Genomic DNA, 59085 nt, shown 5'->3' with positions numbered 1-59085 from the left:
TTCACTTTGTTCTACTACTTGTGTTTGCATAATGTTGAATTCCAATATTGCATGGTCACTTGCCCTCAGGGTTCCTGTGGCTTCAACACTTTCTATCATTTCCTCTCTATTAGTGAGAATTAAGTCCAATATGGCTAATCCCCTTGTTCCCTTATCTACTTTTTGGGAAACAAAGTTGTCTGCTAGGTTTGTTAGGAACCTGTTGGATCTTCCACTTGGTGCAGAGTTTGTTTCCCAGTTGATGTCAGGGTAGTTAAAATCCTCCACTACTATTGTGGTGTGCTTCCTACATACCTTAGTTAGCTGATAGCAAAAAGTTCATCTACTTCCTCTGCTTGGTTGGGTGGCCTGTAGTATAGACCTATGGCAATGTTGTTCCCCCCGCTTTAATATTGACCCAAATGCATTCAAGATAGTTCTCATCATTGTTGTGCTCTATTTCTGTATAGATGCAGTTATTTCTTATATATAGTGCAACTCCACCTCGTCTTTTATTTGGTCTATTTCTTTTAAATAATTTAAATCCTTCTAGCTGTATGTTCCATTTGTCAGTTTCATCCCACCAAGTTTCTGTAATGGCAACAGTATCGTATCTGCCCTCTTTTATTTGAATTTCTAATTATTATTAACTAAATCTTCTCATTTTATGGTTAACCCAAGCAATCATTGCAAGTGGCTCACTATTTCATTAATAGCCTATAATGTGTACCATTTTTATGATCTGTTATAATCTGGGGATGGATTAACTCAGTAATGCAGATAAGCCTCTGGTCCATATCAGAGTATGTGTCTACTCTCTCTTGTCTAACTTTTTCTGTCTCGTATGTTTATTAATTGAATTTCCATAGCCTATTTTTTAAAAAAAGGAAAGTCTAGGTCTCACTCTATCAGTCAATATTTCTGTCTCTCTACCTTTACTTGATGGCACCCACAAAACATTTTCAAACGTCCCACAAGCCAGGGGTGGGTTGCAGGCGGTATGCCATGGTACGGTGTACCGGAGCCTGGCCAGAGCACCGGGTACCGTTCCGGTACAGTGCTCCAGAGGGCCCACCCATCCACCCGAGCGCCTTACCTGTCCTTTAAACCCTTCGGCACTTCTGCGCACGCGCATGGCACATACAGCACCTGCGTGACACTCCACCGAGCAGCTGGAGCATCACAGAGGCATGGCTGGAAGATATGATGTATGCGCACGCTGCATGCGTGTACGCATGCACTGCACGCGTTCATGTGGAGGACGCCGGACCTCGTTGCAACCGTACCGGTTGCAACGGGATCCGGAACCCACCATTGCCACAAGCCCACCTACTCCTACTCATATTTAGATGTGTGTGACCATGTGTCCAATATCCACTGTCCCAGTTCAAGGTCTTTCAGAAATCCAGTCTGTCTCTGATTCACTGACAGGGCAAATGGGGAAAATGAAACATGTTACTTTGACATCCTACCTTCTGACCTTTTCAGTGGTTCACTTGGCACTGACCAGACAAAGGGCTTGCTTTTGTTGTGGTACTGGCAGGTATAATTTTGTGTCTCTTCCAACTTCATCCAGCGGGGAGAAAAAATCACCCCCCTTTCCCCTAGCTCTGCAGCTTTGCACTCTATCTGTTCCCCTGATTTCAGAAGAGCAAAAATCAGATCTGGTTCCGTTGCATTGCACTGTATGGAGACATTTGCTTCTGGAACATCGTGTTCTCCATTTATAATCTGGATTGAAGGCTTGGTCAGGCTGGGATCTAGAAAGGGGAAAAGATTCAGTGGAACCTCAGAGACTCTTGTAGACCAGAATCTCCTGTTTCACTCAACCACAAATAACACACACACCCCTCCTCCTTTCAATCTTTTGGCAATAAAAGGATCGTCTTCTCCATTCTGACATACATATTTTTTTTCAAATATTAAATAAGAAAGCCTTTTATTTCTTCCCCATTCTGATATTCTATCCAGGTGTCCAGATATGCCTTATATTACATTCTGTGTCTTTAAAGTGATAGGCTAAACAATTCAGCTTACAGAGAAGAATGGCAACTGTAAAAGCAGAAAATACGTCAAAATGAAACTATAGGTGCCCAGTGCACCCTCTTCTATCCATCAGTCAAAGTAGGGTTGAGGTTAAAGCAGGGTTGGGCAATTAATTTTCCCAGAGGGCTACTTGAGAAACTGGGACTATTGTAGAAGGCTGAGCAAACAGGGCTCTGAAGATGTATAGGCACCCACGTATGAACATCTAAACTTCCTTTTTACAACCCTGTAATCCAGGGGTGGGTTGCTCCTGGCTGGGCTGAATCGGTAGTGGCTTTTTGGCCTGGGTCACAGAACCAGCAGTGAGTCAGGCTAGCCATGCCCCTGAACTGGTTCCCTGGTCCCTGCTGCCGTTGCTGGCATGTTATTTTGTAGTGCGCGCGCATACGCAGTTCACTGTAAATTGTTCTGCGCATGTGAGAAGAGTGAGTTACATTGAACTGCGCATGCAGCCTGCGTCTGATGCACATGAAGCGAACCAGTAGTAAAACCGGGACCAACCCACCTCTTTAATCTCTTAATTACAATCAGGAACATATATACAATTTTAAAAAAAGCAGTTGCCTTCAAAATAAAAGCAATGCAGTTATATGGTGTGCATAGCATATACTGATTTACATTTGATTTTTAATTTCCAGTTGACCTCATGAGGGCCAGACAGGGACAGCCAAAGGGCTAGATGTGGGTTAGGATTACACATAGCTATCTCTGCTATTCCAACTGAAATTTTGTACTTCTAGTAATCTAATTAAGACTGTGATCCACGAATGCATGTTTGACCCAATTAAGGTGGCTTGAGCTGACACCACGTGCTAAGAATGCAAATATTAAAACTAATCAAGCTTCATTTACGGAGAAAATATAATCATCAACTTTAACTGGAGAAAAAACTTTTTGTGTAAACTCAACCATCCAATCGCAGCATTTCCAAGGAGGACTGGGAAAAGTATTCCCTTAAAACCTTGAAAAGCAAACGATTATTCCCAAATTTCATTGCAGGAGAGACCTATGAAATGAATACCTTGACCAAGGTCATCTGGGAAAGAAATGGCAAACTGAAGATGGAGTCAACCCCATCCAGAACCAAAGATGTTAAAGAATGTGGTAAGTTATTAAAATTGTTCAGGTCTTGAAATCTTACACGGGAAAAGACCCTTTTGAGAAAAGACTGGACTGCCATTTGTCAGAAATGTTGTAGGGTCTCCTGCTTGGGTGGGAGGTTGGACTAGATGACCTACAAGGTCCCTTCCAATTCTGTTAATCTGTTTATCTGAAGGGTGAAGTCATTTCTTTATGTATTTCTCTTCTTTTTGTTACAATGTTTTTTTTCTTTTCTATTTTTTCTTTCCTTTTCTAAACTTTCTATTATTTATTTTTTACTTTATTTTTTACTTTGTATTAGTTTTGTGAGTGTGTGTGTGTGTGTGTGTGATTAAAAACTAACGTATATAAAAACAGGGAGCAGCCACTCACCCTGATATTGGTACTTTGTTGGTTGTGAAACATTTGCAAGGAGGGGGGTGCCCTGGCTCAGAGTTTTAATGACGCTGGAACTCCTGGCCAGAAATGGTTTGCCCTTCAGCAGTTTGAGCCCGGCTCCATGAGATGGAGTGAGCTCCTCTCGCTCCATCCCTGACTCCTGTCCACCCAGCAGTTCAAAAGCATGCAATATTGTAAGTAGAAAAATGGATACCACTTTGGTGGTGGTAGTGGTGGTGGTGGTGAAACTTAGCTGCCTTTGTATATGTGTAGAACAGAAACCGCTACTGGATCTAGCTGGATGCGAGGCATCGCAACACAAGGTGAGACCAAGGGAGGAGTCCAGAACAGCCAGCAACTTGAGTACTGCTAGTTAACTGGTGTAAAACTAGTTTGCCCCCCGCAGTGCACCAAGGATAGGTACACAAGCATCAAACAGAATGAGCTAGCAATTTAGGCTGTCAGGACTGCCTTGTGCCTAGCATGTGTAGATTTCTCTGACATTGTGTGCCACATGCTAAATAAATAAATCTGCAAAGAATCCAAGCTCAGGATTCTATTTATGTCAATTTCTCCATTTGGTGGCCTGACGGCAGCCTGCAAAACTGGCAGCAGTCGGACAGTGAGGAGGTTGGGGAGGAACAGGGGCCAGTGCTGAAGGCTGGGGAAAGCTCAGACGAGGGCTCGACCTCAGAGGCAAAGAGGGAGCTAGCAGCGAGGCAGAGGAACAGCTGGAGCCTGTTCCCAGTGTGCGCATGCGCAGAGCTGCCAGAAGACAAGAACAATTAAGAAAGCAGGCTCAACTTAAGAGTAGAGCTACACCTTGGAGATGATTGGCCCCTCCCATAGGAAACAAAAGAGGAGCGAACAGGGAGGGGGCTTTTGCAGGAAACAATACGTTTCAATCAGTCATGTCAAGAGAGAAAAGTTCTGTTTGTAACTATAAGAGACAAGTTTTGTCTTGCCCTCATTTGGAACTAGTTCAGTGGTGGGATACAACCGGTGCACCCCAGTATGGGCGTACCAGTGTCTGCTGGCAGCATCAGGCACTGTTCCAGTATGGTGCTCCGGAGGGTCCACGTCTGCCCGCTCTCCTAACCACTATTTGAGGGGCATTTGCGCATGTAAAAATGGGGCGTACCGGTGCCTGCGCGACGCTCCGCCGAGCAGCTGGAGCGTCATGGCCGGTGGGTACTCATGCGTGCGTTGTGCATGTGCACATGGTGGACGCCTGGCTCGGTTGCAGCGTACCAGTTGCAAGGGGAGCCAGAACCCACCACTGAACTAGTTATTTGGCAACTTGCCAAACAAGATAAGGTTCGTGTTTGATAAACAACCCTCTGAAAGACTGGAGCCTTGTGGGCTGTGAATGAAAGGAATTCACAGTTGTGTAAATAAAAGGGGTTTTGCCGGGACCAAGACTCTGCTTCTTGCTTGTTAAGGAAGCCTGGATCAGAACAGTCCACCTGCATGGCTTAACAGGCTGGGTTTCACACTTCTACTAGAGCAGGGGTGTCCAAACTTGGGAACTTTAAGACTTGTGGACTTCAACTCCCAGAATTCCCCAGCCAGCCATGCTGGCTGGGGAATTCTGGGAGTTGAAGTCCACAAGTCTTAAAGTTCCCAAGTTTGGACACCCCTGCTCTAGTAGAAGTGATGAACCCATGCACATATTATACTGACCCTTTCCTTTTGACTCTAAACATGCTGCTTTTCACACCTACAGTATATGCATAAGGCATATGAAGTTGGCTGTAATTTTTTCACTTTCTCATTCTGATTTTTAAAAAATACTTTCCTCATTAAAGCATCTCATTCTCTAGTTTCCTCAAATGGTCCCCAATTTTACTCATGGTTCTTATTCAGGATATGGGGTTTGGAAGATAGCGGGGATTGGGGGAAGAACTAATTCCTTACCTCTTACTTGAAGCTGCAGAGGGTCACTTAACTTCGAATACATAAAGGGTTTATTTTCAAGCTGATAGCAACAACTGTAGTTTCCTATGTGTTTCATCCTGACTCCCGAGATGGAAAACTCAGCCAAGGAACTGTTTGGTTTTGCCGTTTGGGAAGTTACGAAGTCTGTTGACTTATAGAGGGAGTACTTCAGGCCCCCTTTTGGCCCCTGGCAATAGATCCGGGCATTTGTTTCAAGCATTTGCTGTCCCTTTGGTTCCATATAGATGGCAGGCCCTGTGAACCCGGGGTCTGAAGGCAAGAAAATATTAGATAAAGAGCAAAGGCATTAGAAGCACCAAATGACAAGACTTAAAAGTGGCAAGAACCTACAATTTCCTCCTCTTTTAGATTTATGCAAAATCACTAGTAAGACTGATATACCAGGGATGGGGCGAGGAATCTACTGGATAGGAAAATAAACACAGAGAAATAAGGATCACTAAATAAACAGCTTCCCTGAACTTGAATAAGGCTACACATTCATTGTTAACTTGAAAATAATTTTGGGTTTCCACTGAGCGTCCAATAACAAACTTATCAACTCCATCTAAACGTAATTTCTTAATCCTTTTAGATCATAGAATAATAGAATTGGAAGGTACCTCAGAGGCAGGGGTGAAATGCTACCGGTTCGCACCAGTTCGACTGAACCGGTAGCGTTTTTTTTACTACCGGTTCGGGCAAACCGATAGTTCTGACAATCAGTTGTGTGACAATCTTCTATGCCGCATGATTTATATTCACTAGAAAGTGGAAATCCTGCTTTCTAGCGAATCTAAATTGCGCGGCTCTTCCCCCCCCCCCGCTGTTCTACTTACCTTTGCAGACTCAGAAAAGGCTTCTTAATCCTCCTTTTTCAGCGCTGCGCACTGTGAAGTGAACCGGTAGCAGACTTCAGAGCATTTCACCCCTGCTCCGAGGTCTTCTAGTCTAAACTCCTGCTCGAGCAGGATACCGTATACCATTTTGGATAAATGATTATCCAGTTTCTTTTTGGAAGCCTCCAATGATGGAGCACATCTTCAGAAGGCAAGCTGTTCCATTGGTTGATTCTCACTGTTAGGAAATTTTTCTTCTCCTCAGCCCACTCATTCTTTCTAAGGTTTGTTTAGTCATATGTTCATTGTCTTTATATGACCAAACCACAGATGTCTTTCATAATGATCTCTCATTTGTGCAATCCACATTTTTTTCAGCACTCACCCACTCACTCACTCACTCGTTCATTCATTCAAATTGTATGTCCACCCATTGCACCTAAGTGATTCTGGGCAGCTCACAACAATTAAAAACAGCAATCTAACAAGTTAAAAACCAATATTTGATTATGTGCCATCAAATCATTTTCAGTTCCTAGTGGCCACATATTTCGTGCCACATACCTTGGTCTCTCATCCATGATATTCTAGATTCGTATTCCTTAATGCATCATGCAAACTTAATATATAATATTAATATTTATATATAATAAAAGCATTTTTTCCCGTGCTTTATGCAATCGGTGTAGTATGCATTCTTATAATAGATCTTAGGAAATAATGACTTAGCAGATTTTGTATATATAACAATAGCACTTAGAGTTATATACTGCTTCACAATGCTTTTACATTCTTCTCTAAGCAGTTTACAGAGTCAGCCTCTTGCCCCCAATAATCTGGGTCCTAATTTTACCCACCTCGGGGGGATGGAAGGCTGAGTCCATCTTGAGCCTGGTGAGATTTGATCTGTCAAATTGCAGGCAGCCGGCAGGCAGCAGACGTAGGCTGCAGTATTGCACTCTAACCACTGCACCATTGCAGCTCACAAATATGTATGTCAGAGGTGAGTTGCTACCGGTTTGCACCGATTCAGGCGAATCAGTAGTGAAAATTACGACTCGGTTGCCGAACCAGTAAGGACGGCAGGCTCTCCATGCCCCTGAACCGATTCCCCAGTTGCTGCAGCATCTTTTTTGGCATTTTTAATCTTATTTACAGGCAACTGGACATACGCGGAGCAAATCGCGGAGGCACCGAATTGGCAGTAACCAGCAACAACCCACCCCGATGTATGCATGCATGCATGTAAGTATGTATCTGGAACAAGTTTGTGTAGTAGTTAAAGGATCAGGCTAGAAACTGAGAGACTGCACATTCCAGTCCCTCCTTACTAGGCATGGAACTTATAAGGGATTTTGGGCCAGGAGACTGTGAGCTCTAGTCCCTCCTTAAGCAAACCAAGAGAGGATCTTGACCCAATCACTCAGTCTCAGCCTCAAGAAGGTAATGGCAAATCCCTTGTAAAAATCTTGTCAAGAAAACTGCAGGAACTAGTCCAATCAATCATCAGGAGTCACAAATTAACCCAAGGGCCTTCATTCTACAGCATGAACTACCATACAACACAGGGAAGATCACAATATGATTATTACATTTGTATATTCTCTGATGTTCAAGAGAATAATTGCAACTTAACTGAATCACAGATGCATGAAGAGATGAAGGAAAAAGAAAATTCAAGTGCTAATATTATTTGTGTTCTAAGTACAGAAAATACAAAAACTCTGAGCTCTCTTTTGTGAAGTAACTATGAAGAATAGGAATCCATATCTTACCCGTTATATTGATATATATTTCACTACTGAACTTCGAGTATATATTGTAACTGTACTGCGGGGTGTAGAATTGATAGTCACAAAAGTAGATCCCTCCATCTGGTTCTTGGGCACTGCGAGTGAGGAAGTCAGCCATTTTGGTATTTGAAGTGCGGAATGCTGGTGTTTGTGAAGATCCCTTTTTATAGAGGTTAAATTGTACAGTGGGGTACAATTCCTGTTTGCACTGGATGGCGACTTCTCTTCCTAGGACAATCAGGCCTTTGGGAATCACTGAAATGGAGGGGCTGGGATAAGATTGTTCTGAGAAAGGGAGAAAAAAGATGAAATTTTAATACTGCAATATTTGCAACAACCTGAGTCTTTAAAGTGGCAAGATATTTGCATTTCAGGAGGAAACAAACTTCTACGGTTAGGTCCAAACCCACCTGGGAAGGGAGGCAAAGACTCAAGATAGGAACTCAGCTGATCTAAACTTGTCCCCTTTTTACCTGTGTGGCTCCTGAGATGAATGTAGAAATATTGTCGCAGCTACCAAGTTGCCTTAATGATCCCATCCTGGAGACGTTGATCAGGCAAGTGTTAAATTAGCACCTTCTCAATTTTTTAAAACCCTTTTTCCTCTCAGTGACAGAATGGATGGTGACCAAGGAATGAAACTTGATCAGTGACCACTTGCCCGGTGATTCCCTACTTTTTCAGCAGAAGAAAAGGCAAAAAGAGGATCATGTCTATTTCTCTATATCAGGGGTGTCAACTCTATTTCATTGAGGGCTGCAGGGATGGGCGTGGCCAGCTTGTCAGGAGTGCCTATGGGGCCCAAGCACTCTGCCAGCGAAAATGAGTCCCTGAGCTCCTTTTTCATCTGCAATGGCCTCCTGCAACCCTCTGCCAGTGAAAACGGAGCTCAGGAGAGTCGCAAGCAGCCCTCGTTAGCTCCATTTTTGGCTGTGATGGCCTCCTGCAACCCTATGTCAATGAAAACGGAGCTTGGGAGAGCTGCACACGGTCTTCCCAAGCTCTGTTTTAGCTGGCAGAGGCACCACAGACTGGTCTTTTACTGTTTCCAGGGTGGCCCCAGGGGTCAGATCTAAGCACTCATGGGCTGGATCCAGCCCACAGGCCTTGAGTTTAACACCCTGCTCTATATAGTTCTTGGTGACGTGAGACTTATCTCATCTTAGATAATGCTGCCCCTTGTAACTAACTATGGCAAAATCATTCCTCAACAATGGCCAATACCTATTTGTCTCCATGATATTGACTTCAGCTCATCCCCAGTTGATGAGAGCTACAAGTCACCTATTGCAATACTAAAGTGATGGTTTCCCCCCGATTCTGATCCCAGCTATGGACAGGCGGTGAAGAAGTAAAGTCAGTTTGGCTTTGCTTATTTTTATGTTATTTTTTAACAAATTTATGTAGCCCCCCAACTTACACATGGGTGACTTAGATGGCTTGCAAAAATTAATCTTTGCCTTCAAATGATAGGGAACAAGAGCAGTAGGGTAGATTAGACAGCAGCAACAGGATAGCAAATTCATGCCAGTACAATTTCCTGCTGGCTTCAAGACAGGTGGATATAACACATACCCTTAAACTTGCAGGAATGAACAAATCCATGCAAATTTATGTTTTTCTTCCTTCACTTTGTAGGGATGAGGGCAGGGGAAGGACAGATATAGCAGCAGCCACATTTAAGAACGCTTCTTATTTAATATGTGGATACACAGAAAGCAGAGGCGTTTGCACTGATAATGTTACCTAGTTTGCACTGGTGGGTTTCAATTTTTTTTAGAACCTCTTCTGTAGGTGAGACCTGCTTTGTGGGAGTGGCTTGCCGGCCATGTGACCAGGTGGGAGTGGCTTGGCAGTCATGTGACTGGGTGGGCATGGCCAATTTGTAAAATGTGGTGAAACTCACTTAACAGTGCTCTTGCTTAGCAACCAAAATGTTAGCTCAGAAACTCTGGCATTTGAAGCATGCAAGTCTTAAAACTGTCAAATTGCAAGACCCTTGTATCCCTAACCCTTTAGAAAAAAAAACCCAGGGGTGTTCAAACTTGACAGCTTTAAGACTTGTGGACTTCAACTCCCAGAATTCCTCCTCTCGCTCTTCATCTTGATGATGGGCGGATGGGCGGGGGGAGGGAGCTGGAACCAGTTTTAAATGGGACTGTAGATTTATGGAACCTCTTCTATAGAAGAGGAACCCACCCCTGCTAGTTTGGTAATGAAGTGTCTGCAAGAAAATAACCAAACTCAGAGAGCACCAAGGACCTCACAGTTTAACCTTAAGCTACAAATATTCTCATCTATTGATAATTCTGTGTTGCTTTAATAGCACGAAAACATGCCTTTCGTACATTGCCCTGCCTTGATCCTGAAATTTAGAAGGCATTATTTCTACTCTCCCATGGAGATATTGGGGTGGTTGGAAAAATGAGGAACAAACACTTGACCTGCTGAGCTTGGCTGAACAAGAAGCTCCAGTCTGGGATGATCTATCGAGAGCTTGGCAGGAAACAGCCTTGGGGAGAAAATGGCAATTTCCATTCCTCCTGCATTTTGGGGGAATGCAGACTTTGGTTTCCATTTATAGGTGTAGGAAATACAGGTGGTCCTTGACTTCTGAAACACAATTGAACCCAAATTTCTGTTGCTAAGTGAGACATTTGATAGGTGAGTTTTGCTCCGTTTTAAGACCTTTCTTTCCACAGTCGTTAAGTAAACCACTGCAGTTGTTAAGTTAGTACTGTGGTTGTTAATTGAACCTGGTTGACTTTGCTTGTCAGAAGATCACAAAAGGGGATCCCATGATCCCTGGAACACTGTGATTGTCATAAATATGAGTAAGTTGCCAAGCCTCTGAATTTTGACCATGAGGATAAAGCAGTGGTCATAAGTGTGAAAAGCGGTCATAAGTCACTTTTTTCAATTCTGTTGTAACGTCAGATGGTCACTAAACAAACTGTTGTAAATTGAGGTCTACTTGTAGCTAGGTTAGTCTCATGGATGAAAGCAGCACGGAAAAGGACTTACTTCGCACAAAGATAAAAACTGGATCGCTATGGAAAGACCAACTTTGATATATATAATATATACATCCGTATTTTCCCTGATGTGATTCCTGGGCATTGGAAATATGATATTCAACCTCGGTATAAGCTTCACGTAAGAATACATTATAATTTTGTTTCTTTATATAGAAAGTGGATTTCTCTTTTGTGTTCCCATCCTTCTTACAACTGATGCTTATATTCTCTCCCACAGCAACCACGTTACTGGGATTCACCGAGATGGAAGGTTTGGGATATTGTCCTGGATAAGAGGAGAAGATGAAAGAGTTGTAATATGGATAACCTGAAAGCAGTTGTTTGTGTAAGAGATTGGTAGGTTGTACTTTCAGCCAACAAACAATATTTAATGTGGTATATGAGGGCTATATATGAAATTGTGCTAAACCTGAAACAGCAGCAACATTTTCCTTGCTCAGTGACTCACACTCACATGAATGGAGAGGGTGTGTGTGTGTGTGTGTGTGTGTGTGTGTGTGAGAGAGAGAGAGAGAGAGAGAATGGCTGCACTAATGCAAGATACTGTAGTTGTCTGAAAAGAAAAATAATTTGGGCCCTTCTGGTTCCAGGAGCTGATCCCAATGGATTGAGGGATTCCCCCCACCCCATCCTTTGGAAGGGATACCATCTTCCACCTTGGTTTGGTGAACAAGGGCAGAGTTATTACACGAGAAGACATAAACTTCCAAGAGAGACACACGTGAGACTTTTAAAAAAATTGATGAGAGAGGAAATATTCAAGAAGGCAAGAGATGAACCATTACAATGCAAGGGAAATAATAGGTGCTTTTGAAGCAGGTTCCTAGGAGAGTGAGAGACCTACAGAAACAATATCAATTATTGACTGTGAGGCTGATTAAATGTAATGTGAACTACAGATGGCTGATACCTGAGAGAATACAAGTCAATTGGAATGACAAAAGATACAGACTGGATTCAATAGACAAAGCAATGGAATTTTATGATCACCATTTTAGCACAAATGAGGGACAGGAAGTGGGAGGAAAAATAGAATATAAAAGTCAAGAAGAATTAACAACAGAAGAAAAACTTTAGAAGAGGAGCATAAAAGCCTTGAATCAGAGCTACAAAAAGAACTGCAAAAAGTAAATGTAAATGTAAAAAATCAAATGGAAATAATTAAATATAAATTAAGTATAATGGAGAAACAAGAATCAGCACAATGAATTGAAAGAGCAAAACAAAATTTCTTTGAAAACGCGAATGAGCCAGGAAGATGGCTAGCATATAAGTTGAAAAAGGAGAAAGAGAAGAACCTGGTAACTAAACTACAAGATGAGAAGAGAACATTACAGTATCAAAATGAAAGTAAAAAGAAAATAATCCAGGAGTTCTATAGGAAGCTCTATGACCAAGTAAAAATTTCAGAGGAAAAAGATAATGCAATATTGAAAAAAGCCCAATTGCCAAAAGTTCCTGAAATGGTGAAGATTAAATGAAAGAATAATGTTGGTGGAACTAGTAGAGGTGATTAAAAGAGAAAAGAATAACAAAACACCAGGACCAGATGGATTACCAGTAGAAGTTTATAAAAATCTAAAAGATACATTAAGCTTACCAATGTTAAAGGTGTATAATGAAGTATTGTTAGAAACTAAGATACCACATAGATGGATGGAAGCAAACATTACCTTAATTCTGAAAGAGGACTCAGATAAAGAATTACAGGCCAATATCCTTATTAAATGCAGATTATAAATTATTTGTTTCAATAATAGTTGAAAGGCTCAAGAGATTTTTGAACAAGTTTATACACTCAGATAAAAATGGCTTTCTAACAAAAAGGCAAATTAAAAATGTGAGAATTATCTTAGACACTTTGGAGTATTATAAACACATTCCGAAAAACAATTGGTGTTGATGGTTCTAGACGCCGAGAGAGCATTTGATAATGTAAACTACTAATTCATGATGCAACAATTAAAATGTATGGACTTTGGAGAAAAATTTATAAATATGATCAAGACAATATACTGTATTTTTCAGAGTATAAGACGCACCCTTTCCCCCCAAAAAAGAGGGAGAAAATCTGGGTGCATCTTATACACTGAATACAGCATTTTGGCCTCCTGAAACCCTGCCCCCTTCACAAAAATGGACGTGCAGAGGGTTTGGGAGGCCTGCAAGGTGCAAAAACTTTTTAAAAAATTTACCTCTTCAAAATCTTGGTGCGTCATATACACTAGTGCGTCTTATACTCCGAAAAATATGGTATACCGCTCAAAGAGCAAAAGTGATTGTGAATGGGGATATGACAGAGAAGTTTTATATAAAAAAAGACAATAGACAAGGAAGTCCATTGTCACCACTATTACCTAAATTGACATTGGAAGTGTTAATTGGAAACATTAGGCAGGATCCAGAAATAAAAGGGATGGAAATAAAAAAAAAAGAAAAATATAAGTTACAAATATTTGCAGATGACCTGGTATTCATCTTAGAAGAAACATTAGAAATCGGCCCCAAACTAATAAGAAAAATAGAAGAATATGGAGAAGTTGCAGGACTGAAAATAAATGAATAAAAAACCAAAATAATAGTAAAAAATTTTACAGAAAAATGAACTGACAAAGAAAATAGATCTTCTGATAGTAAAGATGGTGAAATATTTAGGAATTTACTTAACAGCATGATGCACAACAATTAAGATAACTACATAAAGTTAATGCAACAAATTAAATTGGATCTGAAGAAATGGAAGACCTTACAACTATCAATGGTAGGAAGAATAGCTACTATAAAAATGAATATATTGCCAAAGCTACTCCTTTTATTTCAAACAATTCTGATAAAATTAGAGAAAAAATACTTTGAGGAACTTAATAAAATAATTTTGAAATATATCTGGCAAGGGAAAAGAGCAAGAATAAGATTGAAAATGCTACAGGAGTCTTAAAGCAATGGTGGGTTACCGGACAGGGAGTTACTGGACAGGGAGCTGTATTACCAGGCATCGGTACTTACGTGAGTGGAAGAATGGATAAACCTAAGGCATGGAAGATTACTGTTGCTGGAGGGACATGATTTACAATTACGTTGGCTTGCCTTTTTGTGGTATGGGAAAAAAAAACACAGTACATGGATATTTTCAAAGACACTATGTGAGGAATGCCCTATTCTTAGTATGGGAAAAAGTTAAAATAAAAAATTACAGGAAAATACCAGTCTGGCTCTCCATGATGGAAGTATTGATATATCCAAATATTGTCAATTTGGGGGAAAAAAATGTAACTTTTAAATGAGGAAGGAGAACTTAAAACCAGGCAGGAATTGCAAAACCAAGGGGTGGATTCAGCATAGTGGCCACACCTGCAAATACAATCTAGATATGAAAAAGATGCCAAGACGTGGAATAACCAAGACAAAAAGAACCAACAGCACTCGATCGGATACCATTAGGGACAGATGAAAAACTAATAAAGAAACGATATAGTTACTTATTAAGCATTAAAATGGAAGATGAACAAGTGAAAGAAACAATGATAGTATGGGCAAATGTTTTGGGCTATACTATAGAACTAGACAAATGGCAAAAACTTTGAGATAGGAACTATAAAATGACAATGGCCACCTCATATAAGGAAACCTATACAAGATGTTCTATAGGTGGCATTTACCACCAGCAAGGCTAGCAAAGATGTCTAAAAATATGTCTGCCAAATATTTGAAATGTAATCAGGCTCCAGGTACTTATTATCATATGTGGTGGACATGTGTGAAGGCAAAAAAATTCTGGAGGAAAATACATACGTGGTTAGAAAAGATAATTAAGCAATATATAGATCTAAAGCCAGAAATATTCTTGTTAAGCATACTACCAGAAAGCTACAATAAAGGGGGTACATATTTAATACTTCATGTGTTGACAGCAGCGAGAATTGTATTTACACAATATTGGAAAAAAGATGAAAATATAATTCAGAAAACATTAGACTGTGCAGAAATGGATAGACTGACATTAAAAATAAAAGATAAAGCAGATATAGAATATTGCTCAACATGAGATACGTTTTACCAGTGGTAAGATATAAGAGGAGGAAATTAGAAGAAGAAAGATTATTATTGTATCTAATTAAAAAATGAGTTAGTATGACTATGAATATAAATAAATTAATATAATGATTTTTGTTATTATAATTATGATTTTTACCGTTACTATTATTGTGAGAACATTTGTTATTTCTCCATATATAGCTAAAATATAAAATATTAAAAAAAAAAGAAAAATGGGTTTGCTTTGGGGAGACCATGATATGTAATTCTCATTTTACATCCATCCAATAGTTCTGTGTCTAATGAGACTCACCTTCAGCCGTCCATCTATGCTGAGTCAGCCACCATCCTGGAAAAAAAATGATTCCATTAGTGTCAAAATACCTGACCAGTAGAAATTGACACTGGATCTTTGACCTTGGCCCCATGTCGCCATCCCTACTGCTCCCGTCTTCTGTTTACTAACAATACCAACCCAGGAACAGATTGAAAATGAGCCTCATGCTGGGATTTTTGTAGGCAGCAGAACTTCTGGCTTCCCAGGTCTTTTGACTTGTCCTGTCCTGCCACTCAGAGGAACAGATTGGTGCTGAAATACCGCAGGAATTATGGAAAAGATCTTGTCCTGCACACCCCCGAAAGCAGCTTAATTCAGTCAAAAGTGTCCTTGTTCTGCCTGATGAGTCTCTAAACTTCCAGTTGTGAAAGAAAAGAAAGAAAGAAAATAGAGGAAGTGACAGCAATCTATGGGTGTGTTGAAATGAAGGAACTGAAGTATTGTTTGCAGGAGACCCAGAGTTTTAAGGCTCTGAGATGTTCTCTTTGAAGTGGGGGGACAAGGAAACACCCCCCCTCAAGGTCCAGAAGGGCATTATCAAGTTTTTCTCACATTGCCTAGCAGATGGAAAAAATAGACCTAGAATCATAGAGTTGGAAGGGACCTTGAAGGTCTTCTAGTCCAACACCCGAAATAGGACCATCCCGTACATCCCGTACAAGTGGATATCAAATCTTTTCTTAAAAACCTCCAGTGATGGAGTACACACAACTCCAGGAGACAAGCTGTTCCATTGATTGATTGTCATTTTCGGGAAATTTGTCTTTAGTTCCAGGTTAGATTTCTCTTTGATCAGCTTCCACTCATTGCTTTTTTGCTCTCCCCTCAGGTGCTTTGGAGAATAAGTTGATCCAATCTTCTCTATGAAAATCCCTCAGGTGCTAGAAAACACGTATCATGTCGCCTCTGCCTTCTCTAGCCTTCTCTTCGATAGACTAAACACACCTAGTTCCCTTAGGCATTCATCATATAACTTAGCCCCCAGACCCCTTATCATCTTTGTTGCTTTTCTCTGTACTCTTTTTAGGGCCTCGGCATCTATTTGTATCTTGGTGGCCAGAGCTAGACCCAGTATTCCAATTGTGGCTTCACTAGTGCAGTAAAAATACCATGAGCAAGAGCACTTAGACTTATTTACCGCTTCACAGTGCTTTACAGCCCTCTCTAAGTGGTTTACAGAGTTAGCATATTGCCCCCCAACAATCTGGGTTCTCATTTTACCAGTCTAGGAAGGATGGAAGGCTGAGTCAACCTTGAGCCAGTCAGGATTGAACTCTTGACAGTGGGCAGAGTCAGCCTGTAATACTGCATTCTAACCACTGTGCCACCACGGCTCATAGAGGAAGTGACATGGAGTCACTTTTGCAGTGCGTGATCTTGATAGTATCCCTCTGTTAATGCAGCCCAGGATGGCATTGGCTTTTTTGGCAGCTGCAGCATACTGCTGGCTTATATTTAAGAGGTTGTCTACTAGGCTAGGGCCCCAAGATCCCTCTTACAGCTGTTGAGCCAGGTACCACTTATTCTATACCTCTGAGTTTGGTTGGTGCGATGGAAGTAGGATTGGGGGAATTTTGTATTGTAAAATCAACTTCCAATCCACTTCTCTCTCTCAGTTTGCATGTATCCAAGGGACTGTCTTCTCCCAGTTGTTTCCACTTGTCCCATTTGGTCAGACGGGTTGGACATGTTGCAGGTCCTATCAGCCAAGAAATGTTAACTGGTGGGGACCAGGAGACGTGCCTTCTCTGCCATATTCCCTGCCCTCTAGAATATTTTCCCTTCTGCTATTTGGATGACCCTGTTTGCCTTCCATAAGACTATGAAGACTTGGTTGCTTTGCCCAGGATTGGGGCCCAGAGTGTGTTAAGAGCCCTGTTTATGGATTGAATTAACATCCATATTAATGACACTACTTGGTGCCATTTTTAAAAAATAATAATAATTAATTTAATCCAATTTTTATATTGCCTATCACACTTGCACACACCTGGAGAATTTGCAAATAAAACAGTAAAATGATATAAGAGCTATAGTTAAAAATAAGTGTGCTACACAAAAATGCATTTTGTATCGTTCTGTTTTTATGTTTTATGATGTCCCTTGTTGAGATAGGTGGCTGTAGAAATCAAATGAATCCATGAAGGAATAAATACTAAAATGAAGTGATCTGCACATAGGAAAGAAGCAGTAAGAAGGTACAGGAACAATATTTTTGGGAGAGCAGCTATCGTGACAGCTAGGTCCACATTACACAGAATTAATATAATGTGGATCTGACATAGTCTATGACCACAATATTCTGTTGTGAAGGAGGACAGCAGCAACTTTAAAGGTTGGGACAGAATGATGTACCAGTGGTGGGGATGCTGGTGGTTGAACAACCAGTTCCCTGAATGTGTGCTTTGCATGCATGGATGCTTTGCGTGAACATGCAGTGCTGAAAATGGAACATTTGGAAGCTCAGCTGCTTACCTTCCCAGTCAGCAAGAGTAAGTAAAACAGCTGGGAGGGGGGGGGGGATCAGATATGCTGCACGATTGAGATGAGCTAGAAAGCAGGAAATAAAGGAAAGGATAGAGCAGGGGCAGATGGGCTGCCTAACTAATTGTTGGAGCTACCGGTTCACCCAAACTGATCCAAACTTGTAGAATCCCACCCCTGGATGTACCCTAGACTGGAAATGCGAAAAGTAGTATCTCTCCAAAGGATACCTTGGCACAAACTATTTTCACTCTTTTTATTACTTTGTAAACTACCACTGTATTCCAGCAGGTGACGCCATCCAACTGATTTCAAATCATTTTGAAAAGTTTAAATTGGATCAGATTTAAGTAGGACTTGAAAGGAAAATAGTTCTACTTTGTGCAGAATATGGTCTCTCCTGTTCCTGACAGAAATATCTATCTTTTCCTGCCTCTTGGAAATATCTACCTCCAGTTTATTTGCATGCAAATCCCTGCCCCCATTAAGAGTACTTTCTTATTGGGGGGGGGGGGGGGTTTCCACATTACTCCACACGCATTCCTGAGTTGGTTGAAAAAGTATTTAACTCTTATAGCCCCTCTGTTGATACCTCAGCCGGTACCTTTAGTGCACCTCAACAGTGAGAGTAATGAGTATGCTGTCTTTCCAGATCTAATGGGGCATAGTTTCAGGGCTGCCATTGGCAGATCCTCTGCCTTTCTTTGTCCAATGAATGCAAGTTGCTTTCCATAAGGATGGCATGACAGTGAAGGGTTGGAGAATGGATTATGGCTCGCTTCAGCATGTCTTCTGTCAGCTATCACAAACAGAAAGACACACATTACAAGTGCGACACTTTCATTGTTGTATTGTCCATGTCCTGATAGTAGCCAGAAACCAGGTGAGTAATTAACCTTGAGACTTGAAGTCAAAAAGTTTGTGACTTGACTTGTGACATGAATTGTAGGGACCTGCTACAGGAGAAGAGACAGAGGTGGTGCCAAAGGAGCTGTGACAGACCAGATTTAGAATAGAATAACAGAGTTGGAAGGGACCTTGGAGATCTTCTAGTCCAACTCCTTGCTTAGGCAGGAAACCCTACACCACTTCAGACAAATGGTTATCTAATCTCTTCTTTAAAACTTCCAGGGTTGGAGCATTCACAACTTAGGGAGGCAAGTTGTTCCACTGATTAATTGTTCTGCCAAGAAATTTCTCCTTGGTTCTAAGTTGCTTCTCTCCTTGATTAGTTTCCACCCATTGCTTCTTGCCCTCGGGTGCTTTGGAGAATAGCTTTGCTCCCTCTTCTTTGAAAGAGATATAGAATTCCATGAGCTGGAATGTCAAGCCGGGGGTTTGAAACCAGGGCCAGGGATATGTGTGAGAGGAACCCTGCTCTGGACACTATAGGAGTTGTGTCCAAGAATGGGGAAAGGCTTAGAAGGAGCTCTTAGAGAATCCCCAGGTACCAAAAAACCCCCACAATTGTTTAGCTGCTTCCGTTTTCTCTCAGTGCTGACCAATTTAGCTCAGCCTTTTGCAGCTGCTGGCCAATGTGGTTTTTGGCTGGGCGCCTTGCCAGCATCTGGCACCCTATGATCTGAAACAGATATCCCTCCCCCTCTTGGGGGGAGGGTTTCACTATATCCTAGAACAGTTTAGGGGTTTGATTGCCTGCTGTCAGCGGTATCTGCCTCTTCAATCTCTGCCTCAGAACGCAGATGGAACCACAATTGTCAACTCTTCAAGTAGGTCAGATCAAGAAACAGGCACCACCAAAACTGTAGTAATATGGTTTATATAACAGAATCTTGAATCCCTGACAGAGTTTCTCTTTCCTCCCTTTTCCTCCCAGGAAAGTCAAGACAGGACAATCTTGAGTTTCTTCCTCACCCCTTCCTCTCATTCGCAACCAAGCTACTATTTTTGTAATAGCTGTGGATATTTTTTTCAAGGCTTTGGTATTTTAATAGTATTTTACCAGTTTTTATTGGTTGAAGAACAGTCTTGTCCACACTGTTATAGTATCCAGTATCCAGCATATAGTATTATAGTATCCAGCATACTATAATAAGGTAAGGGTAAAGGTTCCCCTCGCACATATGTGCTAGTCATTCCTGACTCTAGGGGATGGTGCTCATCTCCGTTTCAAAGCCAAAGAGCCAGCGTTGCCCAAAACGTCTCCGTGGTCATGTGGCCAGCATAACTAAATGCTGAAGGCGCACAGAACGCTGTTACCTTCCCACCAAAGGTGGTTCCTATTTTTCTACTTGCTTTCAAACTGCTAGGTTGGCAGAAGCTGGGACAAGGAACGGGAGCTCACTCCGATATGCGGCAATAGGGATTTGAGCCATCAAACTGCTGACCTTTCTGATCAACAAGCTCAGCATCTTAGCCACTGAGCCACCGCAACCCTCTAACATACTATAATATGTTAATATTATAGTATGTTAGATATTATAGAGCCCCCGCGTCCTTCTAACATACTATAATAAATGACAGCAATTTGCTAAATGGATGATATCATATGATAGGGTATTAATGTTATCTTCAGTTCTCTTGGTGTTCTACAGAGCAGGGATGGGTTCCGGCAAGCACTACTGCCGGTTTGCTCATGCACGCACATGCGCAATGCAATTAAAATTATTCTGCGCACAGAACTTAAAAACAAGATGGCAGCGCCTACAGCGGTGTCCGGAGAACCAGTTCAGGGGCATGGCAGGCCTGGGTCGCTGCCTGGTCCGAATCAAATCGGTAGGAACTCATCACTGCAGGAGAGGTAGAACATTTTGCTGTTGTTTATAATATGCAGCAACAAAGAGAAGGGAAACCCACACCTGTCCATGCGTGTTACGGTAAATGTTCTCCCTTCCCTTCCCTGGAACAATGAAAGAGCAATCAAAGCAGTTACATGTATTTCCTGTATCAAAGAAAAGTACACGAAGAAGCAAGGCAGGGATTGCCATCTGCTCTTAATGCCTGCCTGTCTCTTCACCACTTCTGATGGTGCTCTTTACTAACAAAATGGTAACAAAATGTAGTGCAAGGGCTGAAATCCTATTCTAGACATGAAACACTTAAAAAAAACACTCCAAATACAGTAAAAGATATTGAATATAATAAAACAGTACATAGTAAAAATTATACAATAACTATAAAAGTAACTGTGTACTGTACTGAAGAGAGAATATCTCTGTGTATGTGCAGAGAGATGCAAATCTATAAAAACCAGTGAAGAAGTAGTTCTTGAAAGAGTTTTGATAGGGAAAACAAAATCATGATTAAAGATTAACTTATTCTTCTTCCATGGATGCCTTGCTTACTGGAAAGGTTGTGCTTGAGATAATATGCCGGTAATAATTGGATGATGAATGGAAGATGATGGAGAGATCGCTACGGTTGAAGTTGTACTTTTAGGAAAACTATTGTTATTGCTCAGATACCAACCAATCAACTGAGATTTGAGCAATAACAGTTGATATCCAGTGATGTGCAGTCAGGTGAGGCAAGTGAGGCACAGCCTCACCACTCATCATGAAAAGAAAAAAAATATAAAAGGAAAAAGGCGAGAGCTGAGGTCAGGCTGAGCTAGTTACTGCCTCACCGTGGATGACTCTGCTTAACTGTTAAAAAAAGCCTCTTAAAAAGCACCCTCTACTATGAGGCAGGAGAACTGCATGCGTACTACAGCATGGCTCTTTGCCTGGCTTCCTGCCTCCTCCTGTGGTCTCCTCAGTGCTCGCTTGTGCTCTCCCTCCCCAAGTGTAGTTTGATTGCAGGCAGAGCCACGTTGCGGGGCAGATGTGTGTGCTACAGCATGGCTCTTTGCCTGGCTTCCTGCCTCCTCCTGTGGTCTCCTCACTGGTGCTCTCCCTCCCCAAGTGTAGTGACTTCCTCTCCAGGCCCCCATTCATTTCTCTCTCTCTCACACACAGCTGGATAAAACTATATAAAAATCTAGCCCAGCTTCACTGATTACAAGTTTGAAAAGGCAACGTGGCTCCACCTGCAATCAAACTACACTTGGGGAGGGAGAGCACAAGCGAGCACTGAGGAGACCACAGAAGGAGGCAGGAAGCCAGGCAAAGAGCCATGCTGTAGTACACACACTTTCCCCCAGCCTCTTTCTTTTGGAAGGCTCAGATCGGCTCCCCTCCGGCTTCTCTGCCTCTCCTCTCACCCCAGCCTGCCAGCAGGAGGTGGTGGGTGGGCTTTATTGTGTTCCAGGCATTTCCCACCCAGACAGCAGGCTGCATTTGCAATGGTGGAGGTGTTTGGGGAAGACAGCAGGGGAATGGGGGGGATGGCAGAGGAGCTGCTTTCAAGCCACTGGAAAAGATATCCAATCCAACTTTTGTGTGTTGGGGGGGTTTGTTTGAGAGTGAGTGAGAGAGGGAAGTGGGTAGGAGAGATAGTCCAATCCAACTTCTGGGTGTGTGTGTCCGTGTGTTTGAGAGAGGGGGAGGAAGGGAGAGAGGGAGGAAGGAGGAGAAGGGAGAAGAAAAAGAAAAAGAAAGAAGGAGCAAAGGAGAAAAACAAATGCTGTCGCTTTAAATCGGAACTGAGCATGCCTGGCTGTGGAATTCTGGGAGTTGAAGTCCACAAGTCTAAAAACATTTGAAACCCAGCACTGTGTCAGTGCCTCACCAGTCATAAACCTCACCGCACGTCACTGTTGATATCATTATAAGAGGCAAGGATCTTTCAATGCTTTTTCAAAACAGAGACCAAATTAGACCTTTCCCAAAGCGAGTTTGGGTTTCAAAGGGAGTTGAACATTTCCATTCTCCAAAATACAAGAGAGACTAAAGTAGCTATTCTCACTCTAAAGCTGATTCCTACAATATTCACAAACCAAAACAATTGCGCAGCCAAACTCAGCAGGCACTGTGTGAGTGTGTACACTTTAACAATTAATATACCCCTTGTGATAAGACCAAGAACTGTATAGGTTAGCAGACCACGTGGTTCTCCTTTTTTGCCTCTTCTTCTGCAAAGAAAGGAATCTGGGCAAGATTTAAGTGGCCTTCAGTTCTTAACTATCATCAATTCTGTCTCATTGACAGCAAATGGATTTAAAAATTTTTTTGATTCTAATGAGCTCCAACTACCTGATTGATGAGTTTTGAAACAATTGCAGTCGTGTGTGTGTGTGTGTGTGTGTGTGTGTGTGTGTGTAGGTTTAAGACAAGAGGGAGGTTGTAATAATATAATTGAAGCCCTTTTCTACATTCTACTCATGTTCAATGAAAGTAAAAAGGGGCTGGCTTAGATCATCTGAAGATTGCAACAGCTGTCTTGATACCTTTTTTTTTAAAACAAAATTTTATTGGTTTTTAAAACAAAATATTCAAGGAAAGGGGTAATGGATGAAGTACAAATTTTGACAGTTACATTATGCAGGAAATGGCCCTCCCCCCATTCTCATAACTTTCATTTACTAATACATTAGTTTGTTATTACTAAGTACTATTTTGTCAGCAATAAACGTTTATCTTAAGATAATTTCAATCATTTTATATCACACAGATTTTCAAGTACATTTTTGTGATCTGAGTTTTCTCAATGTTGCTACCTTGATCCTCCCATCAGAAGTCAAATATACAAAGAAGAAAGTGGCTTAGTTTCTTATTGCCAGTGCTCAAGAATCAGATGGAGGGATCTATTTTTGTAACTTGCTCAATGTTTCTACTATTCCTTAATGGTACTACATCTATATGGGGGGAAGTAAGCAGTGGGATATCACAAGGTTCCGTCTTGGGCCCAGTACTCTTCAATATCTTCATAAATGACTTTGATTAGGGAACAGAAGGGAGACTCATCAAATTTTCAGATGACACTAAGCTGGCAGGAATAGTCAATATCCCAGAAGACAAGCTCAGGATCCAAAAAGATCTTTTTTTTTTTAATTGGAAAAGTTTTATTCAAACATATTTTCCCCCTTTAAGCCCCCCACCATACAGTATAAATCCCATACAGATACTATACCCCTCCCCTCCCCCCAGCCCCCCCTAAAGAAAGGAAATTCAAATATTATACCAATTATTTTACCCCCTCCCCTCCCCCTGTCTAAAAGTAGATTACTCATACACATATTGTACCCCCTCTCTTCCCAACAATCACAATATAAATTTCTCTTGGAATAATAATAACCCATCAATCCCTTCTTCTAAACTAATTTAACATATATAAATCATAATATAAATTTCTCTTAAAATAATATTTCATTAATCCCATCTTCTAGTATATTTATACCAGTGGTGGGTTCCTACCGGTTCGCACCGGATCGCGCGAACCGGTTGAAGACCGAACCCGGAAGTAACCGGACCCGGAAGTAACCGGGAACCGGCACCGGTCCTGTCACTTTATCCCCCTTGCCATCCCAACGGAGCTCGCTCGCTCCCCCGCCCGTCCGCACTAAGCTAGCTAGCCCAGCTAGCCGCTCATTGATTGGCTGGAGTTCAGCCAATCAGTGAGCGGGCTGGAGGCGACCCGTTTAAAAGCGGGTCGTCCTCCATTTCAAAACTCCCTTCTCTTCGCTGGGAGCTTGCTGCTTCCCTCAGGTAAGCAACTAAGCACGAGGGGGGGCGGCGGGAGGCTTGCTTCGCCGAGGAAACGCCTCTGGGCCTTTCCGAGACGAAGCGCCATGCTCGCGTGGGCGATGCGGCCGGCGGGAGACTTGCTTCGCCGAGGAAAGGCCTCTGGGCCTTTCCGAGACGAAGCGCCGTGCTCTCGTGGGCGGCACAGCCGCCCGGAGCTTTGCATCGTCTCGGAAAGGCCTTTGGGCCTTTCCGATACGAAGCACCGGGCTGGCGTGGGTGGCAAGCCTCCGCGAGGCTAAGCCAAAAGCCCCCCCCACCCCTCTCCAGCCCTAAGCAGTCTTAAACATTCTTACCTGTCCTCCTGCCTCTCTGCCTGTCTGCTGCCTGTTGCATCGGAGAGCTGCTGATTCTGCCTGCTGGTAAGTAACCTGGCTTTTTTTCTTTTATTTTTTAAATGTATTTTAAAATAATATTTTATTTATTGTGCATAGAATTTTTAAAAATAATTTTACTTAAAAGTATTGAGTGTAGAAAATTTTAAAATGGTTTACTTCAATTTATTGTGTGTGGATTCTTTTTTTAAAATTGTCTTAGACTACTTAAAAAAAGATTCTATCCAAAATAAATTAAAATAAACCATTTTAAAATATTCTATACTCAATACTTTAAAATGTATTGTGCATATAATTGTTTTAAATTGTTTAATTGTAGTATGGAATATTTTTAATGGTTTCATTTTAAATTATTGTGTGTGAAATAGTTTGAAATGGTTACAGTATAAATTATTGCTGGTGGAATAATGGTTACAGTTGGTACAATACCTTAAAATAGTTATAGTATAAATTATTGCTGGTGGAATACTTAACAATGGTTTTTAAGGATTTTTTTTTATTTATAGAATATCTTTTTTAAATTATTGTTTGGGAATTTTTATGTTTTAATTGTTTATAAAATATATTTACTACAAGAAATGTTATTCCTTTTTGCAAATGTTTTATTTGTGATGCAATATGTTGCTTTTAAGTGTACAGGTTGGTGTATGGTATGTGTCTCAAGGTGGCTTCTTTTCTATGGGCAGGCCAGGTTGGTGCAAGGCAGCTTTGCCAGATTTTGTGTGTTTCTGTGTGATACCTGGTTGTTTATGTAATTGTGATGTGGTTGCTGGTTCTGTGAGCTTCCTGGCACTGTCCTTTATAATTTCCCACAATGCCTTGATGGTTTTGATTCCAGTGGCTTTGTCTTTCCTGTCCTTAGGGTTAGGGGGGAAAAAACACTGGTTTCATTTGCAGTCTTTGGGGGGGGGACAAAAAGGAGAAAGAGGGAGGAGGTGGGAGAAAGTGGGATCCTTGCTGCTTTCTGAGCTTGGTGGTTTTTTTTCAGACATTTCACTACCAAACTAGGTAACATCATCAGTGCTAGATGGGGTTGTGGGGAAAGGAGGAGGAGGAGAAGTCGAAGGACAAAAAGGAAAAAGATAAGGAGGGAGAGGACTGTGGGGTCCTTTGGTGTTCTCTGAACTTGGTGGTTTTTAATTATTTTTAGGGAATTTTTATTTATTTATTGTTTATAGAAAGTTTATTACAAGAAATGTTATTCCTTCTTGCAAATGTTTTATTTGTGATGCAATATGTTGCTTTTAAGTGTACAGGTTGGTGTATGGTATGTGTCTCAAGGTGGCTTCTTTTCTATGGGCAGGCCAGGTTGGTGCAAGGCAGCTTTGCCAGATTTTGTGTGTTTCTGTGTGATACCTGGTTGTTTATGTAATTGTGATGTGGTTGCTGGTTCTGTGAGCTTCCTGGCACTGTCCTTTATAATTTCCCACAATGCCTTGATGGTTTTGATTCCAGTGGCTTTGTCTTTCCTGTTCTTAGGGTTAGGGAAAAAAACTGGTTTCATCTGCAGTCTTTTGGGGGGAAATTGTTTGTGTGTGTGTGTGTGTGTGTGTTTTCCTGGCACTGTCATAGTTTGTGTTTGTGGGTATGTAATGTCCCGCAGTTATCTACACATTAATAATGATCAAGTGCTAATAATATTTCCTTATACATTTTAGTGACCTTTCCTTTCATAATTGGTGTTTTCTTTCATACTTTTAGATTTCTAATTGCTGTTTTTGTTAGTTAGCAATTGATAAAACAAATTCCACGTGAAAAAGTATTCAAAGCCTTCTTGGTTTTAATTGTCAATTTATTCATTCTTGCACATTCTAATATTTATTCATTTTCATATCTTTGTTTTTTCCACTGTTGTGCAAACACAATTCCAACAGCTGTTAACATGTGTAAAATTAAATATGTATTTATTCCCTTTGAAATACAAGTAGTAAGTAGTAAGCTACTTACCTTCTGTAAGTAGCTCTTTTATTGTTTTGTGTACTTATTTTAATCTTATTTAAGTAGTAAGTGCACAAAATAATAAATTTCCTTTTTTATATCTTCTTTTTGTAGATCATTCATTGGGGCAAAAAATTCAGTGACATTGTCTTGGCCACTCCCATCCGGTCACATGACTGCCAAGCCACTCCCACCCGGTCACATGGCCGGCAAGCCACTCCCACCCAGTCACATGGCCAGCAAGCCACTCCCACCAGGTCACATGGCTGGCAAGCCACTCCCACAAAGGAGGCCACACCCACAGAGTAGGTTCCAAAAAATTTTGAAACCCACCACTGATTTATACATATATATTACCCCACCCTCCACCCTAACCCACCCCCACCTCCCACTCAACCCCCCCCTGACTTCCACTATACACCACTCTAATGATTCCAAGCATCCCATGTATTATTTACTCTAATCAACTATCAGTCTAAACAATCTTAGCTAAAGGCTACATAATACCTCCTAGTCTGATACTTATTCTGTATATAATCAATCCATTTTGCCCATTCTTGTGTATAATTCTCCTGCTTCTGATCTTTTAAAAAAGCTGAAATTTTTGCCATTTCGGCGAACCCCGCCACTTTCTGAGTCCATTGACCAATTGTCGGTAAAAAATCTTTCTTCCAATGTTGCGCAATCAGCAGCCTAGCTGCTGTGACCATATACAGAACCAATTTTGTTTCCCCTTTAGTAAGATCCTTAGCTATGCCCAGTAGAAACATTTGCGGAGTAAATTGTATTCTTTTTTTCAGTACATTTTGCATGACCCACCATATTTTTATCCAAAAAGCCTTAACCTTATTGCAGGTCCACCATACATGAAAAAAGGTAGCATCTAGGCACCCGCATCTCCAACATTTTGGTTGAATATTTGGGTACATGCATGATAATTTTTTAGGATCTAAATACCACCTGTAAAACATTTTATAAAAATTCTCCCTTAAATTCTGTGACTGTGTAAATTTAACATTCTGAACCCATATTCTTTCCCATGTTTCCAACATAACAACTTCACCAAAATTCTGAGCCCATTTAATCATACAATCCTTAATCAATTCACTTTCTGAATCTCTTTCTAACAGTACATTATATATTCTTTTAACTTGTTTTGGGCCAGTCTCTTTTATCTGCTTAATCAGATCCACTTCTTTGTCCATAAAACCGACCCTTCGATCTTCTTCCCATCTCTTCTGTAGCTGTATATAATGTAACCAATTTAAAACAATTCCTTCTTCCAACAGTTGTTCCAAAGTTTTTAACTTCCATTCATCCCCATCAGCGATAAGCACATCTTTGTATAAACAACCCCCGAGTGACTTAATATTCATAATCCCCATGGTGTCTGCAAGATCCAACCAAAGCGGTATTTTATAATCCCAATTGGGCCGGTGCTTCTTCCATACTCTCATCAGGGCACTTCGGAGAACGTGATTGTTGAACACTTTATCCACCCTATCTTCATAAAAAAGATATGCATGCCATCCCAGAACAAGATCATGGCCTTCTATATTCAGCAAATCCATTTTTGTTTTCCCAAACCAATCTGCTACATGCGTTAGTACCGCAGCTTCATAGTACAATCGAAGGTTTGGGAGTCTGAGGCCGCCTCTTTCACGAGTATCTTGCATAATCTTCATCTTTACTCTCGGTTTTTTCTCCTTCCAAACAAATTTATTTAATGTTGCTTGCCAATTTAACAAAGTTTTATCTGTTTTAAGCACCGGTATCATCTGGAATAAAAAGATAAATCTAGGTAGAATGTTCATTTTAATTGCTGAGATCCTTCCAAGCAAAGACAATTGTAGCTTTTTCCATACTTCAAGGTCTTTCTGGATCTTTTGCCACAACACTTCATAATTATTTGAGAAAAGTTTTGTGTTCGATTCTGCAACTTGTATTCCTAAATACTTGACCTTGGAGACTATTTCAAAGCCTGCTAAGCTTTCAAATCTCTTTCTTTGAGACTCTGTCATGTTTTTAACCATCATTTTCGTTTTGTTTTGATTTAGTCTAAACCCAGACACCATGCCAAATTCTACTATAATATTTTTCATCTGGATTATTGATTTCAAAGGGTGTGAAAGGGTAACAACCAGATCGTCGGCAAATGCTCTAGTTCTATATTCCTTTTGCCTAATAGTTATGCCATCTAAGGATTCTGAGTCCCGAATTGCGTTCAACAAGACTTCCAAAGTTAAGATAAATAACAATGGAGATAATGGGCAACCTTGTCTTGTACCTTTTTGTATCTCGATCCAAAAAGATCTTGACAGACTTGAACAATGGGCCCTATCCAACAACATGAAATTTAAGGTGGAGAAAAGCAAGGTTTTAAACCTGGACAGGAAAAACCAAGGGTACAAGTATAGATTAGGCAAATCCTGGCTCAAAAACAGTAACTGTGGGAGGGACCTTGGAGTCCTAGTGAATGATCACTTAAATATGAGTCAACAGTGTGTGGCAACAGCCAAAAAAAGAGGTAATATAATCTTTGATTGTATAAACAAAACCACAGAATCAAAATCATGTGAAGTATTAGTACCGCTTTATAAAGCTTTAGTAAGACCTCACCTGGAATAGTGTATTGAGTTTTTGTCACTATATTTCAAAAAAGATGTTGAGGCTTTGGGGGGGGGAGTGCAAAGAAGAGCAACTAAGATGATTAAAGAACTGAAGACTAAAACATATGAAGAACAGTTGCAGGATTTGGGTTTGGCTAGTCTAAGAAAAGAAGGACTAGGGATGGCAGTATTTGAGAGGTTGCCACTAAGGGCTGTCAATTTATTTTCCAAAGCACCACAGGCTAGGACAAGAAAAAAGAAATGGATGGAAACTAATCACATAGAGAAGCAACCAGGAATTAAGGATAAAAAATCCTAACAGTGAGTACAAGTAACCAGAGGAACAGCTTGTCTTCAGAAATTGTGGGTGCTTCATCACTAGCGGTTTTTAAGAAGACTGGACAATCATTTGTCTGAAATGGTATAGGGCAGCGTTGGCAAACCTTTTTTGGCCCTGCTGCCATAAGGAGGGGAATGCAGGGGGGTCGTGCGTGGGTGTGCTCACCCATAATACAATGCATGACCCCCAGTGTGCATGCATGCATGAGGTGCCCCCCCATTTTTGCATGCTTTTTTTGCTCTCCCCAGGCTCCAGAGGCTTTATAGGAGCCTGGGGAGGGTGAAAACAGCCTTCCCCGCCCCCCCGGAGGCCCTCCGGGGGCTTCAGGGACCTTCAGGAGGTTTGGCCTGAAGCCTCCGGAGGACTAAAAACGACCCTACGAGCAAACCATTCTAGTTTGCTCGTAGGGCCCTTTATAGTCCTCCGAAGGCTTCAGGCAAGCCGCCTGAAGGTCTCTGAAGTCTCCGGAGGGCTTAAATCGACCCTACGAGCAAACTGGAAGTCCGTTCCCGAACTTCCGCTTTTTGGCAAAACCATGACCTTAGTGAATCTGGCTCCTCCATTGATTCTGCTTGTCAGAAGGTGGCAAAAGGGGATCACATCACTCAATCAGAATAGAGCTGGAAGAGACCTTGGAGGTCTTCTAGCCCAGCCCCCTGCTCAAGCAGGAGACCCTATAGCTGGGATGGCGAACCTGTGGCACGTGTGTCACAGGTGGCATGCAGAGCCATTTGTCAGGGCACTCAACAATCATGTTACTAACTTAACTGCAGTGATTCACTTAATAACAGTGGCAAGAAACGTCATAAATGGGGCAAAACTCACATTTATTACTTAGCAACAGAATTTCTAGGCTGAAACTGTGGTTGTAAATTGAGGAGTACCTGTATTAAAAAAGACTACATGGGGTCCTTGACATATGATCATGACGGAGCCTGCCCATTATAGTCATAAGTGATAAAGGTTTCAAAATGGGCTGACTCCATTTTACAACTTTTTTTGCGATGACTGCTAAGAACTTCGTCATCAATGGTTCACTAAGGGCATGGTTTTGCCAAAACCTGGAAATGCTGGATTTTGGCAAAACTGACATAAAACACAATCACGTGGCTGGGGGATACAGAGCCATAAAAGCGGCCATATTGCCAAGCAGCCAAAATTCAGCCACATGACTGTGGCTTTACATTTGGCATCTATAATTACACATCAGTGGGGAAATAAAAGTAAGCCATTCTTGCTTGTATTCATCTCAGGAGTCGTCCTCCCGCCCCAAGATCTTATGACATATATGGCTGAAAACCTGTATTTTTGACCACTGATGTATATAAGCAAGGTTCAGAGGTCTGCCTAGGATTGGTTGACTGTTGGGTTTCCCGTGGCTGGTGATTCAAAATAGCATAGGAGACTTCATCCAGATGTTCTTCAGCATCAGAGCACTAGAAAGAAGAAAGGCTTAGAAGGCATACTTTCCTTACGTGTTGCAATACAAGCACATGAGGGGATGTAATGGTGGATGGGAATGAGCTTGCAAGGGGAAGAGATGCTGCCTAGGGAACGAGCAGATAAAAGGAGGGGGAGCCTGCAGATGAACAATGGGCCGAGAAAGAAGCTTAGAAAGGATCCATGCTAACTTCTCAGGTGGTTAAAAGAGACAGTGGGTGCTTTGTACTGAGATTTGCATGGCTGATTGCAGCCTCCCAAGTACTAAACGCCCTCTGAAAGCACAAATCTCCTGCCATCTCATTTTACCACCTGAGGAGTTATGGCAGATAGCAATAGCAATAGCACTTAGACTTAAATACAGCTTCACAGTACTTTACAGCCCTCTCTAAGTGGTTTACAGAGTCAGCATATTTTCCCCAACAATTTGGGTCCTCATTTTCCCCGCCTCAGAAGGATGGAAATCTGAGTCAAACTTGACTTCTCCAAATCCTTTCTAAGATCCTTTCTTTTCCTGTTGTTCAACTTCAGGCTGCTCACACTTTTACCTGATCATCCCCTGGACAGGAGTGGGAGTCTCTCAAAATAAAATAATTCAACTCCGCAGGCTTGCAAAATTTATGTCAGCCCTTTGAGGTGGACCAGTCTAGAAAACCAAAGTTATGAATACTACTACTACTACTTTTATTATAAGGTTACAATAACAGAATCGTGTAAGTCTCATTTGAGATGCCCCTGCCATCTTTGTGAAAACTAGGAAGGGTCAAATCTGAGACGTTTTCTCAAATTAGTCTTCTACCTTGGATTCAAGTTTCATTTATCTAACCACTTAGTTGTGGCTTTTCCTATTGTTCCTTGAGGTTATTCCTACCTCCCATTACATGCAGTGGTTCTTCAGCTATTCATAATCTACTCTCTACTAGAGGCAGAAGTTTGTAAATGTAAAAATCTTTGCCGTCTCTTAGTTCAACAATCTGTTCTGGCTACTTGTTTGCTAAAATCTCCGATCACTTCTTTTGACTTTTGTTCTCAGGTATCACCAAAAGGAGCACATGCTCTTTCATTCTCCTTCTAACAGAATGAAAGCACCTGATTTTACTTGCCTCTATCATATATTTCTTGTAAATAAATCTTCTTTCCGTTATCGTTTTAAAAACTCACTCCATTAATCAATGTTCAGGCAGTTCCTGTTCTTAAGAAGCTTTACATGCTTCTACACAATGCTTCTACTTCCAACTTTGAAGAGACCTAGTGAGCTCCCATTTTTTCATGGAATGGATTGATTTTAGCCTCAGAGAAATCGAACCAATTTTCTGGTTGCTCACTGGCACAGGACTGAACCTACACAGAATCCCCATTTTCCCCAGTGAAATAGTTTGCATGAGATAAAGAGAATTAATTCAGCCTCCAACAAGAATGGTCAGATCTACTCTTCTGTTAATTGAGTGGGTCATTTCTGGAGTTAGAGGATTCATATGTGCCAGTATGTCTACCCATTCACTCTCATGATGCCATTATGAATTTAATGCCACTGGTTTCATTATGTGGGGTGGTTGCTTAAATTCTAAATCACATATGCCCAACTATTTAAAAGCTTTTATGTGTCATTCTTCAAGCCAGACTCCCTAAAGCAAGACAAAAAGTAAATGGTTTAATAGTTAATGTTGAATGTTATCATCTTTTTTTCTTTTTACAATCCTGTAATTCCTTTTATCGGGCTGGAGTAAGAGTAACTGAATGGAGCTGAGCACTTACTGGCCAGATGCCCTTCCTGACGCCTATGTTGAGTTAGCAGTAGATATTTTCTCTTTGCACTCTGATAGAGGAACATCTGTCAATGCCTAGTATTGAACTCTCAACCTTCTGAGTGTCTTTATCTCTAGGCCATGTTGCTGCTTTTGTTGAATGTTATCAATTAATTAGAGTTAATTAATTACTCCCTATGCAACAATGGTCTCCTTAGATCAAATGAAAACTGACAATTTCAGAGGTAACTTTGGAAGAGGACTTGTCTATTCTAACATCTGTATCTGATGAAATAATTTGGACAAGAAAGGCAGAGTTATGAAAAAAAAAATCTTACCGGATTCATTGCTGGGTTTTGTTCATTGGTTTTGGAACCTGTGAATCAAAGACAGCCATGACATTTTTTGCCTAATTTGAATTTGATTAAAATAATAGCAGCTGATGCTTTCCAAAATATTCTACTCTTAAAATTCCTGTATGAATAAGTGTCTATCAGATGATTATACTAGAAAGGTTTTGTGCCAAGGTGGCCCCACTCTACCATTGTTAAGAGTCATGAAGACCTGAGCCTTTGGCATCATCACATTTGCCACAACTCTTTTATTTTTATCTTTTACTGATTTTATTCTTATTTCTTTCATTATTTTCAACCATTCAGAGTTGCTGAGAGTTGAATGGCATACAACTTTAATTTTTTTTTAAAAAAATATTCATTGCTTAAAAACCTACTGCAGTTTTTAAAATACAGCTGTTAAGATTTTCATATTATTCCAGTTTGAAAAGCTGGACTTTTCATATGAAATTTGCAGTTAAAACAAGTTCTACACATTTCCACTTTAGGTTTTTGCACTCCAAATTTGCAATTGATTTGATCTCGGAGGGGGTGCCGGACCTTGCAGGGATAACGGAGACCTGGCTGGGCCACGAGGGGGGTCTACCCCTCGTGGAAATGTGCCCACCGGGATACCGTGCATTCCATCAGCCGCGGGCCCTGGGTAGGGGTGGTGGGGTAGCGGTGATTATAAGGGAGGGTCTGGAGCCGAGAGAGTTCACTGTGCCACAGATATCCGGGTGTGAGTCTCTGTGCGTGAAGTGGGGCCAAGGGGGACAGTTGGGCTTGCTGATTGTATACTTGGCTCCTCGCTATGCATCAGCGGCCCTGCCAGAGCTCCTCGAGATGATCGCAGAGATGGCAGTTGAGACCCCCAAGCTACTGGTTATGGGGGATTTCAACCTGCCGTCGACAGGGGAATCATCCAAGGCGGCTCGGGAGTTCATGGCTTCCATGACAGCCATGGACCTGACCCAAATAATTCAGGGCCCCACACACGAGGGAGGCCACACGCTGGACCTTGTTTTTGTCTCTGGCCAGTGGAAGAGTGATCTGGGAATAGGGGATTTAGTCATTACACCCCTGTCATGGTCAGATCACTCACTTCTCCGGCTCGACTTCCCAGGCGCTAACCCCCATCGCAGGGAGGCGGAACCAGAATGTCCTAGATGGTTCCGCCCCAGGCGCCTGATGGATCCTGATAGGTTCCAGATGGAGCTTGGGCCACTTCCTGTAGCCCTGACCCGCTCCCGGATGGAGGACCTGGTGGCATGGAATAGTGTGGCTACCGGGGCCTTGGACCGGGTTGCGCCTTTGCGGCCTCTCCTGCGGCAGCAAGCCACTCTGGCCCCTTGGTTTACCGAGGAGCTAAGGGTGATGAAGCGCCACAAGAGACGCCTAGAGAGCAGATGGAGATCTTCACGCTCCGAATTGGACCGAACATAGGTAAGAGCCTATTTACGGACCTACCTTGTGGCATTAAGAGTGGCCAAGCGCCAATACTGTGCCGCTCTTATTGCATCTGCAGATAACCGCCCTGCCGCCCTGTTTCGGGTGACCCGCTCCCTCGTTTCGCAGAGGCCGCGGGAAGCCCCCTTGCAGGGTAGAGCAGAGGAATTTGGGGAATATCTGCAGGACAAAATCGCTCAAATCCGAAGCGAGTGGGTCCCCCCCAGTAGTCCAGAGGGGACATCGGTGGCGAGTCTTGAGGGACCATTCTGGGAGGAGTTTGACTCTGTTGCTGCCGATGATATGGACAGGTTACGTGGGCGACTGCGAGCCACTACATGTTTACTGGACCCGTGTCCCTCCTGGCTTATACTGGCATCCTGGGAGGTTACACGAGGCTGGCTACAGGAGCTAGTCAATGCTTCCTTGAGAGAGGGGTCCTTGCCGGCCGCCTTGAAAGAGGCGGTGGTGAGGCCCCTACTCAAGAAGCTTTCCCTGGATCCAGCTATGTTAACCAACTATCATCCTGTCTCCAACCTTTGCTTTTTGGCAAAGGTTGTAGAGAGTGTGGTGGCACAACAGTTCCCACGTCACCTGGAAGAAATTGATTATCTAGACCCGCGCCAGTCCGGTTTCCGGTCCGGTCACAGCACGGAGACGGCCTTGGTCGCGTTGGTGGATGATCTCTGGAGGGCCAGGGATGGGGGTTGTTCCTCCATCCTGGTCCTTTTAGATCTCTCAGCTGCTTTCGATACCATTGACCATGGTATCCTATTGCGTCATCTGGAGGGGCTGGGGGTGAGGGGCACCATCTTGCGGTGGTTCTCCTCCTACCTCTCCGGCCGGACGCAATACGTGTTGGCAGGGGAGCAGAGGTCGACCCCGAGGCCACTCACTTGCGGGGTGCCACAGGGGTCGGTCCTCTCGCCCCTCCTGTTCAACACGTATATGAAGCCGCTGGGTGAGATCATTCGTGGTTTTGGGGTTGAGTACCATCTGTACGCTGATGATACTCAGCTGTACGTCTCCACCCCGAACCACCCCAACGAGGCCGTCGAAGTGATGTCCCGGTGCCTGGAGGCCGTACGGGTCTGGATGGGAAGCAACAGACTCAGGCTCAACCCCACTAAGACAGAATGGCTGTGGCTACCGGCACCCCGGTTCAACCAGTGAGTTCCATCACTGGCCATCGGGGGCGAACAACTGGCCCGTGGAGTGGGCGCGCAATTTGGGCGTCCTCCTGGATGCCCAGCTGTCGATGGATGACCATGTGACAGCCGTGGCAAGGGGGGCGTTCCACCAGGTTCGCCTGGTGCACCAGTTGCGTCCCCTATTGGACCGGGACGCCCTTCACACAGTCACACACGCGCTGGTGACGTCCCGTCTGGACTATTGCAATGCTCTCTACATGGGGCTTCCCTTGAGATGCACCCGAAGGCTGCAGCTGGTCCAGAATGCGGCCGCGCGGGCAATCATGGGAGGTACTAGGTACTCCCATATAACACCTCTCCTGTGCGGGCTGCACTGGCTGCCTGTGGCTTTTCGGGTGCATTTCAAGGTGCTGACTATCATCTTCAAAGCACTCCATGGCACAGGACCTAGCTATCTGTGGGATCGCATCCTACCCCACACATCCCTGCGACCAATCCGCTCTCACAGAGAGGGACTCCTCCGGGTGCTGTCCACTAGGCAATGCCAGCGGGCGACGCCCAGGAGTAGGGCCTTCTCTGTGATGGGCCCGACCCTCTGGAATAACCTCCCCCCTGACATCAGAACAACCACTGATCTCCGCTCCTTCTGCAAGAAACTTAAGACCCACCTGTTCCACTTAGCTGGCCTGGCCTAACCGTAGTTTTAATCTTCAATCCTCTGGCCGGTATTTTAAATTTTCGTGGTAGATTTTTTAGGCTGTTTTTAAATTTTTAATTCTATTGTACAGGCTTTGTATTTAATTTATTTTTAAGGGGTATTTAATATTTTCTACTATGTATGTGGTTTTTTAGTTGTCTGTACACCGCCCCGAGTCCCTTCGGGGAGAGGGGGCGGTCTATAAATTCAATAAAATAAATAAAATAAAATAAATTTCCTGTCTGGTTAGATTTGCTTGTGACACTTTGTTAACATTAGACATTAGATTATGTCTGTGTTGATTTAAAAGGTTGAAATTTTATCTTGTGCTTCTGATTTATTGCTCAGTTTTCTTAATTTTGCATTTTTGTTTTATCAGATGGCTTCCTTTGCTTTTCAGTGTTTGGTGTAAACCATTGTAAACAATTTTAAAAACATGTTCATCTGTTGAATTGTAATGGCTATAATGCATTTCTTCATTTTTTAAAGCCAGACTATGTTCAGTTTTTTTTTTTTTACTTAATTCAAGGAGTATATTAAGGAGATGTATAAGCTTTCCCCTTGGATTATAAAAGAAAATCTTCCTGGGCCAATTACCATGGTTTCCAGATTTTATCGCCTATTGCTAGCAAGCTTGAAGCTTCTTTTTTAAATCACCAGGTCCTGAGAGCTCAGAAGGCAAAGAAGATGACAGCATGTGCAGACAATGGCGCTGAGGCCATCTTTAAGGAGTTCGAGGATGTCTTCGGCACCAGTCTGGGTAAGTATGTGGGGACTCCAATTTCCTTTAGTTTGGACCCCAACATAGCCCCAATAAGGCTAAAACCCAGGAGAGTAACATTTGCTCTCCGCCCCAAAATTGACAGGGAAATTAACAAGCTCGTAGGCCAGGGAATCCTAGAGCCAGTCGATCACATACGCTGGGAGACCCCTATAATGACACCTGTCAAATCTGACGGGTCTGTCTGCATCTGCATGGACTACAAGTGCACAATAAATAAAGCGCTACAACAAAGTGCCTTTATTGTACAGCACCTCCTTCATTCATTAGGCCCCGGAAAATTGTTTGCTTAATTGGACATGGCACAGGCATACCAACAATTGCCTATAGATGGCTCTATGGCAGAAGCCCAAACCATTGTGATGCACAGGCGTGCATTCAAATGTCACCGCCTGCAATTCAGAGTTAGTATTGCCCCTGGACTGTTCCAAAGCATCATGGAACGGCTTTTGCAGGGGATTCCAGGAGTCTTCCCCTATTTCGACGACATCTTAGTATCGACTGCAAACGAGGCACAACTTTTAAAACATGTACAAACAGTTTTGGCTCGAATTTGAGACATAGGCCTCCGTCTCAAAAAAAAAAAAAAAAAAAAAGCCAAATTAACGTGCCAAGGGTTGAATTCTTAGGGTATCTAATGACGGTTCTGGGATTCACCCGACCACACAAAAAATCAAAGCAATTCAGGACGCCCCCACACCTCGCAATCAAACCGAGCTGCAGGCGTTCCTCAGGCTCCTTAATTTCTACAGCGTCTTTCTGAAACAGAAAGCCACCGTTGCTGAGCCCTTACATCGTCTCCTGGTTAAGAATGCGAAGTGGTTCTGGGGCAAAGCCGAGGCTGATGCATTTGCCATGGTAAAATGACTCCTGTCGGCGGATTCCTTCCTAGTACAGTACAGTCAGACCCTACCATTGGTGCTGACCTGCGATGCTTCCCCGTTTGGCGTCGGCACTGTCCTCAGCCAATGCATGCCCAACGGAACTGAAGCCCCTATTGCATTTTACTCCAGGACCTTCTCTGCTGCAGAGCGGAACTACAGCCAGCTGGACCGTGAGGCTTTGGCTGCAGTGGCCAGAGTAAAGAGGTTCCATGAGTATCTATATGGTGGGACTTCAAACTGGTTACACCCCACAAGCCGTTGTTGAGTTTACTGGCTGGGGACCGACCTACCCCAGTGTCATTATCACCCTGCATGACCAGATGGACCATCTTCCTAACTGCCTACTCCTACTGTCTCATCCACTGACCAGGCTCCACTTTGGGGCACACTGACGCTCTCAGCCATTGCCCGCTGCCTGAGCTGCTCACTAACCCTACCCCCGAGATGCCAGTCCTCCTCATTGACTGCTTGGAGACTGGGCCTGTCTCGTCCAGTGATGTTGCCTGTCACTCTGCAAAGGACTCCACCATCAAGCAAATTTTGAACTGGGTGTGGATGGGGTGGCCAAGGGACCTGTTGGGGCTGATTTCAAAATGTATTTTGCCAAACGTGATGAGTTATCAGTTGTAAATGGCTGTCTACTGTGGGGGGACCAGGTTGTTGTTCCACCCAAACTGTGCATTGCAATATTAGAGGCTTTACACGTACAGCATCCTGGAATTGTCAGGATAAAGTCTTTGGCTAGGAGTTACGTGTGGTGGCCTAACATGGACAGGGAGATCAAAGAATGGGTGGCTACCTGCACACCAGCCAGGAGTCCAGACCAGCTCCCCCAGAGGCACCCACTAAGGAATGGGAGCGACCTCAAGCACCATGATTGTGGACGCCTACTCGAAATGGTTAGAGGTAGTCCTGATGACCTCCACTATGGCAGAAGCAGTCATGAAGGTGCTATTGAGGCTTTTCTCCACGCATGGCCTGCCGGACATCTTGGTCTCTGACAACGGGCCCCAATTCACGACCATGCAATTTGAGACCTTCTTTGCAGCTCAGGGAATCAGGCATGCCCTGGTCGCACCGTTCCATCCGGCCTCCAATGGTCAGGAGGAGAGATTGGTGGGATCTGCAAAAGAGGCCCTATCTAGGATGGGCCCGGGAGATTGGCAAACATGGGTTGAGCACTATTTGCTAATTCAGCACATCACACCCAGTGCCACTACAGGGAGAAGCCCCTCTGGGCTTCTCATGGGTCGCTGGCTAAGGTCCCACTTAGACCGGGTACACCCCAATTATTCTGCCTCATCACGCCCAGACTCCACAAGCAAGATTCGGACTTTTAGTGTAGGGGATTCGGTATACACCCACAACTATGCTGGGGGAACTCTGTGGATTCCTGCCATAGTGATAGGCATCACTGGCCCTCCTAGAGCTCGAGGATGGTAGGAATTGGAGAAGGCATATTGACCAACTCCGTGGCCGCCTCTCCAACTCCACTCTTAGACAACCAGAGGTAACTCTTGCATGAGTTAGCCAAAGTTCTACCCAAACAGAGCAAACACTCACTCCTTCCACGGCCAGCTCAAGCCCAAGGGTACTGGGAAACCTATCTGGTTTTGTTGCAGGCCTGCAGCGAGCTCCGAGCGAACCGGCTCTAGAAGCTCCAGCTGCAGCTTGTGAAAGGTTCCAGGAGCTTCCATCAAGCGGAGCTGCGGAGCAAACAGGTCCATCCGACCTGTCCAAGGAAACCCCTCCTATTGAATTGCACAGGTGAGGCAGAGCTACCCAAAAGCCCGCCTACTTGTGTGACTACGTAACTAGTAGGATTGTTCCATCCAAGAGGGGAGGGGTGTTAGATACTTGCTCTAACTACAGTGGTTTCCACCACTGCCGGAACAGAGGTTTAATCCTACTGGTCGAAGGGTCTGACAGCTCCCTATAAAAGGGCTGCTGTCAGACTCAACCTTTGCTGGATTGTTCTCACTTGTTATACTTAATAAAGAGCTGTTGTTACCATTAAGCCTGTGTGTGCCTATCCATTACCCAATCTAACAGTAACCATGTTTATTACAAGATCATCTCCACTTACTTTTTCTCCTTTTCCTGTACAGTGCCACAGCCAGCAGCAACACGACAATCAGGAAAGCGCTCACCCCGATGCCTGCCCATAAGTATGGGATAAGAGCTGTAAAGGCAAAACACTTGCATTATACTGATGCTCCTCTAGATGTCCTTCTCAACACTCATGTAGGATTTCCTAGAAGTTTCTCCTCACCCTTCTAGAGATGACACAGGTTGAAACTAGTGCCGTTTGAATGCAAACTATATGCCCCAAAATAGACTTATGATCTTTTCACACCTTCTGCTGACAGTGGGGAAGAAAAGCTACTATGATTCTTAAGTCAGTGTGTTTGCTTGTCTCAATGGAGCCCTTTTCCCACACTGCTTCTTGTCCATAGCTCCTGGTTCTCAATCTATTCCATGCTTCCCCCTTTTACACACATATATGCACAGACATAAATTCCCTGTGTCATCATTTTACATCACGAGGAGGACCTAGACTTAAGCAACCACATGAGTCAAACCCATTGAGTAAGTCTTTCCATATCCCTTTCACCATATAAGCACTACAAATATCTAAGGATGCTTTTCTGGAAAGATTTGTTTATTACTGTTAGTCCTCTGACCCCTTGCTTAATTGACAGACACAAATATATTCTTTCTTTTGTCTTCTTTTTTTATTTAGCTTTCTGAAAGTAAAAAAAAAAGGATTTTCATCCATGTTTTGCAGGGGCAAACCTGTTTGCTTAGGGGGGAATTGCCTATCCGGTAGCCCTTTAGATATACTAGATACCCCTCCCCCCCAATCTTCAGGTAACATGTTTGAAAGCTAATAGGTTAGGCAATGTCGAATGAGGGAATGTTGCCTTTTTCAAGTTTTTGTGCCTATATTTCACTTCCCACCACCTTTACTTCAAACTGCCATGCTGTCTCTGAGTTTCTATAACAGATTTTAAAACAATGGCTAGTATGTATTAACATAACGCTTCCACAATGTTTATCAGATGCAATAACCAATTTTGTAAAATTAAAACAAAACATTTTTCTTGTTAGCAGTTCTGTATCTTACAAGCACGGCAAACCAAGTCACCATGTCCTGGCTTGACTTTATAGGCAAATGTACATATGATATGTTCTCATTAATGGATAAATTAGGGTGGGAAACTTGATGCTATTTAGATATAACTGAAATAAACTCTTGAGCATCGTTTCTCACAGACACATCAGCTGTGGCTTCTGCGTGGTGATTCAGCAACATCTTTCCCTTAACAGAGATGATTTTGACAAACAAACCCTCTTGGGCAGTTCAGTAGGAGGGATTTTAAAATGGAGGGAAGAGGAGAAAATCCTTTATTATAAGCATTTTTAAATAAAGTAACTGACACAGGGAAAGCTAATGGAGGACAAAGAGGACATACACAATTGATTAAGGTAGATTTGAAGATGCCTTGAAGGACACATCTTCATGACATAGGTTTGCTCATACATCCATAGCCAAGGATGCTTTAGATTTACCTCATTCAGTGTTGAAGTAGTATTTTCATCTTGCTACATGCCACTTTTGTAGCAACTGTAGTGACGGTGATGAAGCAAGGACTGAGACCTTCTGAGCTCCTAAGAGTCATTTTTGGCTTCATGAACACCTCCCTCTTTTCTTCCAATTAGTTCTGATTTCTCTCTTATGTCCATTTGCTACAAAGCGAAGGTTGGAGACCGGACGATAGTTGGCTAAAGAAGCTGGGTCCAGGGAAGGCTTCTTAAGGAGGGGGCTCACCACCGCCTCCTTCAAGGCTGTGGGAAAGAACCCCTCTCTCAATGAAGCATTGGTAATCGCCTGGAGCCAGCCTCGTGTCACCTACCAGGAAGCTGAAATTAACCAAGAGGGACACGGGTCCAGCACACAACTGGCAGCACCGAGTCTCCCCATAATCCTGTCCATGCCCTCGGGGGTCACAGGGTCAAACTCATCCCAGATTGTCTCCACAAGATTCATCCCCGTCGGCTCGCCCGAATCTACCCAGTCAGAGTCCAAGCCTGTCCGGATCTGAGCGATTTTATCCTGCAGATACTGAACAAATTCTTCAGCCCTACCCTGCAAGGGGTCTTCCCCAGTTCCTTGGTTAAGTAAGGAGTGGGTCACCCTAAACAGGGCAGCTGGGCAGTTATCTGCAGACGCGATAAGAGCGGAAAAATGTTGCCATTTTGCCGCTATTATCGCCACTAAGTAGGATTTAATATGAATTCTTACTAGTGTTCGATCAGATTCGGACCGGCTGGCCTCCAGCCACTCTCTAGGCATCTTTTCTGGCATTTCATCTCCCGGAGCTCCTCGGTAAACCAGGGAGCCACCCGGAATCGACACCGGGTCAGAGGCCGCAAAGGCACAATGCGATCCAAGGCCCCAGTGGCCGCCCTATCCCAGGCTTCCACTAGGGCTTCGGTCGAGTTGTGAGCAAGGGATTCAGGAAAAGTCCCAAGCTCCATCAGGAACCTTTCAGGGTCCATCAGGTGCCGCCTCCCTGCGGTGAGGGGTAGCAGGGAGTTGAATAGAAATATCCCCTAAATCTAGATCATTCATCCACTGCCCAGAGACAAAAATCAGGTTGAGCGTGTGTCCCCCATTATGGGTGGGGTCTTGAATTAACTGAGTTAGGTCCATAGCCGTCATGGAAGCCATGAACTTCTGAGCTGACTAGGATGTCTCACCAATGGAAGGCAGATTGAAATGCCCCAGGACTATAAGCCTGGGGAAATCAACTGCCAATCCAGCTAACACATCTAGCAGCTCCGGCAGGATCGATGAAACATAGCAGGGAGACAGGTACGTAGCAAAAAGGCCCACCTGAGCTCCAAAGCCCCACTTCACAAAAAGAGACTCACACCTGCCTATCTGAGACACAGTGACCTCCTGAGGTCTGAGACTTTCCCTAATAACCACCGCCACCCCCACCCCCGCGCCTGCCCTGGGCTCTTGGCTGGTGAAACGCCCGGAAGCCTGGTCGGCATAGTTCGCTAAGGAGAACACCCCCCTCATGGCCCAGCCAGGTCTCCATAATGCACGCCAGGTCCTCTCTACCCTCTTGTATGAGGTCGTAAATGAGGGAAGCTTTATGTACCACGGACCTGGCATTAAGGGACACCAGCCGGAGACCAGGGTCGTGTAATCCCGAGCACCCAGGGGTGCGAGAAGCGATGAGGGTCAGAACACACGATCGCTCTTAAACAGCAAACCTGCGTCCTCCGAACATAATTGGGCACATAGAGCCAGTCCCGGTATCTCAAAAGCTCATCGTCAAAGGTCCACGGGGAAGCCGGTCCTACCTCTGCCCTCCGTTGCTCTACCCATTCATCGCCCCACTGCACATCCCATATCAGAGACCGTAAGTCCATGGGCTTGTGAACTGTAGCAAAGGATTTGACGGGTAGAAAGGTCCAAGGTGGAAGTGAGTCTGTAGGGTCAGAGTACTCCGGTTTTCTAAACAGGGCACCCGCCCTTTGGTTGTTCGCACTAGGAATGTAAGTCACTTTGAAGTTGAATCGGGCAAAGAACAGAGACCACCGGATCTGGCGTTGGTTCAACTTGCGCGCCGTTGTCAGAAACTCTACATTTCTATGATCCATCCAGACCTCGACTTGATGCCTGGCCCCCTCCAGGTGATGCCTCCAGGCCTCAAATGCCACCTTGATAGCCAACAACTCCTTCATCCAGATGGTGTAATTGTGCTTGGAAGGATTGAGTTTCCGTAAGTAATAAGTGCAAGAGAAAAGGGTACCATCAGGGGCATGAGCCTGCAGTAACACCGCATGCACCGCAATGTCAGACGCATCCGCCTCCACCACAAAAGGGCGATGGGGATCAGGGTGCTTCAGGATTGGCTCCTTCGTAAAAGCGTGCTTCAGGGCCACAAACGCCTGTTGCTCCATGGGTCCCCAGTGAAACAGCACTTTCTTTTGCAGGAGCTGAGTGAGGGGCGCAGTCAAGAAAGCAAAGCTGGGGATGAAGGTCCAGTAATAGTTGGCAAACCCGAGGAGTCTCTGAACATCCTTCATACGTCAAGGAAGTTGCCAACTGCGCAACACCTCCACCTTGCCCGGCTCCATCGCAATTCCCTAAGGGGAGATACGGTGCCCCAGGAACTTGATGGTAGTCTGCCAGAACTGACACTTCTCCAGCTTTGTGAACAAACGATGCTCTCAGAGTTGTTGCAAGACCAGGTGCAAATGTATTTGATGATCCTTCCAGAACGTCGAGTAGATCAAGATGTTGTCCAGGTAAATGACGACAAACTGATCCAAAATATCCCGGAAGATGTCATTCATGAAGTGTTGGAAGACTGCCGGGGCATTGGTCAACCCAAACAGCATGACTGTGTACTCGAAATGTCCGTACCAGGTGCCAAAGGCTGTCTTCCATTCCTCCCCCGCCCTGACTCGGACCAGGTTATAAGCCCCACGGAAGTCCAGTTTTGTGAACATCGTCACCTCCCGGAGCCGCTCCAAAGTCTCCCTCAGATCGGGCTCTACCCATTTCCTGACATGTTGTTCCGGAATTGAGGAATAGATCCCAGACCTCACAGCCTCCCTACCCTTTTTGGGACAAACCAAAGCCAAGTGTCCAGGATCCCCACAGTAGAAACACAACCCCCCTGCACACCGTCTGTTCAAGCGGGGTTTGGCGGCACCCAACTCCATGGGCTCCTCCCATGCAACTGTAGTCTCCTGAGGGACTGGCACCCTGCTGATCTCCAGGGGTGCGCAGTGGGGCCCCCGTCTTTGCAACCGGGCGTCTATCCGGAGGTACAAGTGGACCAACGCATTGAACGTCGGTGGCCTGTCCATCCGCACCAGCTCATCCTGCAGGTCATCTGACAGCCCATCCTGAAAAGTGTCCATGAGGGCTGGCTCGATTCCAAGCTGAGTCCTGACTAAGCAGCCAGAATTCGCTGACATAATCCTGCAAGGAGCCACGGCCCTGCTGCAGTGACTTGAGTAGTCTGGTGGCTGTTTCCCCCTTAATGGGATCCTCAAACATCAGCCGGAGATGGTCACAAAAGCCCTGGAAATCATCCAGCAGAGGGCTAGGCTGAGATAGCAACGGGGTAGCCCAACGAGCTGCTGTGCCTGAAAGCAAACGAATAATAAATAACACCTTAGCCCAGTCGGTGGGAAAGTCCTCGGCTCTTGAGCTGATAAACAGCTGGCATTGTCCCAAGAACGCTGTAAACATTGCTTGTTTGCCATCAAACTTGTCTGGCACAGCCACTGGACATTTCCTCTGTGGCTGGAGGGGGGGGGGGGGTTAGCAGGCTCCTGGAGCTGAGCTACTTGCCCAGCCAGCAAAGCCAACTGTTGTGCCAATTGGGCATTCTCAGCATGTAGTTGCTCCATTGTAGCTTAATGGAGCTTTGTTTGGGGCAGGATTCAATCTGTTCTCTTCGTACACCAAAGCACTCCAAGACAAGAATTACTGCTAGATGATTTATTCACAGTAAATTAACACACTGACTAGACCTTGGCAGCAATCCAGACTTCCAAGATAAGAAACAGGTGAGAGCTTCTCCAGCATTGATAATTAAGTTGAATCCTGCAACCAGCCTCCAGGAAGTCACTCCTTTTATACAATCTTGAGAGGAGCCTAATTGCAACCACTTGGGTCCAATTATCTTCTGTATCTGTGTAGTTGTTCTCTACGTCTATCAGCCCTTTGTTTCCGGGCATCCAGGACCAACTCCCTTGTCTCCTCCCTACTACTCCAAGGCATGATGTCAGGAGCACACTTCCTTTGGGTTTCACCACTGCTCCATGCCTCAGGCACCTCCTGGTAGCTAACCAGCCTCTCTGATCCCTGCTCGGAGTCGGAACCCTATCCAGGGTCCTCCACATCTTCCAGAGCCGACTCATCAGGCCCCTCACTGGTTGCATCCGGAGGGCTTCCGGGGGGGCAGGGAGGCTGTTTTTGCCCTCCCCAGGCTCCTATAAAGCCTCTGGAGCCTGGGGAGAGTGAAAAAAGCATGTAAAAATGGGGGGGGGAAGCGCTTGTAGTACGTGCATGTGCACTGGGGGGATCGCACATTGCATTATGGGTGCGGCACGCCCCCACATTATCCCCCTGCGCTCCCCCCCACTTATGGCAACCGAGCCAAAAAAGGTTCGGCATCGCTGGTATAGGGTGTTCTGCCTAGTCAGGGGGTTGGACTAGAAGACCTCCAAGGTCCCTTCCAACTCTGCTATTGTATTGTATTAAACACAATTAGAAAAAAATGTGTGATTGAAAATCAATTTTTTGTTTGAAGGTTGCCCACAGGAAATTGTAAGGGGGTGAAATGGTTATTGAAGAGATATTTTCTCCATGTGCTATTTGGGAAGTGAGCATCTTTTGACTTGAGGAACCATAATGGTGGCTATTTTGAGAAGAAGAAAGCTCTCAAGGCAGTCATCATGGTCCTTGTGCAAAGCATACTTCTGCTTTTCCAGACATGCTCACTTGTGGCTGAACATCCAGTCTCTACCTCTGGAAAGTCCTCCACCAGGGATTTCTGAGTGGAGGGATTATACAATCATTAAAAAAAAACCATATGTCTCATTGATTGGAGGCAAGAAATTGGAAACCATGTTAGTTTTGGTCTATATCCTCAAAATCCAACTCAGACCAGGTCTGAGCAATTTTCTCTCTCTTTATCACAATTCTCAGAGCATCCTTGAAGAACCACTCCACAAAGGAGTGGTTCAAGATCTGTGTTCTTAGTCCCAAGGATAATTAACCAAAGTTAAACCTAACTATGCTTAGTAGGTTGCAGCTGCTAAGTTTTTCATTGGTTCAACAGGTTATGTCAATGGAGTCTGGAGAAAAACAGTCCCCTTTCTTATTTATGAAGGGCAAAAATCAGCTCCTGGGACTCTATGGGGGGATTCCCACCTGGACCACTGGACCCTCTAGGCATCGATGTCGTGGTGGGATTCATCATCTCAGTATCTAAAAACAATCAGGATTCAAGAAAGAAATTCATTTATTTCTCTGGATTTCAACAATATTTCTTGTGAAATCTCTTAGCAAATACACACTTGCAATACATCTTCATTTACTGGCAAAGAAAAGAGAACCCCCCCCCCCATAAAACAATGAGGATGGAAGCCCAGCACCACTCTACACAAAACATATGACCCCCCCTCCAATGAACAACAACAGTGAGTTAACCTAACCCGCCACCAGCTGTTTTCCAACAAGAGAGGCTCGTTCTGCTCTGGGCACACTGCCATACCATGGGAATCGACCTCAAGCTGGTCACATGATCAACTTCAGAGGACAAGCAGAGCCCACCACTAAAGGTCCTTGCAGGTCCTCTCTTGACCAAGTCCCTTCTCCTCTCCTCTCTCGGCATAAAGCAATACTCACATTGCTAATAATCCCGCCTCTTCTGTGTTTCCAATTTCAGCAACTGCTGTCAAGGGATAACTTTAAAATATTATCACCCAAATTTTATGCTCATTTCCTGATCTTTGGCTAAACAATGTCAGCAGTTGCTGTCAATGGATAAGATTATCATCCAAATCTTATGCTTAACCTCAACAATCACTGCAAAACATCACCATTGGAGCAATATACTTCAGTGTTTACAATTGTTATAATCTGGTGATGGGACACCTCAAAAGTGCAGATAAGCCTCTGGTCAATATTGCAATATGTGTCTATTCACCCTTCTGTCTCTCTATCTCTTCTCATTCTTCTGAACATTAATTTTATTTTTACAACCTACTAAAACAAGAACGATCTGTCTCTTCTTGCCTCTCCGTCAGCCTTAATGTCAATCTTTCTCTCACCCTGTCTCCCTTGAAACATTCAATGGTCCCAAGACAGATATTTGCCTATCAAGGGTCTCCGACTGGCCTAATGTTTACCAATCTATATGATTGGTACTAAAATTTCTGCCTCAATCTGAGATCTTCCAGAAATTCAGTCCAACTCAGATGGGCAAATGGAGAATAGGAATGACTTACCTCTCAAAGGGAACTCCAATGGATCACTTGGCACTGACCAGACAAAGGGATTGCTTGCATGGTGGTACTGACAGGTATAATTTTCTGTTTCTTTCAGCCTTTCCCAACAGAGATAAAATTTCACTCTCTTTTCCCTTCGCTCTGCAGCCTGGTAACGAAACGGCTGTCCTGAGTTCATAAGAGCAAAGGTCAGACTAAATTCTGGCCCCTTGCACCTTATGGAGAAGAATGGAAGATTTGTATCTAAAACCTCGATGAAAGGCCTGGTCAGGCTGGGATCTAGAAGGAAGAAAGATTCAGTGAAACCTCAGAGATCCTTGCAGGCAAATATCTCCTGCTTCATTCAGCCACAAATAACATCTCTCCCTTTTCAGTTTTTTGGCAGTAAAAGGATCATCTTCTCCATTCTCAGTACTTTAAAAAAATATTTATAAGAAAACCTATTTATTTCTTCCCCATTCTATTATTCTACGCAAGGCCCAAGCACCCAAATTTCCCTTATCTCACATTCTGACTCTTCAAAGTGATATACTAAACAATGTTCGCTTACAGAGAATGGCATCTGTGAAAGCAAAATGATAAGGTGACCAACTTTTTTACAATGAAAAGGAGGACAAAACACATTCTATTGTCCAAAATGCTAAGGTGACCAACTTTTTTACAATGAAAAGGAGGACAAATAAATTGGAAAAAATATATCGTAAATAAAAGAAATATTTTATCCATTGCAACAATAATACACTAAAATATGATATATGCATAATAAAAACATTTGCAACATTTTATATTGTAATTATGCTTACATGCCTGTTAATTATTATTTAAATGAGTACTTTTCCATTTAATTAATATTTTTTGTCAATGTATCATCTTCTAACAATATACTGGAAATATCTGAACAAGAAATATCCTTCATATTGAATTTTACGGCAAGTGCTGCAGCTAGAGTATCAACATTCAATCTCGATTTCTTACTTGTCGAAAAATCATTGGCAATTGAAAAAAACTCTTTCAACTGCTGCATTAGTTCCAGGGCAGCACAACGTAAATTGAACAAGTATAAATAAATGTTCACATGGAATATGTTCATTTTTGAAATGGCTGAAAATATCCACCCATCTTTTATCAATTTCAACATGTTGATTTTCCCATTGTATTAATTTTTCAGAATTTAAATATACATTCAGTCTTCTAATTTCTTCAAAGAGACAATTGTCGTCTATTTTAATGTCTAGCATTTCTTTAGATAAAAATTCAACACAAGATTCAATATCTGTTCAATATACTTGCGATGAAGTAAAAAAACACCATTAAAAACTGTTTAATAAAATACGTCATATAACGCGCAACAGATTAGCCTTCAAATATCAAAAAGGAGGACATGTAGGAGGACACTTTTTGAGGGAGGACAGAACTTACAAAAGAAGGACTGTCCTCCCTAAAGGAGGACGGTTGGTCACCTTAAAAATGATATCAAAATGAAGTTATAGGTGCCATGATGTAAGTGCGCAAATGGCTGCATTGTTTTATGAGGTCAACAACATCTGATGCAAAGATGTAAGTGACCACATTTCTATTTTGCCATCCTCATGCACATGTAGACACACTTTATCCAACCCAGTGGGTGTCCAAGCATAAATGCGGATTTGGCATTTCAAGGACTGCGAAAGAACCTAAGTCACATCAGGGCAAGAAAATGAACCAATTTTAACCTGGATCACATTACACAGAAGGAAAATCTCTTGCAAAAATGGCTGGATATTTTAATTGAAGCAACTTGGCTTTCCATTCAGGTATTACAAGCCTCCTCCTGTATCAGGGTTCTGAGTGGTATACATAATGCTCCCTCTTCCTTCCCTTTCCCAATAACCCTGTGAGATATGTTGGTTGATAGAAACTTTTCTTTTGGGTTTAATGGGGAAAAGACTTGGAATTTTTTTTGAGGGGGGGTGAGCTTTGATATTATATATGTTGATGGCAGCAATATTACTTTATGTGCACAAATGGAAGGACCCTTCAATCCCCACAATGGATGAATGGTTTCAAAAGCTAATGGAGTTAACAGGGATGGATAAACTTGGCTGCTTTGATTAAAGGAAAAAACACAATTACCTTTGTTTCTACTTGGAAACCGTTTCTGGGCTTTGTGCTCGAGGTGGGAGGAAAAATGAAAATTTGACTTTGGGATTTACTGATTAGATTGGTTTGTTGTTATAGAAATGGCTGATTTATACTATTATGTAAAAGTAAAAAAAGTTGAGGTTTGATGTTACTGTCTTATTCTACTACACCAAAAGGAGTCGAATGTCAATGCCTTTTCTTTCTTTCCCCCTTCTGTTCTACACTTTTCCCTTTTCCCTCCCCCATTTTTCCTATTATTTGCTTTTGTATTTTTCCAAAATTATCCTATGAGCTTCTCTGGCAAGGAAAGGAAATATTTGGCTAAAATTGTGAAAAATTGCAAAATTGTGAAACTCTTTGTAGTGTCAGTTGTGTGAAAATCAAACAATTACTGAGCAGACATCACCTGTTAGGTTGAGATAGATTTTACCACTGAATAATGAGCATGACAATCTATCCAGGCAAGATCTGCAGCTGTACATGCCCTCCTCTGATTTGCGAACATTGGAGAAGAAAAATGCAGCCTGATTGTATACAGCCTGCTTAGTTTCTACAGTTTCCCCTCCATCACTTGAGCTTGTATATTTGGTGAGATAGAATTCTCCATGAAAATCATCCTGGCTCTTGCAGAAGATGGTGACATCTTCTCCCAAAGCAACCATCCCACTGAAGTTGGTAGATATCAAAGGTGTGGGAAGAGTTTGACCTGAACAAGACAAATAATAATAATTATTATTGATCAAATGCGGAAGATGGAGCATCTGTTTATCCTCAGAAATTGAACAACTAAACGCAAAATCAGGACTCTTTCTGTGTTTGGAAGCATATTTTTCTTTATGAAGAGTGGCCAGTTCTTTTTGGAAGAAATGATTTCCATCAGGAGCACTTAACCAGAGAATAGACCTGCAATAATATCCATTTTGTTGCTATATATTACCGTTACTGCATATCACCAACCTCTAGTTTATTCAATATTTTATATTTAACATTTTCTAGTTCTGCTTGTGTATTTATTATGTATTCTATTTATTATTTATTCTAGGACATTATACATAGATTGCAACATCCAGAGGCTTTTAAAAAAAAAAATAACCTATGCCAGTGATGGCTAACCTTTTTGCTGTTGCGTGCTGAAAGCACTCGCCTGCTTGCCCATGCACCCGCAACCAGAATGCAATGTGTGCTCTGCCCCCTGTGCATGCACACGCAATTCCCCCTAAATACACCCACCCTCCATGCGCAACCCCCTGTGCATGTGCACATGACTCCCTGTGCTCTTCTTCCTCCATGCATGCGCCCTGTCCCCCTCGCCCATTTTTGACTTCCAGGTTGGTGCAGGAGACTTTCCTGGCCCAAAATGGGGTACAGGGGGACCTTGTGCAGCACCCCACACTCTGTTTTGGCTTCCAGGTTGGTGCAAGTGACTTTCCAGGCCCAAAACAGGGCACGGAGGGATGGCCTCCTGCACCAACCTAAAAGCCAAAATGGGGCACGGGAGAGGGGGCGTACGTCCCCATGCCCCCAGACCCCATTTTGGGTCTGGAAGTCCTCCTGCACCAACCTGGAAGCCAAAACGGGGCACAGGAGTGCTGCACAAAGCCCCAAAATGTGATGCAAGCAGCCTCTCACGCATGCGCCCTGCCCCCATACATTCATGGCAGAGACCCAAAGATCAGCTGGCCAGTGGGAGGCGCACTTGCATGCATGGTGGAGCTGGGCTGGGGCGACGGCTGGCGTGCCTACAGAGGGGGCTCTGCATGCCACCTGTTGGACACATGCCATAGGTTCGCCATCACGGACCTATGCCCAACTTCTTTTTTTAAAATATTATTTTTTTAATTTTTAATTTTCAAAACAAACACAACACATCCTTCTTTACATACTGTAGAAAGTGAATCAGTTAGTTACAAAAAGGCTTTCGTGCATCTCTTCCACAGTGAACAAACATAATTCATATTAACTCAAGTATTTTAACTCAGATATTTATACATGTTACCATCATCATACCTCCATTTTCATTTGACTATAATTGTTTAAACGTCCTTCATCATAAAATATACCAAGATTTAATACATAACCACATACTGGCGTTTCATTTACTATTTCTAAAACCCTCCAATAACGCTGAATCCTTATGTCCTATTCTAACTAAACATCCATAATATTTAATAACAAAGTTTTCTAATCCTCCTTTCCAAATCACTGTTTACAATTTACATCCAGTTCCCTTATGGTGTACCCACACCTGTATATACGTTGTTATCATTATCCCTCCTTTATTTAACTATATCCTGCATCATAACATTTTCCCCCTAATAATCAAGACTTAACTGTATCTAACAGTTCTTTTTTTAATTAACCTTTATAATAATAATAATAATATATTTATTTCTTAGCCGCACCCTCTCCCGAAGGACTCGGGGCGGCGTACAACAGAACATACGAAATAAATATGTAAACAAAACAAACATATAGCAAAGACATACACTGAAACATACACAAGGAGGAGGTCGATTGATAAAAACAATTAAAATACAGAATATAAAACCCCTAGAAATTAAATATAATTAAAATACCCAGTTAAAAAACCCGTCAGGAGCGATATGGTTAGATCAAAGTTGAGCCAGGCCAGCTGCTTGGAATAGGTGGGTCTTAGAATAGGTATATAATCCAAAAGGATTTCTAATCTTCCTTTCATGGGTACTTTAAATGTACCACTTTTCACTTTTTCAGGATCTAATCAACTCCATCTCATCACAATTCCTTCTATTTCTTCCCTTCCTCTCAATGGAACATGTTTGCTTATCCTTCTTTTTTCCGTTTGTGATTTCATCCTCATTCTTTGTCAATCTTACAGTAAAACCCCAGGGTGCGTCATACTGTGCTCAGTGTGATCATTGTAAAAGAATTAGGACTTGTTTGTTGTTGCCCCCTCCAACATCAACATTTGCTATTTTGTCTTATTTTGACATTCATTCTTCAGAGCAAGCCATATGCTTAGTTTCTCCCGGGACCTATACCTCATAAAAGTTCTGTATCCATTGCCGTAGAATTCTGAAGAACAAAATTATACTTGTTGAAAGAACAGTAATTCAGTTTCAGATTACAAAGGAAAAGGAACAGAGTATAATAGAACGGAAAATATTTAATAGGGATTTTGAATTGGGGGGGGGGGGAGAAAATTTAGGACTTTAGTTTGTTGTCAGGATCTTGTGAGCATATAGGGCAGCAATGGCGAACCTTTTTTGGCTCGCGTGCCACAAGTGGGGGGAGCACGGGGGGTCGTGTGCGGGTGTGCCGCATCCATAACCCCCCCATTTTTACATGCTTTTTTTGCCCTCCCCAGGCTCTAGAGGCTTTATAGGAGTCTGGGGAGGGCGAAAAGAGCCTCCCCCGCCCCCCCCCCCCGGAGGCCCTCCGGAGGCTTCAGGGACCGTCCGGAGGCTTCCCTGAAGCCTTCGGAGCACTTAAAACGACCCTCCGAGCAACCTGGAAGTCACTTCCGGTTTGCTCGGAGGGTGGTTTTAAGCGTTCCAAAGGCTTCAGGGAAGCCTCCGGACGGTCCCTGAAGCCTCCGGGGGGGGGAGCTCTTTTCACCCTCCCCAGGCTCTTATAAAGCCTCTGGAGCCTGGGGAAGGTGAAAAATAGCTTTTAAAAAGGTGAACTCAGGTGGCCAGCGCGTGCATGCGCGCTGGCCAGCTGACAGGGCAGCGCCTCGCGTGCCCTGAGAAATGGCTCCGCGTGCCACTTGTGGCACGCGTGCCATAGGTTCGCCATCACTGATATAGGGAAAACTAGATAAGTTTAATTGTGCAAGGGAGTCATTTTATCATTAAAATACCCTATGTTTTACAGAGGCAGCAGAGATGCTGGAAATAAGCATTGTTTCTTGTTAGTGAGTGAAAAAAACATTGTTAGGGTTAGGTGCCAATTACTTTGTGCAATTATCTTAGTCCAGTGTTTCTTAAACTTTTTTCCTTCAGGGCCTCTTCCCACTTTTGAAAATTTATGGACCCCAAAGAGCTTTTATTTCTATGGGTTACATTCACTGATATTTACCACATAAAAATTAAAATTGATGTATTTGCTGCCAGTACCACTTCTAACAATTGTTTGATGGGAATGTTTGATGTTTTATTTTTCAACATAGGCAAATCATTTCATGGACCCTTGAAGGGCTGTTGTGTGATTTCTCCACAGTCCTGAGACTAGTGGTGGGATTCAGCCAGTTCGCACCACTTCGGAGAACCGGTTGTTAACATTCTGAGCAGTTTGGTGAACTGGTTGTTGGAAGAAATCATTAGGGCAGAGAACTGGTTGTAAAATTATTTGAATCCCACCACTGCCTGCCTGGGTTGAATTTTGCCTGCCTCTAGTCAATTTCACTGTGTCTTTGTTAACGATGAGCAATCATTATTTATTTATAAGCATATGGCATATCATATATGGCCTAGCAAAATACATTTTAACATTAGATTGGTGTTCAAATGCATATGTCTAGAAGTGCAACATCAATTATAGTGAAAAAAAATAATCAGACACTGGACCAGTAAATGTCCTCAGCTTACTGCTGGTCATGATGTGAACTACAGCAGGGGTCTCCAACCCCTGGGCTGAGGAATCAGTACCAGGCCAAAAGCATGCAGGACACTATTCCCTCTCCCCCGCCCCGGGCTGGTCCACGAAACCGAAAAGGTTGGGGAACTGATCTACAGTTTGACTTTGGACCCTGCAATCATATTGATGGCGGGATACTCTGCCTCATTTACACAGAGATTCTCATAGACATCATGTAAGCTGTGAATCCTATTCAGAATTGTTCATTCCTGATGTGGTAGTTCAAATCCTGGCACCTTTTTTGTGGGGTCATTTATATCAGCAAGGAAAGGATTACCATATTTTTTGGAGTATAAGACGCTCCAAAGTATAAGATGCACCTAGCTTTTGGGGAGGAAAACAAGAAAAAAAATCTGCCTCCAGGAATTTGCCTCCTTGAAGCACAAAACAAATAGCCTGTTTCAGTTTCAGTTTAGCCTGATTAGCACAAGAAAAAAAATCTCCCTCTGCCTCCCAGCAATTTGCCTCCTTGTAGCAAACAGTGTTTCAGTTTCAATTTCAATATAGCCTGATTAGCACAAGCAGCTGATTGTCGATTGGATCGGCCTCCCGATCATCAGCTGTTTCAGGCTACAGGGATTGCCATTGCCTATTGCCGCCTCTATGTGCTCTGTTTTCAGCTTCTGCACACCCCTTTTTCAGCCTCTGCGTGCTCCATTTTCCTTTCGTTCTGGGTGGCAGGGATCAGAAAAGATGGAAAATGGGGCACACAGAGGCTAAAAATAGGGTGGGTAGAGGCAGCAATAGGCAATGACAATCCATGCAGCCTGAAACAGCTGATGGTCGGGAGTCCAATCCAACTGACAGTCAGCTGCTTGTGCTTATCAAGCTGAGCTGAAACTAAAACAAGCTGTTTGCTGTTTGCTGCAAGGAGGCAAATTGCTGGGAGGCAAAGACCGAAGGGTGGGGGCCGGTGAGTGGGTGGGTCTACATTCGGTGTATAAGATGCACCCAAATTTTCATCCTCTTTGGGGGCGGGCAAGTGCATCTTATACTCTGAAAAATATGATATATGGGAGTGAGAGTTGTTTAGAGGCAGGAACAGTTTTGGGGGGATCTGAGAGAATTATGTAAAGTGGGGAATTGAACTTGATCCTGCCATGTCTCCATGTTCAGGGCAAGAAGACCTGGAAATAAACTTTCTTTCTACTTCAGCTATAACACTTTTTACCAATATACACATAATTTTCTACTTGGTATAATTTTTCATCATCACTTGCAGTTTGTCACTCTATTTACCTTGTCAAATACATCCTGCCTGGTCTTTGGTACATTAATTTCCAGATTAATACTCTTTGTTTTATGAGGCATTATTTCAAATATTCACTGCAAATCGTTCATATTGTCATCATTTGCAAACTGCACACAGAAAGCTATACACAAAACACCAAAAGTGCAGCAAAGATACATACAAACATCATCACAACTTCTTTTGAATAGGTTCTCTCCAAATTATGCTGACACAGAAGGACCCTGATGCATACATATGCCTATAGCTCAGTTTGAATGTCTGACAATTTAATTAAATAAACAGAGATCCCAAACTGTGGTGCTGGCAATAAATTATTGCATATACCATGGACAGTCAGAGTACTAGCAGAGAGGTTTTAAATAATATAAAACCAGAAACATCACTAGAAGCTAAAGTCATAAGGCCATGTCTGATTTACCTTGGCCATGTCATGCATGCAAATTCATTGGGGAAGTCAATGATTCTAGGAATGGTTAGAGAAGCAAGAAGGGGCAAGTAAAGTTCACACTGGCTTATTAACATCAAATCTGATACAAAGTTAAACATCCCATAATTAAAAGAAGCTGTACTTGACAGGGTAGCATTGAAACCATTTGCCTATAAAATTGCCAAGAGTCGGACATGACTAAATGGTTAAAAGAGCAATACTGAGATCCATATGTGGACACATGTTTAACCAAGTTAAAGTAGCTTGAGCTGACACAATACACTACAGTACAAAAGACAAAAGAAAAATTAAAAGTAGCTGAACTTAGTGCATAGTAAAGATGCAATCACCAACTTTAATGGGAGCAATTAAGAATTTTGTGCCAATTCAGTCATTCAATCATGACCCACCCAGAGTCACTCAACAGTGAAATGTGAAACATATAAATCTAATAAATAAACACATTTCCAAGAAAGACTGAGAAAGTTGTTCTCCCCAAGAATCTGAAAAGCAAGGGATTCCTCCCAAACTTTACTGCAAAAGAGACTTTTGAAATAAATACCTTGAAGACCCTTATGGTCAACTCCACATCAGTGGAAATGTCTGCTTGTTGGAGGGCTTACATTATGCCTCTGTCTAAGCTCAAGTCCTCCAAGTATAAACAATTATTTAACAGTTATTTCAGATGGTCCATAGGCATCCAGAAAATCAGCCCCTAGAACCTCCCAGCATTTGGGGAAAAAGATGTAAAAAACGTCCACCGTATTGACTCACCTCTAGAAATCCAACACTGTCTGGACAACCACCATCCTGGAAAGAAGATCAGGCCATTAGAGGCACAGCAACCAAGAAATAGGAAGTAATCTTAGGTTCCCTCCCCCCCACATCAAACAGCATATATGATTCTCTTTCACTTCCATATCAGATACCAACCAAAGAAGAAGATGTTGAGGGATAGCTTCATCTTCAAAGTTCCCTCAGCCCTATAGCCAGGATAGTCTTCTCAGCTTTTCTTATGTGCAGAAAATGTTCCCCACTGAGGATTTGTACCTCCTAACACAACACTGACTGGACTATTGTCTAATCATGACTTCTTTGAAAAGTCATTTTGACGTTTTTTCACAGTCAACAGGTCTTGTCATCTGCAAAACCACATCCCATTTTTCTATTGCAGAAGAAGCATAAAATTTACCAAGGGGAAGGAATGTGCGACATACACTGTTGTGTGGGTTTTTCAAAATGAAAACTGATAATGATTTCCCCGCCCCCCTCTTTAGCAGCATCAAGAGCTTCACTTTTTTCATGGAAAGAATTATGACTTCTATAACAGAGGGCATCTGGCTTAGTGTTTTTCCCTTCTTCTCTATCCACTGTGAGATTGATTCCAAGGTGAGTGGGATGGTTTTAGCAAGGCCCCATTTTGGTAGATGGTGTCCTTTTCTGTAAAGAGAAGGAAAATTGCACCCTGAAAAACATGAAAGATTACACAAAGCATGTGGAAACTTCCAAGCTAGCTATTTTTATTGCTAACCCCCACTCCCAAACATTAATCGCAGTAACAAATGCAGAAGTTAAAAACAGCTGATGTGACATCTCTGAAGAGTACCATTTCTAGAAACAGCATGATAGATCAAGTATGACACATCCTGGGATCTGTTGTTCAGCAACATCCAAAGGGCCACCTAATCCCCAGCCCCTGTCATGACAGTTGGCACCCAGCTAGCATCTGCAGCCTCTCCCCCCCACCCCAGTTTTTAAATAAGTATAGCCTAAATGCAAAATATAGCAAGTGGCATGATTCCCCAGAGATGGAGCTCTTGCCTCATGATCAGGAGGCTGTGAGTTCGATCCTAGGTAATGGCAGATAAGATACCGTATTTTTTGGACCCGCCGAAGTATAAGACACACCTAGATTTTGAGGGAAAAATATCTGCCTCTGCCTTTCAGCAATTTGCCTCCTTGCAACGAAGAGTACAGACAAAATACACTGTTTGTAGTGTTATATTTCAGATTATACTTGTACAGATGCTGTTAAAATTTATGTGAACTTCAAGCAATTCAGCGGAAAACTCCCAGTGACAGTGGTCAGCGGCAACCTGCAGAGCCTCCTAGGCAGTGGTGGGTTTCTGCTGTTCACACCGGCACAGGAGAACCGGATGGTGAAATTTACCGATCCAGTGAGAGGAGGTTCGACCGGTGGACCTGGAAGTAACTTCTGGAACACCTGCCCTGGCCCTATCGCTCGCTCGCTCACCCGTGCCCATCTGGAAGCTGCTGCATTGCTTGCTCCCTCCCACCCATCCGCACTCTCCTAGCCCAATTCGGTGTCAAGTCCCATACCTGGGAGTGGAGGTGGTGAATGGAG

General features: G+C 43.1%; 2 protein-coding genes and 1 long non-coding RNA gene across 4 annotated transcripts; all 3 read right to left on the bottom strand.

Annotated features, from left to right (window-relative positions):
- Positions 1-1388: 1388 nt before the first annotated feature.
- On the bottom strand, positions 1389-15917 carry LOC309401659 (immunoglobulin superfamily member 1-like). 2 transcript variants are annotated; one of them, XM_081970764.1, is made up of 6 exons: positions 15623-15917; positions 15461-15496; positions 11099-11377; positions 8057-8359; positions 5422-5712; positions 1389-1739 (listed from the first exon to the last, which is right to left on the bottom strand). In XM_081970764.1, the coding sequence occupies exons 1-6, from the start codon at positions 15648-15650 to the stop codon at positions 1435-1437; spliced, it is 1242 nt and encodes a 413-aa protein (XP_081826890.1). In that variant the 5' UTR covers positions 15651-15917; the 3' UTR covers positions 1389-1434. The 2 variants fall into 2 exon arrangements, with proteins under 2 accessions (XP_081826890.1, XP_081826891.1); XM_081970765.1 differs by lacking the exon at positions 11099-11377 and having other exon boundaries at positions 1390-1739.
- Positions 15918-30584: 14667 nt separating this feature from the next.
- LOC309401663 (uncharacterized protein) lies at positions 30585-48419 on the bottom strand. The gene is made up of 5 exons (XM_081970776.1): positions 48304-48419; positions 47225-47281; positions 40337-40432; positions 33295-33332; positions 30585-31207 (listed from the first exon to the last, which is right to left on the bottom strand). The coding sequence occupies exons 2-5, from the start codon at positions 47271-47273 to the stop codon at positions 31049-31051; spliced, it is 342 nt and encodes a 113-aa protein (XP_081826902.1). The 5' UTR covers positions 47274-47281; positions 48304-48419; the 3' UTR covers positions 30585-31048.
- On the bottom strand, positions 48420-57749 carry LOC309401665. The gene is made up of 4 exons (XR_014176778.1): positions 57654-57749; positions 57495-57530; positions 50831-51130; positions 48420-48582 (listed from the first exon to the last, which is right to left on the bottom strand). It is a non-coding gene; the product is annotated as an uncharacterized lncRNA (long non-coding RNA).
- Positions 57750-59085: the final 1336 nt, after the last annotated feature.

This window comes from Natrix helvetica (assembly GCF_964273705.1).
Source record: "Natrix helvetica genome assembly, chromosome: Z".
NCBI lineage: Eukaryota > Metazoa > Chordata > Lepidosauria > Squamata > Natricidae > Natrix > Natrix helvetica.
Note: the sequence above shows the minus strand (reverse complement) of the source record. Positions and strands in the feature narration are given on the sequence as shown.

Coding starts and splice junctions, on each gene's coding strand:
- LOC309401659 (XM_081970764.1), bottom strand. CDS start 15,650: ATGAGGCTCATTTTCAATCTGTTCCTGG. Junction 15,497..15,622: donor CATTTTCAATCTGTTCCTGG/GTTGGTATTGTT, acceptor TTTTTTTTCCAG/GATGGTGGCTGACTCAGCAT. Junction 5,713..8,056: donor AATATATATCAATATAACGG/GTAAGATATGGA, acceptor TCTTGCCTTCAG/ACCCCGGGTTCACAGGGCCT.
- LOC309401663 (XM_081970776.1), bottom strand. CDS start 47,273: ATGATGAATCCCACCACGACATCGATGCCTAGAGGGTCCAGTGGTCCA. Junction 33,333..40,336: donor GTACAGGAAAAGGAGAAAAA/GTAAGTGGAGAT, acceptor TTTGATTCACAG/GTTCCAAAACCAATGAACAA. Junction 31,208..33,294: donor AAAACCCAGCAATGAATCCG/GTAAGATTTTTT, acceptor TCTTCTTTCTAG/TGCTCTGATGCTGAAGAACA.